The sequence below is a fragment of the Hetaerina americana genome, unplaced genomic scaffold (assembly GCF_022747635.1).
Source record: "Hetaerina americana unplaced genomic scaffold, ioHetAmer1.1.p SCAF_72, whole genome shotgun sequence".
NCBI lineage: Eukaryota > Metazoa > Arthropoda > Insecta > Odonata > Calopterygidae > Hetaerina > Hetaerina americana.
This window is the reverse complement of record NW_027287339.1, coordinates 1,413,860-1,485,948: the sequence shown is the minus strand read 5'-3', so window position 1 is coordinate 1,485,948 and position 72,089 is coordinate 1,413,860. Positions and strand designations below refer to the sequence as shown.

General features: G+C 39.1%; 1 non-coding gene across 1 annotated transcript; it reads left to right on the top strand.

Annotated features, from left to right (window-relative positions):
• Nucleotides 1–37,967: 37,967 nt before the first annotated feature.
• On the top strand, nucleotides 37,968–38,039 carry TRNAE-CUC (transfer RNA glutamic acid (anticodon CUC)). Its single transcript has one exon. It is a non-coding gene; the product is annotated as a tRNA-Glu (tRNA).
• The last annotated feature ends 34,050 nt before the right edge of the window (nucleotides 38,040–72,089 follow it).

Below are 72,089 nucleotides of genomic sequence, written 5' to 3'. Positions count from 1 at the left end.
TGCAGAAAGTGTGTACATTTATTTCATTTTCCTTTGATTGCTACGGCCATCTATGTTCGTATAGTTTTTTTCTGATATCTTTCTACGTTTCGTAATTCTTGTTTTTCGAGCCCAAATTACATAAATGATTCTGCGAACTGGGGCAGCTCGAGTTATTTTTGTGCCTCCGTGGCGTTCTAGTTTACCTTCTCCTGGAGGCATGGAAAAAAATCAGACTTTACTTGAATGCATTTATTGCGTTGATTAGTACGGTGGTATGTGAAAAGTGCGATCATAAATCTCAGAGTACTGATGTGACAAACTCACTTTGTTTGATAGAACCTCCTTCAAAAGTGCATATTTCAACTGCCAACTCTTCGGTCTATAACCAATGGTTTGGATAGGAAAGCTCAATCATGACAGTCAACGTCTCAATTTTTCCCTCCCCTCCGCTGCAATTGAAGTCAATGAGGATACCATCAAGAAGAATGGTAATCTTAAAGATGCATATAGCGGTGTGTGGACGGGAAATTCATTTCCTCTGAACTGAAGCCATTGCCCGTTCAGAAACTGGGACTGAAGTCTCCTGGGTTGACTTGTTTGTGAATGGGAATTCCCAGTTCCAATTTTAAATTATTTAAAGCAATGGTTCCGCGGAATTATATTGTTACTTGGAGTTTTAATGATGATCTTCGAATTTTAACTAAAAAGTTCACGAAATGTCTCTCTTTTGGGTGAGGTATGAATGTATTTTGACGAATCCTGTCATTTTGTCGAAGGGGCCGATGCAATAAGAGTATTGTAATGTGGATATAATGAGAATACTAGCCGAAAGCTTGGTTGAATTTTTTTCTCCCGAATGATTTACATTTTGAGTTTACTACTTACTATTGTACGTGAAATGAATTTCTTTGGATTATTTTTGGAAAACGGTATACTTCTCCTTCTATCGCCATCAAATCCATTTAATGTCATATAATATCGCTATTTGACATTAATGTTTTTGAACCTTTTTTTCCGAGTATTGTGACGTAGTATTTCTGGATACGTACTCGGTCTCTCCTAAGGAAAAAAAATGTTGACATATGATATCTACTTTTATATTTTCTCCGACATTAGCCGATTGTTATTGGTAATACAGTGTCTTCTTTATTTATTGGAAGAAAACTTCCGATTTATAGGAAGAAAACATGGTGCATAACCATTTAGGCTTTAAATGTCCGACTACTCTCTCTCGATAACAGCTTATTCGCAATCAACTGTTGTTCATAATATGAGATCCTCCAAGGACTAACCATGCTCGAAAGGATAATTGTATCAGGGATAAATTGGTGGAATTTTTTCATGATTAAATTTAAAGTTAGAATGGTATTAAGGGATTCCAAATGATTTCTGCCCATTTAATTTGCTATATTCTTGTTTCACGGCTTACTGGATGGACTAAGGATGCCTTGTGTGTTATTAAAAGTTCTCAAATGATTGCCAAATTTCACATTGGTCTTAACTTCATCTTCTTCATTAAGGTACATTGTTGTACGCATTTGTAAATAGAGTAATGCCTCTTTTCAAATTCACCATTCACCCCTTGTCTCTTGCACACTGCTCTAGACATGCATGCATGAACTTGAATGATGTTGCACTCGGGGGATTCCATCATTATTCCCTGTTCTCGTTCATTCTACCTGTTGGTCGGTTTTAACGCCCCACCCCCGTCGCTCCCCTTGACCACCCTCGCGCCCCAACCCCTTCCGCCGACCCCTTCGGCTCGTCCTCCCCCGCCTTCCTTCCACACTCCCTCCCCACCCAACAACCATCGACCTCCTACTCCTTCGCCCTCGCCTAGATTTGTTTCCGGAATCGCTTCTGGCTCGCCGGAGGAACCAGAAATAGACACCGGCAACTTTCATTGGAGAACGCCGCACCCCGTCTTGACTGCCCGCAAATTTGGGATTGCCCGCTATCTCCTTCATTTTTCGTTTCTTTCTCCCCTCTTCCATTCTCACACACGCTCACACGCTGTCTTCCCCATTTCCCTCCGTCTCGGCCTTGCACCCCGTGCGTCGTCCCCCCCCCCCCCCGGGGTCTTCGATTGCATCGCCGAGACGGTCGTTTCCGCAGGGAACTGCGGGGGGGGGGGGGAGGGGGGGGAGAGGAGGCGCCGGTTGGGAGTTCAGGGGACTTAACAATCTTGCCAGAGAGTCGGCGGCAGCGGAGTCCTCGCCCTCTTTCGTGGGTGGGTGTCGGCGGCGGAGTGCACGCGCCAAAGCTCTCTGCCCTGCCCGTGTAAGGGAATGGGTGCGGAGGAGTTGCGGATAGGACGATGGCAGTGTCAGTGTGCGACCGATTTAATATCGGCGGAACAAGTAAGCAACGGTATCCGCGCGGGAAATTTTACGGTCACCCCTTCATTATTAGCTGGGAAGTCATATCCATCAAATTTAATGACTCTCAAACTGTTTCCTTTTGAAGTTATTTGTTGCCACCTTGAACGGCTGTCTACGGAGTCACTCAAGCGCGTTAAATATGGTGTCAGACTATGATTAACGGTGGCATTGATTTAGAAATACTAGTAGAACTAGCCGAATTACAATCAAAAATAATGTTGAAGATTAAATAAAAACTTTGTGGATTCCATTTCCAATAATTATAGTGGAAAAGTCAGTCTTCAACTGAAAATTTTTGATTTTAGCGGAAATAGATTTAACCAAAATGGTTTATTTTTTGAGACCCACAGTTTTTATTCAATCTTCAAGGCGAGTGTACACAAAATTTAATATGAAATAGGAGTTAATTTTTAGCAATAAAATCGATGCACATCATCGTTTATCGCCGAATGTATAAAAAAATCAATGCCCAACTGAAACTTATTGGTGATGTGACGTGGTGTCTTAAGAATTTTGAGAATTTATTTGAGAGTAAGGGTAGACAAGTTGTCGATTGTTTTGAATAATTATCCGAAGGCTATGGAAGTTTCTTGATAGAAAAAGTTTCCATGTAGTCATTACTTCCATGCCGACACCAAATGTTGGATAGTAGAACTTCACGCAATGTAAAAATGGAAAGTAGCTTTAGTAGTAGAAAGTAGCCAAGTTTCTGAAGTCTCAGCGCTCTTTACTAAAAGTATCATGCTAGTAGTACGAGACCATTCAAAGGCCCGGAAATGTGGTTTAGAAACCCAGGGGTACTTCATTTTGCACGGCAATGTTTCGATGGATGACTATTTTCTAAATTCGCAAGCAATAATTTTGAGTCTTATTTGACTTAGTCTTGGCTCGATAGCCATTATATTTAAGCGATAGAAACTATTGCCATTTTTATAGTGGTTGGAATACTTTCCCAGTGGCATTTGAAAATTTTGATTCGCTAATCAAGAACCAGATTTAATACTTTTAGGGTGAGCTAGAAGCAGAGAGATAAGTTTCAGCTGCTTGAATTATAGGCTCTATTTGGCAGGCGGAAACTTACCCACATAGACACGCAAGAAAAAATTGTACGTTTCCCAAATTTTCGACTCATTATTTGCGTCATTTTTTTCGACTCATTATTTGCGTCATTTTTTTCTCTTTCGATATTGAGTGAGTTGCTTTAGAATGCAGTCGAAATAATAAACTTTCGAATTCTCCGAGTGGCAATTGAATTTAATATTATTACATTTTATCCAGAAGTTATAAAAAGACCTATTCGTTACGAGCCCAAATGACATGAAAATGACGGATGCTATTTTGAAGCAATATAAACTTTGGTCAACTCTTCCCAGTATTATTTTTGAGAGAAATTTTTTTTCACATTAAGATTACCAAAGAATTTGTTTGAAAAAAATATGAACGTTGTCGAAATTTAAAAATTTGGCAGTTTATTTCACTTCAAAAATTATTTTTTTCATTTATTGTTTACAAATATCTAAACTTTTTTCTATTTTTGCTATGTTGAAATGGCAGGAAATCTCCAAGTAAACCATCCTAAATATTTCTGTGTCTTGTTTGTCGATGGAGTAGATGTCGGCAATCTGCTTACCATCACTGATCGTGTGCGTCAATATGCCACATGGTTGCATTCTGGGTAAATGGGAAAAGATTCTAGTAAATCTGTTTTAATTTATTTCCAAAGAGTTTCCTTCCTGTCTTTATCGTTTCCTCCTGACGCGTACCGAAAGGAGACGTAAGTTAGACTTTAACTCTGGGAACTGAGAAATGGTTTTATAAAACAATTTTTACATACAATTTGGCAATCCTGACGAATTCGTAAGGTCCTATGACACTGAAAAGTAATGGAGGAAAGATGGGCACTACGAACCGTATACGCATTCATGAACCATTCAATGGCCATTTTAGGGAGGCTGAATTTTGATCGGTGGAAAATATATATGCATTTTTCTTTCCCCTCACTTACGTAAATTGGAGAAAACAATCGGGTTAATTTTCCATAAAAAAATAGAGGAAAGGACGTTACTTCATCTAAATTGATCAAATTACTCACAATGCAACAATTTCAGAGTGTAAAAATCATTCGCCTTGACTGGGATTCGAACCCAGATCCCTCAATATCCGGTCGAGTGCTTTAGCCACTTAAGCTACCTAGGCGTCCTCTTAAACTCTGAAATTTTGGGGCTTTTAAAGGAACAAGATGTTCTGAAATTACTCACAGTCAAATACTACATCATCGTTCTCTCTCCAGTGGTTGGTCACGTTAGACCTCCCATTTTGGCCCCACACACCGATTCCGTTAATCTCCTTATTTCTTTTCCTTAATAATTCCTAATTTTCTTTAAATATTTGTTCCTTGATTCACCCCTTAGTTGCCTATGATCCTATGTTATTTGCGAACACAGTCAGTGGATATGAATGAAAAAGTTGGCTGTCAGAAACTGCGAATACCAATGGACTATTTATGATGCTACATCATGGGTCGGAGGTTCATAATCGAAAAAATAGTCTTTGAAGACAATTAAAATTGTAAGTATCCCCAAGCTAACTCTTTTCCGGTTATTGTCCGAATTAAACTTCCCTCGGATCGCAGGGCACATTTTTTTGCTATATTTCCAGAGCGAATGTCACGCGCATTTGGCCCCAAGACCATAATTGGACTCTTATAGGAGAGGTGGAACGTCGTTTTGCAAGAGTGATTTCCCGCTCGGCCCACGCTCGCGTCCGTGGAAATGCAACTCGCACCACCCGCAGGAAAAATAAAAAAAATCTTCACGGAACGGTCAGAGACGCATGTGACATTTCTCAAACCTGAAAGTTTCTCAGCGCTCTTGGGCATTTAATTTTCCATTGGCCAAGGTCACGTGTGTCCGCGTGGTCCCGGCGGCTCGAAGGCATCTTTCGCCGTAAAATGCATTTCCGTTATCATAATCGCTGTCCTTTTGTTGCGCCTTGTCGGGAAAAGTGGGGGTGGAGGAGGAGTGGGGAAGCGGGGGAGTGCGAGAGGGCAATTAGATGTCGGTAAAAGGGTTGGGAACGAAGGATTGAGGTTGAAGAAGGGGAGAGTGGGGGTACGGGGGAGTGGGTCCGATTCTTCAAGGACTGCGCGACCCAGTGCTGAGGGGATATTCATGGGGTGACCCTCTCCCTACCCCCCCACCCTCTCCCTCTGCTTTCCACCCTTCTTTTTTCCTCCAACTTGGCAAGTGGACCCCACGAACAACAAAGCAATTTACGAGTCCGTCTGAACCGTGACAGCGAGCCCGAAACCCTTGACGTTGCATTGTGTCCGCCCAAGAATGATGTGCTCCCTAAAGCGAAAAACATCGCCGTTGAACACCATAACCTACTTAATTTCCTTTTCCAGGGCGTCTCGATTATTTATTATTTTTTGTGACTCCCACCATTTTAAAGGGCAGGGAATATCTTTAATTAATTAATCCTCGCGGAATATCCGACGCCTCAGACCGAGTGCGGTGCTTGTTTTTTTTTTACCCTTAGTCCACGCATCGATGGGGAATACACCTGGTACGCTTTTAAATTCGTTCTCCGCGGCCATCGTGCTAGAAAATTTCGCTTGATTCCCACAGTTCGTACATAAATTTTGATGAATATTCACTGCATAAATTAATTTAGTGAAATCATCTGGCATGTAATACAGATTCATTATTTTTATACCCGAAGATTAGCAACTGCATTACTCCAATCATCCCTCCTATTTCATGCTAATTTTTTAGTTCGTCGTAGTACTACTTCCTCCTGTCTTTCTTATTGGTTCTGAAGTCCTTCGGTCTTCCTCTCATTGTCTTCTCGAAACTTGACCTTCCTCTCTGCTCTCAAGAATGTGCTACTGTTCATATGGTGCGTCGAATAGGGGGGCACCGTCGCACCACCTTGCCAGGGCGAAAAGAATGGGGGACTCAGACGAGAGACGGTTGAAAATCTCGGAGGCATGCGTCGAAAAAAATCCATGAAATTGTGTCTACTCTGATATTTTATCGCCAATGATTTCGCATGAAATTTTTTCTTCATGATGACAACTAAATCGGAACTCGAAATTATCCGTAAAACGAGTGACTTATGAAAATTAACAATTTATAATAACTTAGCAAAAAAAAATAGCCAAATCGCTAAAGAAAGATTCAGCCGGCGCGCTGACGGGGGATATACATACTTATCGGGGGATCCTCAACTTCACTGCACTAAGCCTCCGATCGTGGCGGCGACACTCTCTCCTTCCCCACCATAGATATATAAATAGATAAACGTCTTTATTCTGGCGAAATTGAGATCATAAGGTCCTTTTTTCCATTTAAAATTCAAGTACATATCTATATCTATCCACATCTACATCAATACCCTGCGAGCCACCAAAAAGGTTTGTGGCAGAAGGAGCAGCACCAGGAAGAAAGGGTAAAGGACGAGGGGGTTAGGGTTTTTCAAATGGATGGGGAAAGGCGGGGGGAACCTGCAAAAACAATATATATATATATATATATATATATATATATATATATATATATATATATATATATATATAACACTTTTTGAAAGTCTCACGGACGTGAATAATAATGTATAACACTTAGCACTCGTGGACACTCCCAAACCTTCCTCCACCGCGGAACCCCACCCTCTCTCAATTTGCACAACATACTTCCCGGGCTTAGAATCTCTACGATCAATCCTAAAAGACCTCTACCCTATCCTAAAAAATCATAATGCCACCACCAACCTTTTTCCCAAATGCCCCTCAGTTACTTTCAAACGCCCCGCCAACCTATCCGATCTCCTCAAATCAACCAATCCACTCCTATCCCCATATCCACAAATCATCCACAAATCCCCAACCCGTCCTAAAACCACTCCCACGCCATGCATTAACCCAGATGCAAAACATGCCCTATTTTCAAAACCAAAATCCCATCCCTCTCCCACCCACTTTTTAACTCTCTCCCACCAATTCCCTCCTCTACTTGCACATCTAGCAATGTAGTGTACCTTCTGAAGTGCCAACTTTGCCCTGCCTATTATATTGGGCAGTGCACCACACCCCTCAATATCAGAATCATCAACCACCGAGCCTCATGCAAAAACTCTTCCTTAATTGATATGCTCACTATCCCCAAACACGCCTCCGAACACAACACTCCCTTTGATAAATGCTATAGTGTATCCATCATAGCATCCCTCCCACCCTCTGTTCCTCCACTGAAACTGAAAACATTAGAGCAATCCTTCATCTGGCTCTTGGAGTCCTGGAATTGGCCAGGAATCAATATTAGGCATTAATTACCGTGCTCCAATTATATTTTCATCCCCCTTCCCCCCCATCACCTTCTACATTTTCCCCACCCTTCTAACGCTGCCCCTCCAAACCCGTCCCTTCGGAATTCTCTCCCCACCTTCCCCTTGCATCCATCGCTCCAGCCCTCGTATTCCCTTCAGTTCTGTCCCTCTCTTCCTTGATAAAGGTGGTCACGACCACCGAAAATTCGAAAAATAGTGAGTCTATTTTTTGTGTGTTTTTGTCTGTGTCCACTAGTGCTAAGTGTTATCATTATATATATATATATATATATATATATATATATATATATATATATATATATATATATATATATATATATATATATATATACTCGTATAACCACGCACAGTCCCTACGTTGTAGGTTAATACTTATTGTGTCGAACTGACTCCTGGGGGATTGCGATTACAAGCATTTTAGTCTTTTATTGTTCTTGGAAAAAATGACATTTTAAACCTTTCAGTCTCTCTAATCTTATAATCGTGATCCCTCCGCCCGTAATACGTTGGGGTTCGTATTATGTTCTTGATATCATCGGAAAAGGACCCATCTTTAAATATTTTCAATAAGTTAAATCTATATTGTAAACACATTTTAAATATGGTACACCTATTCATTTCCTCAACATTCAATTAAGCTCACTTTCTCCACTCATTTCAATCCTGCATCTAGAACATTCTTAATGGCCTTCTTTCGTTTCAGCTCGTGTTTCTGATTCATCTAATGTTCTTTTCAACGGCGTTGTAATTATTATTTTCTTCTACTATGCACACAAGGCCCGCTTACGAACATCCTTCCCACTTTTGAATTAAATCACAATCGCAATTCTACTCCACATTGGATCCTTGTATTACTCGTTCCTTTCTTTTCCCACACAGTTCTTGGATCTCGTGATGAATTTTTCAAGCATTCATAAGTAATTGCAGTCCTGCTCAAGACATCTCTGATATCAGTTCAGTTATCCCTACGGATCGAATCAATTTCTTTGTTACATTCGCACCCCCACTTCAACCTTTCCTAACAAGTCCTTGAAGTTTATACTTCACTTACAGGGACAAACGCATCTTGTATAAAACTATAGTCATCGTTAAGGTTGGTTTGTCTATGTATGACGATTATAGCTCTTATAATACTAAACCCGCTACGGCTTGTGAAATGAACACATCAGGATAGGGGACCAGTTTCTTTCCCTGTGCCGCATTTGGTTTTCTAGGAAGATCTGGTATGTGAAAAATAACTCAACTTGGGTGAAGCTGAAGGTCCTCCGAGGCGTCACCCGGACTCGTCACCCTTTTTACAGTCCGGTCCGTTACCTAGAGTATCCACTTACTACTGCAACCCAACTTCTATAAGGGTTTTAAATTCAGTTGGAAAGGAAGCTATTTTTTTGTGGGTAGCCAACCAACAAAAAAGGATTTTGGTCATTGCAAGAAATACCTTATTAGTAATTCTCCTCGTAGGTTTCAATCCGGTATTTCGGGTGTCTACAGTTTTGAGAGTGGACGTAAATAAAGAGCGGAGAGATAAGTAAAAGAGTAAGTAAAGGTGTGGTGTCGGAGGGAGATTGAGTGAGAGGGGGGGGAGACGGTAAGAAACTGAAGGGGGCTGGTACAACATTCTCCTTTCGTGCGTCTGCGTTCGCCGGCCGCACCTTACCCGTCTGCCCGCTGGGTCTCGCGGTGGAGGACGGCCGACGGAAATAGATCGGATAGGAGAGAGGGCGGGGGCGAGGCACGGGGTCCTCTTTGGCGGAGGTGATGGCCTGAGGAGGTGGGCGGGAGGGGCGACGGGAGACGGGGGGGGGGGGAGGTTTGGGTGCCTAGGGAGCCGAGTATCCTTTGGGTGCATAAAGTGCGCGAGGAGGGGGTGGGTTCCGAGGAAAGAAATGGAATCTATGGGAGATGTAGTGGGGGGAGGAGAGAGAGAGAGAGAGAGAGAGAGAGAGAGAGAGAGAGAGAGAGAGAGAGAGAGAGAGAGAGAGAGAGAGAGAGAGAGAGAGAGAGAGAGAGAGAGAGAGAGAGAGAGAGAGAGAGAGAGAGAGAGAGAGAGAGAGAGTTAGATTGAGTTGTTCTGTCTAACGGTCGTGAAGGGCATTAAAAGGAGTAGATCTCGACAGCAAAACGTCCAATGCGTTAAAGTCTGCTCAGGCACAATTTCTCATTTGCTTCGAGTTCAAAGTACCCCTAAGAAATGCAGGTGCGCGGTGCTCCATGTGGCGTTCTTTGGCAGATGCATGCTTAGCGACGGCACTCAGAAGGGACTGTTTCAGTGAGGGTATTGCCTGTCGGATGGGAAAAGCGTGGTAAATGATGAATGCATGAACGCAATTACATTTGAATTAGAGTTTGTCATGGTGCTAGTATTTTATAATGCCGATGTATATATATATATATATATATATATATATATATATATATATATATATATATATATTACCGGTGTCCTCCACCAAGGAACCTTTTCAAATCAAGACGAAAAAATGCAGGATAGTTTCGCTGTGATCTCATCAATTCAATTCACGTCTGTTTTGTTTTTATTCTGACTTTTTGCAATTGCAATTCAAATTTTGCGAATTACACTTAACCTCGGTGTCTTTAAAATATTGTCACTGCAGTACTCTGGAATTATCCACAAAATGTGTCCTTTTTTACTGTGGTTTGATTCCGCGAAATTATTCCCCCAGACGACTGATTTGATTTATGGTGTTTTAGGGATTAGTTCAAATCTATTTAATAAAATCCTATAGCGTTTTTTACCTTTTTGTGTACCCGATTTGAATTATGTGCTTCCATTTCAACTATAATTTGTGTTAAAAAAAGGATGGCACAATGTTTCTGTCAGTGATAAAATAATAATAATAATATCACTTGTTTCGTAAATTCCATTTAGATGTGATTGGTGGCATGAATTTTGTAATGTATTGTACAAAAATCTATTTTCACTTATTTATACACATTTTTACTTTCATTGTCGGCGCTTGAGTATTGTGAGGGATTCATTCATTAAGAAATATTAATATATGCCATTCCCATTATGAAAGGAGGGGATTGTTTGGGTTTTTTTTCCATTCAACTGAGCTAATTTGAAGACAAATATTATTATATGTGAAAAATTGTTTTTTATCGCTTGCGTAATTTTTGCGACACATTATTCTTTCAATCTACATCTCAATTTCTGGCGTTCATGTCTAAGTTGATTTTCCTGCCGAGAAGGTGATGAAGAACAGTTGGATGTGTAGCAAAAATCGGTGTCATGTTGGAAAGTGGTGTGTTTTGCTTGGCAAAGTAAACGCCACTTACCAGCAGCACCTCTCACGCAGGAGAACGGGGGTTAGGTTTTACGTCCGTAAGTACTAGTGCAGTGCGTGTGAGACTTCTCCCTTTATTTTGTTGCCAACCGCTTCGACTGATTTTTGCCGCTGCCGCTATACGCACCCCTACATGTGAGATTTTTGCCACTTGTTGCGCGATATGCGTTTGTCTGAAATATCCAAATTGTGATGAGGTTTTAATTGCCCTTCGACTCATGTAAGGCAGTTATTTCCCCTCGCGGACTACTTTCACTCGATGCCGGTGAAAAATGTATTTTTCCGAACTTTGGTGACGGACTTTCTTTGCTCTTATCTATGAGAATGTTAAATATGCTCTTCAAATAACGACAGTTTACCTTTCCGATTACGGAAAAATTATCAGGAAATAGCTTTATCGATTGCGTTAGACCTTCTGCGCATAAATACTGTCTGAATACATGAATATTTCTTGTTACCACCACCGAGCAAATTTCACCATAATTTACTTATCGAAGAGTAACCTCTTCATTGGCATATTATTGCGAGCTATTCGGTCAGATTTTACTTTAGAAATCTTTAGATACTATCTCCGAAATTAAATCTGTGACGACGATGAAGTCACCGCAAAATGAAATCTAACGGATCTAGACCAAATTACGGTCTGTCGTCCTTACGTTTGTGTTTTTACACCTCCATTGTATGGTTTCATCGTGGTTCAATGATTCAGGTCGGCGTTAACTTAATTTCAGCGTAAATAGCATTATTAGGGTGAGGAATCAATGCCAAATCTCACAAAAAATAATCTCTTAACAGGAACAATAATATTTATTAGCCCTACAACAATTCAGATTTCTATAAACGTTAACGAATAAAATACTGAACACGCATGAAGAAACATTTTGAAGTCCTTATCAAAAAATGACAACTCTCGCTCGCTTCAAATTCAAATGCGTATTAAGTTTAAGTACTGAGTCTTCAGTTGTACTAATTTGAACTTTCGACAGGTCTAATTCAGCGAAGAATATTCTATGATAGAAATATTTTTTCCGTTTGGAAGTGCTGCTGAATTTTTTACCTTGTTTCACGTTGAGAATACAACCTGAGTGTATACTTTTTTTTGGAATATAAACTGAGCTTGACACGACGAGTGAAATGCATTAGCCTCCATGAATTTCTTTTAGCTAGATTATTCCATTTCATTCCCATTTTCTCAGAATGATATCATCTTTTTCTCCTTTTATAGCCATTACGACACTTTTTCTTTCAAACTTCAATGTTCCCTCTACGGGAAACCTTGGGCCTGCAGATGTTGGAATTTTCGAATAATTCCTACTCTGCCTGCATAAAAGGTGAGCAGGCGGAAGTTGTTTGAGGATTTGAATATTCATTGAAATGCAGTCTCAAAATTTAATTGCTACATTTGAGCGACCGTTGCATTACTCGATGGAAACACACCTTATTCCTTTGGTAATGAACCACTTTTTGGCCCGAAGGAAAAAATAAATTGACAGGCTATTGTCAGAACTGTAGAGTTATTCTGAGTGAGAGTTTCAAGTTGTGTTCACTCATTAGAATGGCTGGGAATTTAGACTTCCAGTGCTGAAGAAATACATTACTAGATAAAAATAATTCATGGGAAGTATTTAAATACGTAATGGCGGAGTGGTCGTCTCGGGTATGGACTCAGGAAAGGAAAATAGTGTATCATTTTCAACTTAGAGTAACCCCCCTTTGTCTAAACCAAAAAAGATGGATTTTAGTGCCTAAATTAAAATGCGGAACTATTATAAATTCTCCTATTATTCTACGGTCGATTTCGGAGCCCGATTCCACTCCGACCTATGAATAAATAGTTGGTGTATACCTGGTGATACCATAGTTGGCGAAATAGGTTGTGCAATTTTAATGATTTTTTTTAAATTTTGGGACTGAGCAAAGACTACTGCACATTTTTCCTCGATAAAAACTATTCGTATGTGGGATTCGGCGATGTTAGTGGTGCTTCGTATTTGACCCTCCGCCGTGATCAAGCATGGCAGGCCGCTTCATCTGGCTCGGTGAAGGCTGTAAAGAATATAAATTAATGAGAATGTATTGCAATAATTCCGTATGATAATTAAAGTTTAGAAGATTAAAACCCCTATTATTCCAAAGAAAAATAATTATTCAATACTGTTTTATGCTTGATGAGTACACATAAAAATGAATGCTTCCAAGATTTCCTCGATCAGGCACAAAAAATAATAGAATTGGTTCAATAAGGAATACCAGGGGGCCTACCCGGATTTGAACGTGGGATCTCAGGGTTAAGTACAGAGCACTTCACTCAATAGGTCAACTTGACGTTTCTCTCGTGGACTTTTGAATATATCCTGATTACTTTTTAATGTATCGTTAATTAGGTTATTATTTATTCTGTTATCCCAATCGCTAGTTTTCAAGTAATTGAAAATTACTAGTACGGTGAGAGCTTCGCTGGTCTAGGTCTCCTCCTCGAAAGTACGCGCTAAGGACTTCCTCAAATCGGTGTGCTTTGGTGCGGTCCCTAACCTAGGTCAATGGTGGCGGGGCTGAGGAGTGCTTTATTCGGCCCGAGGGGTGAATGCTTGGTTCCGATCACGCCCAGGTCGTTGGGAGCTCAATTTTAAACGCTTCGCAGCTGAGGAAACGTTGCAGTCTTTCCACACCTTTTCATCCTGCGTTTTCTCTTTCTTTCGCCTTCTCCTCCTCCCTCCTTTCCCTCTGTCTCCCACCCCTCCACTCCCATCGCCCCGTCCTTCCCCACCCTTCCGGTCCTTAATTTCTCCTTACCCTTTCCACTATGCGTGACCCTCCCCCATCCAAACTCTCACTCCCAGACCTTTTGCCAATTCACATCAAAGGCCACAAGTGCGCTCGTTATGCTTCTATGCTGCGTGCTGCTAGCCGGAGCGAGACAGCGTGCTTTATAATTACATGTGTATAAAAATACGGGGGTGTCCAGAAAAGTTTCCGACCTCGAAAATTTCGGACAAAATGTCTTGTTGTCTTGTCTTTGTTAGGTCGGAAACTTTTCAGACCACCCATGCATGTATGTGTGTGTGTGTATATATATATATATATATATATATATATAAGGAAAAAGGATAGGAACACACATAGAAGACGACACATTAGATGCGGGGAAGGCGGAATCAGGCAAATCACGAGGGTAAAAATATTACCTAGACCGGGACTTGAACTCCATTTATCTTTCCACTTGCCGGGCGGATACTCTCAGCCACCTGAGCTATCCAGGAAACTTAATTTGTAATGAGATCTGCGATGCTTTGTGCAACCAAGGGCCCCGATTCTTTGGCCAAGAGATGGCGTTAGGGAGCTGTTTCACCCACCTAAGGAGAAATAGAGAACACACACAAGAGGAAAGGATAGTAGTTTAGCAATCATACAACATCATAAAGGATGAGAACAGTGCGTTTCGTGGTACGCATAGCCAGAAGCCTTCCCCACCGAACCTTTTCATCGCCCTTTGTAATAGTTATATCAATATTTTTCTATTCCTAAGGAAAAATATCAGCGCGTCTACGCTGCTGGACTCTTTTGTGTACCGATTTCTCAACTTAATAGGTGCGGTCTTCCCCATCTACGTTTAGTCTTCGTCATCCACGTCCATTTACCTCTGAGGAGGGTCGGTGGATAGGTTAGGGAAGGGAGATGGACACTTCTTCGTGACCTCCATCCTCTTGGCCTTTCTCACGAGTTGGACTGTAATAGGATTGCCCCATTCGTCCAATGTTCCGATGCTGTATCGCTCCCATATTCTCCCTCCCCTCTCCCACGCTCTCCCTCATTCCCTGCCTTCTGCATCCTCCTCGCCCCCAAGGCCATGTGCCGCAGGATGTTTGTGTTATAAAAGCCCAAATATAATTATCCATCCGTTATGACGGACCTTCCTCTGGTGGACGCTATGTTGTGACCGATGCTATTTCATGAGCAATTAACCGCGTTAATCTAGATTATAGACGTCTATGCTTTCGAATAGAACTCTTGTAATAGTAGTCAGAGGCATTTTTATGCTTTATAGGTCGATTTTATTTAGCTGAGAAACTTTGAGGGCCCTAGCTTGATTTAAACATTTTTTTATGGCCTTATATCGGATGTTTTTCAATTACCCACCTGAAAAAAAAACTCTCAAAAGACTTCAATTTACGTGTATCTACGCGTGGATTATTCGTGAAGGGCGGGAACATGAGAGCGCAATTTTTAATTTTTTTCTCACCGTCATTCTCATTTTACTCCAAATGAATCCATCATTCGTTGAATTTGGGTTACACCGTTTTTGGTAACTAACGGTCAATAAACTTGTCCTCGAATTTCTCGGGCCAAATAACCCGAACAATGACTCAAGTGTAAACTGAGTTCACCTCCTTTCCTTCTGTATTGATAGGCTGAAAAAAAGGTTAGATATTTGCACTGCTTTCATCCTCTTTTTATACTTTTTGTGCTGTCCACATCCAGATAAATATGTTACGCGTTTGTGCTGAAGTGTATTTAATATAGTTTATATCGTCAAAGACGGAAGTTGCATAAGGTAACTGGAGATGGGTCGTCATGTGTATAATGATCGTCTGTACGTTAAAAAGTCATTCTGGAAAGTAAATTTTAGATTGTAAACTTTTAGATAGTCTCATTCCATCTTGTAATCATTAATTTATTATTACATAACTTCCATGGCTGTACAGCCTTCATCTGAACTTAAGTACTCCTTTTTTATGAACGGTATATTTTTTTATGGATTTTTTTATAGTTTATAGTGAATTCTGTTCCGCCTTTAAATGTTTTCATTTTACACATAATTTTCCATTGTTATATTTCCTCCATGATTCAACATCTGCATATATCGGAAATCTCATTGCGATCATAGTTTTGGTAGGTTTAACTGTAGACGGTAACTTCAATTTCATTTATTGGAGCTTGATTTTTTTAAACAGCCAAAGAGCCTTTAATCAATCCTAATTTTAAATTATTTCGATCTAGTATCATCATGTTCATCTCTGGGGCACGATTCGACCCTATATATTTTGTGCGTAAAATGGAATACAACTTGTCCCAACAAATAAAAATGATATTCAGAATATATTCCTTATCGCCTTATCCATCAGATAATCTTGCACAGCTCGTTCATTTTCAACCTTACTCTTAGTTGCTACTTGCATGTATAGTTAGAAATGAATGACAAAACGCGTCGGACGCGTTTTGCTGTCCGTGTTTTTCGCAGCCATATCCGTGATTGATCATTATGTTTCTCATTCGCACCGTTGCTACAATTCAACGGTCTTCGGCCGAAAAAGTTCTTTACTCCATTGATGCGTGAGGAGTGAACTTATTTCCCCCTTGGCACTAAAGCCCATTAATCCGTTACGTTGAGTTGAATATGTGGGTGGTTGCATTACGGTGCAAGTCGAGTTAAGTCGGAGGAGCTGAGAAGAAGGGAATCAGGTAGAAGCGCCAGATAACTTGTACGTAAAGTTTCATATGATGAATGACCTCGCAGAGTGCTCGGCATTATCAAGTTTGGGCGAACATTGGATGGTGATGGGAATAGATGAGGAGAAGTGTCCAAAAAGAAAAGACGGGGAAGAGATAAGGGTCTATTTATAGCTATAGTTGGAGAAACAATTGGTTCTCAAAATAAAGCAGAAGGGATGACCGAAGTTGAGTGCCAGATGCATTTTTCGAGAAGAAACGATTCAGCATAAACTTTAGGTTGGAATTTATGGCCATTAGAAAATATTATACGTAAGCGTTAAAAGTAGCTTGGAAAGTCTTAATATTTTCAACTCTATCCATTTTTTTTTTGAGAATGACAAACTATAATTTCGACAAACATCTCTATAAAATGTATTCCATCGAAACAAACATTTATTTGAACCTAATGACAAGACTATAATTTCTTAATGGCATCGCATGAATGGCATCTTAATGCATCGCATGAAACTTACCTTTAAACTCCTTAAACTCGAAAATGATACCCGGATGTTTTCAGTTGCTTTATGAAATTCGGATAAATTTTCGGTCATCATAGTATCTCTTGAGCTGAGAGTTGGAAACTCAAGTTTTGAGTATTTGAAGATAGCAAGACAGAGTGAGGTGAAGTGATAAGGACTGCATTTCATCCAAAGCCAAAGAACTTTTTTCTGAGTCTCCTTCAGAAACGTGAAGGCATTCGTATATGTTGACGAGGAAAAGAATGAAGTTAAATATATCGGAAGAAATATGTGCCAAAGCTTGCTATTCTATCTTCGCTGGGTGCGCAGGCATCGCTAAGATGCTTTGCCGGCTCTCGCGCCTTAGTGAGCGAGACGCCCGAAAGAGTGAGCGCGAGCCTGGCGGAGAATTCATGAAATGCATTCCCTTTGGGTTGTTTCAACGCTCATCCGTTGCAGGCGTGGACAGCTCGCGCTCCCATTCCAAGATCCTTGCGGACCGCAAGCTTGACATTCACTTGTAGCTCCGCTCGTCGGATGATGTTACATAGGAATCCCTTCATTTCTCCACTGGCATTTCTCACTGATCGCGCACCCAATATTCTCCATAGTAACTAGTCATGGGCCTCGAACAGAAGTGACACCAATTAAGGTGCTGTATAGTTTCGAGTATCGCCGTTTCAGATTCAGACTCGTTTGGGATTCAAATCCTGAAATTACGACGAATTTATTTGCCACAAATCTTTTCAAGGCCTGAGGTTAAGAGATGAAATGTTACTTTCAATTTAGTTTATATTCGACTGATATAGCCTTCTCTCGACTATAATGAATATTTCTAATGCATTGGTAAGATTTTGTCTGTCCTGCTTGGTCCTTTTATTTTACCTGCTATGGGTAAATAAGGGACCATTAGGTCTCAAGTTCACGCAAATAAAGACCTCTACCTATCTATCTCATGGAGACCAATGAGTATATTATTATGATCAAAGTTTTTACTGGTAGAAATTTGTTATTTTTAGCATATATTTGCCATAAATTCAATATGAAATGCTTGCATTCTCGTACAAATATTTATTTTACTCATGAAAATTTTCCTTTTGTGAATACTATTTTTTTGGCAGATTTCCCGATATAACCTTGACGAAGACCAAGATATTTTTGTCTTTCGGTGTCTAGAAAACTCCCACTTTATCTCTAGTCTTGCATATTTAATGCATTGAGTACGAGATAAAGAATAATTTTATTTGCTCTCTATTAAAAATCGAGTTTTGAGAACTTAATCGTAGTCTGATTTATTATGGATTCCGCCTTTTTATGCCAAATGGAACGATACCTTAAGTGATATTAAAGGAAAATTGATGTCGCGACTGATATTCTGTGGAATCAATAAATTTATTTTGTAGAACTAATCAAAGTTGGAGTGCACATAAAAATCCCTTTGATTTTTATGTGCACTCTTTACGTATTTATACAATAATTATATGCTAATATAGCGGATATTGGTTTACGATCATCTTATGATATATTGTGGAAATATAATTAGTTTTTACCTCATTATTTTATAAATAGGGGCTAATTTTGAAAAAGTCTCATGTTTTGATGACATTGTAATAATCAGTAGCATTTTACTCTGAAATTCTGACTTAAGCCTTTCACTCGTTCTTTTATACGTATCGCGAAATCCTATGCTCCTTGTTAGGTCTTCTTCGAATGAATTGGATTAGTTTAAAAATGAAAATGAGCAAAAATGTTATCACAATCAAGGGTTCAAGTTTAGAGAGTATAAAAGATGTGGGTACTTTTTCAATGTAAGAAAATCCAAAGGAATATCTGGGTTGAAATAATCCGAGCTCTATAAGATCAATAAAAAATATACGGTCAGTCTTTTCTTCTTCATTTGTCCCTCGCTCATTATCCTGTTTTCATGTTTTTTTCAATTTTCTATTACTTTTCTCGGAAATACATTTTGTTGAGCTCATTCGATTAACGGCAAGTTTTCGTCTTCCATTCCATACTTTATGTTCCCATATTTGACTCAATGATTTTCTCTTCCCAAGTTTAATTCATACTAACGTAGGTGAATTAATTTAGTCGTGTAGTCTATGTTATTATAATAATTTATTTCAACTTACGAAGGTTATCTATTTTCTTCCTTGGAAATATATTCCTTCGGTACGAAGTGAACACAAAGTTTTTCAATGCTTGGAAATTTTTGTACCCGCATAGAAATCGCAATTTCGCAATGTTTTGCGATACACTCCTGGATTGCAATAAACTCCTGGATGTGTACTAAGGGTTCACTAGATTTGGACTACTCACTAAATGGGTTCAATTTTAAATTTAAGATGGATTTTGGCAGAAATTGAATAGACTAGAGTAGAGGCATCTTCTTTTAGAAATGGGAAATATGTAATATTTTATGAATGGGCAACACCACAAGTCATTGCGTCAAGATGACCGCAAACATTTTTGCGTTATGATGAGAGTTTATTTCTCGATGAAACAGTATTCTAACACCTCGGTATTTATTATTTGATGGATCGACGATTGAGGTAACTTTTCATCATTTAAGCGATAGGCGATTAAAATGATAAATCCGAATATACCCGACTATAAATAGAGTTTGCCAATTTACCTGATTCAGGCCCATTTGCGAAATATTTTTTGCGCCCGATCGTGAGGAGGAACTTATCTTTTATTATTCTAATTATTATTATTAGAAATTCTCTTATCGTACCTCATTATTTAAATTTTAATCATATTTTTATGCAAGGAGTCAAGAAAAAAACAAAAATTTGATTTTTATAAACACAGCCGCCCGATTATATATTAAGTTTCATTAATTCCATTCTATTTTATCGTATACATCTCTCCCGGAGTTTTCAAGGTAATAGGTATTTGCAAATATTCGTCGGTTTTGCCTGCATCGCTGAAACTGTACCACAAAGAGCTAAAAACATTGTAGGTAGCTTTAGTATGATCCTAAATCTTATATCAGAAGTTGATGTATACAGTACTGTTGATATGAACTGTAGTTTTTGCTTTATTTCATCTTAATATTATCAAATTTATTAAAATTTGATGTCGAAAAATCTTGAAAATTTTGGAATGTACAGTAACACAATATTTCTTCTCATATTTGATATAAGAGTTTCGTATGTCCTTCCTGTGTGATGTCCGTGTCAATTAACGACCGACAGGGGCATTGCTCCTGAGATAAGCTCTTATCTTTGGTTGTGGGTTTAGACATTCTCTAGTGTGGAATGTTTTCTCAGAAAATACCTCATTACTCAAAGGGGAGTTTCGAAGCAGTTATCAATGAACGGGTTAGGTTGCATGGTAATCTTAAATTTTATGCCTGCCTTATATCTTAGATCTGTATCAACACAACGCACACTCGTTTATATAATTCTCAAATCAGCTATTAGCACAATGAATCGTCTGTAACCTAATTTCTTTGTCTGGATGTAACTTAAAAAATATTTCCCACTTCTTCCTGTGTGAATTTTTGCGATACACAATACCGTTTTGCGATACAACGCTGATGGTGTTATTTTTCGTAACCCCTTGGATTGCGCAGGAAATGACAAAAACAGCATTTTCCTATGCATACCATGGTTTGTGGCTTTTTTAGTTAACGACCAGAGCTTTTGAGAGAGCAGCTGTTTTGCTTACATCTTTCGGAATAATTTACCGTTGCTACTTACTCGTAAGGGAGTTTACTATACGAGAGCTCATATCCATTAATGTCTACGTACGTATCCCAATGCCCGTCCCATTTATCGTACATGAAAATTACGTTCTTGAACTAATTGCAGTCATCATTCCAAATTGGGCCACTGTTGCGAAATAATAAGTATTTTATTTAAAAAAAATCGATTTAATTAGGCGAAAAATTCATTTATGTTTCGAGTAATTGGTACTAATTCTTCATTCCTCCATCTCTAAGCTCTTTCCACAATTGCTGTTTCTGTTGAATTTGGCGAAGATCTAAAAGCAACAAATAGGAGCACATTTCCTGGTTCTCTTCATCTCCATCATCTGCGATAAAAAAGTTAGCCATTGCTGGGTATAGAAAATTAGAAAGTATAATAATCAAAAGAGGATTTTTGTAATAAAACCGAAAAACACACTATTTCATACTTTTCCTCGATTATAAAGCTCTCATTCCCGTGTCTTTCGATTTTAATTCTTGGGTAACGTTACAGTTTATTCATTAGAAGAGGAAATTCACAGGAAAAGGTTGGCTCAGCGAGATATGATATGACTTTTTACTATTCCTTTTATCTGTTATTTGAGATTTTAACGAGTTTAACTTTCCGGTTTTTCACAATCAGTTCTTTATCTTCATGGAAAATGATGCTTTTACTCATAGTCATATTTACTCTTTTTTTACGACTGTGAAAACTGACACAATCTTTCGGCTGTCCTTTTATACTGTGCGTTTCAAATTTCCGTGATTGCTCGCGAGTTTATCTGATGTATCTGGTTGGATGATTCTTTTATACGACGTGACTCTTCTGGTGGGTTGGTAATAATTAACAAATCAGTTTTCTGACGCTCGTGTTGCTTGCTCTGCCTTCATCCAAGACATCCATCTTCTTTTCTTTCGGATTTGCCAAGAAACCTTTATCAGGTGAAATTTAAAGTGTTCTCAAAGGCAAAATTCATCACTTCATGCGACCAGATTGAACTGATATTTTTGCCTATTCTCCCAGAAATTTTACCTGAACGTTCTCTCCGGTGTCCTTCCATACCAATATAATAAGACAAGTCACGTCACTGACTACAGCAACATGGCTGGTTTTTTGTGCGTACTGGAAACGTGGGAAAGTTTGTACAAGTTGGTTAGGGCTCATAAAATGAAAATTATCAGAAAAGAATCAGACGGAGTATACAGGGTTCGTCCGGAAAATAAGTGTACTGAGCTCAGGAAAAAAAATTTATTACACTTTTACATATCTTAAGCTAATATTCCTCAAAATAGGACCCTTGTGAGTCGATACACTTGTTCCAGCGGCGTTCCCATTCCTGGAACGCTCCCGCGAAGGCATCATCGGGAACCTCTCGAAGACTCGTCGTCGACCTCTTCTCTGCCCTCCACGAACATCTTGTGCCGAAATATCATGTTTCTGGACATGGCTGACTCCCCGTAAGCCTGGTTAATCATACCGACAGTTTCGGTAGACGATTTCCCAAGCTTTACCGCAAATTTGATGGAATAACGCTGCTCCAAAAACTTCGGCATCGCGTTCCGTGACGTGGGTCGAGCGTGGAGGTTCGCGTTAACAGAGCTCCTCACTACACCACAGCTCAGAGCCGACTGCCTTTTTCAGCGTCGCTTTCCAACATACCCCCCTCCAATCGCAGCCCGTCAGAGCGGTGCTGGGCGCGCCTGGAGCGGCGCGCCCAGCCCAGGAGTCAGTACACTTATTTTCCGGACGAACCCTGTATAAGTAGGATTTGAATAATAAAATAGACATTTAAAATAAGGAATATGGCGTATTTTATCATCCTTTTGAATATTACGTATTGAAGTGTGTATTACGTATTGTAAGTTAGTATTAAGGATGGAATGTGCAAATGATCTCGGTCGTCGAGGCACCTAAAATTAAAATTAATTTTATTCTTAATATCGAAATCACATGGTAATTTTATGGGAAAAAATAATTTCACCATGAATAAGATCAATGCCTTATTGGGGAAATATCTGGATTTTACTTTCGCGTCTTTACTTAACCCGTACCTGTGACTATCGTACAATGCTGTTTTATGCTGGCATTTATTCAATTTTATATAGCATACCCGAAGTTAAAAAACAAAAGAAGACATAAACAAGGCGTTCGGGATTAAAACGAAGGATAGTCTCTTTGGAATAATCAAGAATAGCTACGACCGTGGAAATATGCTCGAGTGTGATGATTGCAGCGCGGAATAAACCAAGAAAATATGAGAAAAACATTGAAAATGAAAAGAACATTGAGTATCGAATCTAATATCTCGCACGCATTGAAACTCTGATAAGCTTAAGTATGGATGGAAAAATATAAGATGGAGAACCAATTTGGATTCAGAAATAAGCAAGATACAAGGGAGGCAATACTTCAGTTCGTCGGCGGGAAAAATACTGCGCCTACTCATACCATTTTATTCGTGGACCTAGAGAAGGCCTTGGACGACGTCAAATGGAACAAGGTCTTCAAATACTAGAAGCACTTGGAATGGACTACTACGACCGAAGAATAATCTATTACCTTCTTAAGAATTAAGTCAACAACCATGTAAAAAGAAAAGGAAAGAAAAAGAAGCCAAAATAAATGAGTTAGACAAGGGATGCAACCTCTCACGAGCTCTATCCAGTATACAATATATTTAGAAGAGGCAATAAAAGGAATGCTAGAATTGGGTATCAAAGGAGTTGAGATGGATGGCTAAGACACTGATATGCTCCAGCTCACAGATGAAATTGCAGTAGTAGCAGAAATGCAAGAGGGCTGTAAGCAAATCTGGATTCTATGGACCAATTAAATCGGGAATATAGCAATATGACCATCAACAGGAAGGAAACTAAAATTCTTGGGTGTGGAAAAGAGAAGCTGGAAGTGGATATCACAATTCGAGAAGTGAAACGAGAACATGCAGTAACCTTCATCTACAAGGTTCGTATTTGGCAAAAAGTAGCAGAAACAATTTTTTCCTGACGTGACTGTACGTTACAGCGCGCTCGAACCGCGCATGCTCGGTAGAGAGGGGTATAACCTTCAACGCGCGCCAGGCGACAGCGAGCATTCGTTCAAGCTAGACAGTGTTTTTAGTGGACCCCTGTCGAGTGATTCAGAGCAAGCGAAAAATGCAGCGAACTATTGCACGGCGGTACGCTATCAAATTTTGTTTTTTACTGGGTAAATCGGGTGCGGAGACATTGGGCATGATCCGTTAATTGTTCAAGGATTAAAGCATATCACAAACTGCAGTATTTAAGTGGCTCAAGCTCTTCCAAGATGGCCGCGGGTGGAGGATGAGCCCCGTCGTCGATGGCCGTCTGCGTCAAGATCCGACGACAACGTGTGCGTCAAGTGCTGAATTCACGCCGTCGGTTAAGTGTGCACATGATCGCAAATCGCATTGGCATTGATAAGATGCACACCATTATCACTAAAATTTTGGCGATGAGAAAGATCTGCGCTAAAGTCACCCACCCAGAAACCCAGTACACCCAGCAACGCCTGCTAGAGGTTAATCGGCTACCCGACGAAAAAAGCTATCGCGACGATTCCCTAACACCCTTATAGTCCCGAATTGGCACAAGCAGACTATTTCCTATTCCAAGAAGTGAAATCCTCACTCAAAGGACACCGCCGTGGGACCCTAAGTAGGAGTCATAGAAGCTGGCACGCGTACACTTAAGGATCTTCCGCAATCCGCCTACCAGGGGCCGTCGAGTCGTGGAAAAGCCGCTGGCAAAAGTGTGTCGACGCTCAAGGGATGTACTTGGAAGAATTTTTAGGCATTGTACTAATATCTTAAGTCAATATATTTTCCAATACTTTTTATACAATCGTTGTATTTCTTGTCACCAGTGACTTTTGAAGAATTTGAAGCATTGTAGCAATATCTGAAATGTAGCTATTTTTCCAAAACTTTTATACAGATATCTTTTATACAAACTTTTACCAGGGCAGCAGTAACCGACATGAAGGGAAGAATAACTCAAGCTAAGGAGGCATTCATGAAGAAGAGTCATCTTATACGCTCAAAGAACGTATGGCTGAACCCAAGGAAGCAGTTTGTGAAGACTTTCGTATAGAACATGGCACTATACGAATCACAGACACCTAGATCGGTTGGATACGCCTTGGATTAGAAAAAAGAACCAGTGAAGAATGGAAGCCTTTGAAACATAGTACTGGAGGAGAATGCTGAGTATTAAATGAGCAGTCAAAGTGAGAAATGAGGAAGTATATAGAAAATTAGAAGAGGAAAAGGCCTTATGGATAACTCTGAGGCAAAGAATAAGTGGATGAACTGAACTCAATTACTCAACTCAGAACTAGATATTGAAATTAAATGAAATTATTGACTTTGTAAATACACACTTTATTTAGAATACGGTCCAGTTTCGACGTCGAACGTCATCATCAGGTCTGATCACCTGATGATGACGTTCAACGTTGATACCTGAGTCGTGTTCTAAATGAAGTTTGTAGAAGTACAAAGTCAATAATTTAATTTCAATATGCTACGTAAATTCCCTAAAGTTACGCCGAAGGCAACAAATTTTAGAACTAGATGGATTGGTTACACCTTAGATTGGATAATTAGGCTATTTATAAATGTAATATGAGGGAAAATCTCGTGAGGATGACACATAGGACACATTTAGAAGAACGTAAAACAGAAAAGAGGGCGAGGGAATCAATACTGAATGGGGAATCATGGAGGGCTGCAGTAAACTAATCTAAGGATTGAAATACTATTGATGGTGTAAATGAGTCACCATGTTCTTTCATTTGGTACTGAACCTTCATTGGAAAAAATTTTGACAGAAAAAGTGTATTTTAAAGGCATACCATTAAAAAAGTTATTGGAAAAGTAGAGCTTTATTTGTTATTAAATATGAATTTAAAAAATATTTTTAATCGTGGCATTAGAATTAGTAAGAAATTGACAAAATATATTTAGATTAGGAACTTGGGGATTAATTGTGATTAAATCGATGAAAATTGCGACTTTTTATTTTTTTTACTAACATTAGCACTGAGATAACTAGGAGTTGCAAATAATTTAAGGATTATTTTGCAGCTTTGTTTTACCTCGCATTTTTCATTCATTCCAACGGCTATATGAACTAATTGTTGCATTCCCGTTTCTTAATATTGATGAAGGTTTCAAATTTCATGTCTAACATTTTAACCGGACAATTCTCTTTTATTCTCCATTTTCCCCTTTTAAAATATCCAATTTTCCGCACTTTTTCTGCCCAGGAATAGATAATTTTTTTTCTGTGTCCCCCATATTTGTTGCAAAATTTACTGATAGTGTGATGGCTTTGCACGTTGTCTTGTTTTGGGTGAACGAACTCATATTTTTAACCATGCTGAGATATTTTCTCATTCGATGGACTCGCAGCCGCGTGATTTGGTTGGATTTCACTATTATTGAATTGTACCTTCAATGAATTAAATTTTAGAATTTTGATTTTATAATCCAGTTTATATATTATTTAATAGGGACACCTTTAACTTGGAATTAACAATTCACAAGTATGACATGAAAATTACATTTCTGAATTTCAGTTCAAATTGTCCAAGAACATACATTTTTAAGTATAATTTCAATAGGTAATCCGATTATTGAGGATAAAGTGCCAGTTAGAGTGATCGAAACTGGTGAATTTGCATGCATACTTGTAAATGGAGAAGTTCGGGCTGGGACTCATTTTAGTAATTTGATTAGATGTCAAGCGAGTGGCTTCATAGTCAATTATTTTTTGTATTTCATTGTTTCAGATTTATCGCTTGGCCGATAACATTGAGGAGCCTGTGAACGTCGCCTTATTTCGAAATTGGTGAGTAGAAGATTTCACATATGTTTACATGATCAGTCTGAAATGATCCAACATGATACTTGCTTGATTTGATCTCCATGTTGGTCAAAAGATAATTAGACAGTTAAGTGGATTTTTTTTCCAAAGAAACTGCGGGAGATGCCGCAACAGTAACTTTTAGCGGGGTCATCCGCTAGTGTGCATTTAAATGCAACAGTTTCAGAGGTTAAAAATCATTCGCCTTGACTGGGATTCGATCCCAGATCCCTCAATATCCGGTCGAGTGCTTTAGCCACTTAAGCTACCGAGGCGTCCTATTCAACTCTAAAACAATTTTTAATGCATGATTTCCTTCTTAAAGAGTGTGGTCATTGCTTCCGTAAAATGTGCTTGAAGATACACTTAGGTACTCTAATCCTTTGAGGCCGAAAAGTTGCCACTTTATTTTATATTTTATGCACTACACATTATCGTTTAGTTCTTAGACGCACCCTTCAATTACAACATCTTAGATGTATCTAGGTCCAACATTCTATTGTTCGTTATTCATGTTGCTCACCTTATGTTAGTATCCACGCATTACGGCCGAGTCACGCGAGTTTTCGGCATTTGATGAGCCCCTTCAAAGTTCTTTAATATCTTTTTATTTCTCTCATAGCCTTCCTGCATTGTAACTAATTGTCCATATGAATCTAATGATTGCGTTTTTTATAAATTAGATTAAAGACATTAAAGTTGAGGAGTGAATCAAATTAAAATAAATCAAGATTCTAAATAAAACTTCGATCTTGGGTTTGGTGAGAATTAAAATCCAAATTCTTAAAAATCGGAAAATGCGTCTTACCAAGAGGTTACGAGCTGCTGTTAGAAATTTGAACATGAATTAAATATTAACTGAGCCCACAGTGGTTAATATTTCAAGAGGAGCACGCAGGTAAAGGAGTAATCCATTTATTAGCATTTGAAAAGTAAATTCATAAGTGTCACATTGCATTCCGAAAACCTTGCATTTTTCATGCAAAGTTAAATGGGATCCCGGATCGTTTTTAATGATAAATTGGTTAAATATGTAATAATAATGATTTTCTTCTCAGTCTTGATCATTTAAGTCATTAAAATGAAACGCTAATTGAATATAATTTAAGATAACCATGTAATGAGGGCCGTATACTAGTATTTGGTCGATTGCCATCTCTTCTTGTCTCATTACGGTCGGGGAACATTTCTGACCAAAGGTTAAATCAATTACCAGATTAAAGAAAGCTCCACGGTGAGTGCCACGGGGAAGAATTCCACCACGCGAAGAGGATTCGAAATGCCCCTCTCCCCTCGCCGGCTAAATATGTAGCCCGGGCCTAATAAAACGACGCGGGTAGAACGCCAAACTGTTTACTTGCGAGGCACGCAGCTCACGGAGTCGCTAAATAATTAATGCCGGAAGCACAGTCGATTTCAATCATCCCCCCCCGTCCCCATCCACCAAGGGAAGGACGGCAGGGGACTTCAATTGCGGCCGTTTCGAATGCGTCGAGGGCGCGCCTTGATCGCCGACAGTCGCCGTGCGAGGATTTGAATCCGTCCCGGCTAATCGACGTTCCACCCCCTCCCCTCTCTCTTCGGGGGAGGTCTCCCCTTATGGCCCTCCCTTATCTCGCCTCCGAAACGGATTACAAGGGACGACATAATCGCGCGCGTGCGGCGGGTCTCCTATGCGACCGGCCTCCTCCCCATTCCCGCTTACTCTCTCTCGCAATTGTCATTCCGGTGTTATTTCCCCCTTCCGACGCGCCTCCCCCCCCCCCGGATCTTCCTCCTCACTCTTCCCCATTCATTGCGATGTCAACGCGCTTTCACCACCACCGGACGTACCGAAGGTAAATTTAGTTCAAGGATGGGAAGGGGAGTGGGTGGGAGGTGGGTGGCGTGGAGAGAAATGAGAGGAGGAAAAAAATGCGTCACATCCTCTCATTGCCACTGTTTTGCTTTTACGATCGTCGCTTCATGAATGAGTGGTTGGGTGCATGGATACGGGGGCGTATTTGTATTTTCATCGATGAGAGTATTCATAGAGAGTGTGTCCTGTTACGCCCTCTTGATCCATTCACGCTGTGCGACTCCGTGCCCCGAAGGCTCTCCTGAGTGACTTCACCCGTTCGCGGTCCTCCTTCGAGAATATCTGATAAGCATAGGGGGTTCACGATCCTTTATTTTGTGATTGATGCTTCCCTTAACCTTGGAACAATGTTAATTTGCCTGCCAAAAATTACCGTTTTGGGGAAACAAGCGTACATAAATCACTTCAGAAACGTTTTGCCTGGCGAAATCTCATTCCACGGCGAAGAAGCATTGATTTTACGGACAATGACGCAGGAGTAAACCCAAATTATTTCCTTGATTTATTAACTCACGTGAAAGATTTAAACGATTAACGAACAAAGAAATAACTGTAATATAGAAAGAATCATATGAATGAATATTTAAATTTGTAAAAGTGGTATCATAAGAAATTATTAAGCCTGCTCTAATTAAGTCAACTAATAAAATCTAAATTTACTGATTCAAAAACTTGATAAAGGTAAAATGTCATTACATCTTTAGTTAATCCTGTGTGAGATGTAGTTGAAATTCAAATCCGATGATAGAAATTTGAATTCTTCATGTATGCAATGGTGGGTTGAGTTTGAATTTAGTTTTTTTCTTTTCAATCAATATTTATTCAATAATAATTTATTGACTCGTGGTCTGAAGTAAATATGCGCCTCTTCAAGAAGTTACGATGCACACTTTGTGAAAGACGGTTATAAAGCGCCGATCATAAATGATGCCATGTACTTTGATGTAGAAGGGGAATTTGGGATACGGTGACGCTCCTTGAAGTGGTTTACGTTTGTTACAGGTAAAAATACAGGTATAATTTCCTGCGCACTACCATCTAAAAGAGCCGGCCTCGGTGGCGGCGGGGTAACGTCCTCGCCTGCTAGTCCAAAGGTCGCGGGTTCGATTCCCGCTTAGGTGGATTTCCCTCCATCTAGGGCTAGGTTGTATGTGATTGTCTTCAATATAATGTCTGTAATGTAGGGTTAGGTGGAAGAGGAGACTGTTAGTCTCAACCTCGCCCAATTAACGCAATAAATAATAATAATAATAATCCTAAAATGACGGGGCTTGGCATAAAAGATATTTGATTGTAACAAACTCAAAATTGCACTCGTGAAATAATTTCTAAACCTGATGAATTGGTAAAAAAATCCCCAACCAACCTACTCGTGTAGTAATGAGGTCGTTGATCAAACTTAACACGGGGCTCGAGTCAGATTCGGACATGGACGTAATGTGGTCATGTCTTGGAAACAGGAAAAGCAATGGCACGTGAATACTATGTATTGGATTCTTAAGCTTGATTTGACTCACAGCAAAGGTAGTACTTTGGCTCAAAAACAAACCAATGGAAAAAGGGCAAAGGATCGTTTAGGAGAAGATCAATTTGGGTTTAGAAAGGGAATGGACACGCGTGATGTCATCGTAATTATGAGATCACTTGCAGGAAGGATTCAGAATAATACCAGAATGTATTTTTAAGCGCATTGTATTTTGAGAAGCTGCTCGGCAGAGAACATTTAGAAGGAATTGATGTAATTAAACAGCGTAGAAGTTAGGTGTAGACTGTAGGAACAAGACGACTTAACCGAAACCTGCCCACGTCTCTATCACATTGCACCAGTGCGGACGGAGGGTGAGGACGAACTATTTTGTACATCTCCATCGACAAAATACCCCACCAACCTCCACAAGGGCTTGTGGCGGAGGACGTTAAGGCACCAACCATAAACGCAGAAATATGAGCTCACTTGAATACCTGTTAGATCATAAACGTGCTGGTTACAGCAGAGTAAATTCCTACTGTCGAGAAAGACCATTAATTGCTGGCAATGATACGTTCTAAGATTTTACAGGATATAAATGTTAAAGAAATCAGTCAGTAATTATTGGGGTCCTCCCTATCGCCGTGTTTTAAGAGATGGATTACGTGAGGTATCGCGAGGTATTGAATTTTTTCTATCGGCTTGGAAAAAAGAGGTTTAAAAATTTAGTGTGAGATGTTCCGGCAGCTTCTTCAGTATTACGAGTATATCAGGAATTTCTTTCGGAACAGGCGCTTTTTTGTTCTTGAATTTAGGATCTGCTTTTCTATTCCTTCCTGGAACAATAAAATGCCGTTCATGAGCTCTTGAGGTGTGTAAGAGGCTTTTTTTGTGCACCAATATTTTTATGTAGACATTCTTGATGAATTTATATAGAATATTGGCCTTTTTTTACGCTGTCTGTATTAATTTTGCCATTTTTTTACCTTTGAAGAATGCACAGTTGGATGATTCCCTTGTATTTCCCTGACATATGACCAAATGATTTTTTGTTAGCCTCTAAATATTCACTTAAAGTTTAACTTTTAAAATTACGGAAGTCTTTGCACATTATCTTTTTCGTTTTTCTCTCGACATTCTATGAGTTGACTCTCTGACTTCTTAATTAGATTTTTATCGTTACTTTTTTAATTAGTTTCAAAAGTTGAGTGTATCTTTCTTAGTGTCCTCAATGCCGCTCTGGTCTCTCTGTTGTACCACTGTGTTTCCACATTATCGCGTTGCAATTTCATTAGCATTGAAATTCTCTCTCTCTCTCACACGCCACATGTAGTAAAATAATATTTTTTTTCAAGAGTCGTCGGCGTCGGCGCTGTGAGTTTTGAACCTGTATGTTTGCAATCGAGTCTTTCTTCTCTCTCGAAAGTCATTAGCATTCTGTTTATTGAATAGATGTACTTTACTCCATTCATTAATCGTATTGACGAACTTGGTTCTTTTTCTACTAATATAGCGTTTTAATTGCAAATGCCCTCAGTTATGGCCACGTTTTAAATATCCTCTGGACTATTAGTGGTGAATATGTCGTGTGTGCTATTACCCCTTTTCGGCGATTTAACTAATAATCTAGTAGTTTTTTTATGGGAGGCGACGGACATCTAAGGTCATTTGAGCCATTAGGGATGGTGGGGAAAGGAAGGGTGGAGAGAAACCCGGCATCGGCATTAGCCTACTCTTGCCGAAAGGCGCCAAGAGGTCAGCAGTTTAGTGTCCCATCCGACGGACGTCTTACTCACTCAAAGTGCTCTCTACAAATCACCTCAAGTAGGGATCGGGATACCACGATTTAACTAATTATTCTAACAAAAATTGGGCCAATATGTTTAGAAGTTTTTAATAGACATTGCGATTTTTCTCACGTTTTGCTGCATAATAAATGTCTCGATTAACTATCGGCAGATAAAAATTGCTGGTGACAAGAAATACAACGATTTTCTAAAAAGTATCGGGAAAAGTTTCGGGAAAATAGATTGACGTAAGATATTAGTACAATGCCCAAAAATTCTTCAAAGTACATTCATTGAGCGCCGACAAACTTTTACCAGCGGCTTTTCCACGACTCGTAGGCTCCCTGTCAGGCTGATTCCGGAAGATCCTTAAGGTTACGCGTGCAAGCTTCTTTGACTCCCACGTAGGGTCCCATGATGGTGTCCTTACAGAGAGAATTTCACTTTTGGGAATAGGAAATAGTCTGCTGGTGCCAATTCTTGATAGTAAGGGGGTTGGGTAAACGTCGCGATGACGTTTTTCGTCTGTTAGTCAATTACCTTGGAACAGGGGTCCGAACGAGTGTAGCGCAGATTTTTCGCATTACCAAATTTCAGTGATAATGGCGCACACTGTCATCTTATCAATGCCATTACGATCTTAAGTCATGCGCACACTTAAACGTCCGAAAGCATTTTGGTTTTAGGTTAGAGAGGTTCGTGGAAATAAGTCAACTGCTAATTCTCTCAAAAATGATAAAGGCGAAAGAGTAACCAACAGTTTGCAAATTGCGAACTTATTAAATTCCTTCTTTGAAAGCGTGTTTACCAATATCTCACCGAATGCCTCCGATAGGTTACCATATCGTGGCGGTCAACCGGTTCCCAACATTAAATCTCATATCATGGAATAGAACGTTTGGTGAAAAATATTAAGCCTAATAAATCCTCCGGGCACGATGAAATACCCGCTTCCCGGGTCAATTTGCCTGATCTGAACAGAAAGATTTCACTCCTTGTGTATGTATGAAACAAGAATTCATTGACAGTTCTGCAAATATTTTTGAGAAGATATTGAATGATTCAGTAATTTAGAATTTGATCATAAATGCCCTCTCCATTTTGCTTCACGCTTAACTTTCCCACACTCTCCCCTATGCTCTCCTGTCTTCATTCTCAGCCGCTCCCTCCGCGCCCACTTTAGATTTAGTCTCAGATAATATAATTCCAGAGTATCTTTAGAATGAAGAATTTGTAGAATTGCTTTCACAAGAAAAGAGATCAATAAAAATTAGCGCATGAGGAAAAGATCTGGCATAGATTGCATAGTGCATGAGGCCTTACATATATTTCTTGTGAGTCGATACTCCCTTAGTTTTATTAATAATTAGACCTCTATCTGTCATTATGAAACACGCGGTGTATTTTGAGCGTGTGCATTAAGGAAAGAATTGTGTTTGCAAAGGAAGAACTCGTAAATGAGACGATTGATGATAGTGATTCTTGTTGTCGTAGGAGACGTGAAGGAAAGATTTTTACAAAAAAGTGTGAACTAAAACGTACAGTGCAAAATTAAACAGTTTCGAATTCAGTCTGTTGCATCTCTGTGTAAGGAACGTAGGTAGTGCAATTAAGAAGCTTGTTCTTTGAGGAAAGTGTGTGCGAACGTGGAGAATGTTGAAATTCTGTTGTTAAAAAGAATAGAAAAAATAAACTGGACAATTAATAGGATGAGTGAAGAGAGGCAGTGGGATTTGACGTAGAAGGCGGAATATCAAAGCAATGGGGAATAGAAAGAGGAAATTTTGGAAGTCATGAAGGTCATTAGGAGCTGAGGAAATGAAAAGTTTAGGGAAAAGGGCGTTAAGGTCGTCAAAAGTATCGTAGAAGTCCACTGGAATACGTAGTATTTTCTGTCATTCTGTCTATACTCAGTTCTACGCGGTAACCTTAATGCTATAAAAAGTGATAGAAACATAAAAGCGGTTAAATTAACAGTAAAGAGTGTAGTATAAAATACACCGGCGTGAGAAATGCGGACTCTGTGGATTGAGAAAATGAATGTGCAGGGGAGATGAAGTTGGGAAAAGGAGAAGCCTGACCCAGGGGTTACTTTAAAGGTGAATTGATGAAAACTTTAACGTGATTTAAAAAGATAGAAGGGGAGAAGGAGGTATTTTTTCAATGAGTTTTTTGGAAGGAAGACAAATCATTACTTTAAGGAAATAGTTGGTCACATTTTACAACTTATTTGGAAAACTTCTAGAAGACATCAACGCAATCGTGCGCTGGGAAAACACCATATTTTACATATAGTTTATAATTCATTTTATAGGCCACAGTCACGATAGGAAATGTACGAAATACCCTTATTATCTCCATAATAACTAGTTAAAAGCCAGCTTGTCATAAGTTACTTCGATCGAGGTATCATTTACGAGATTTTGTCTTGAGTTAGAGAAAAAATGTAGTCAACCAAAAGCTACCTGAAGTATGTCTGCATTTAACTGAGAATTTACATTGACTAATTAAAGAAACATCGGAATATAAGTTACGGTAGCGACATACCAGGACAAGGTCACCCAAAGAGGTAGTGACCCTTATGGATTTAATTTCAGAACTTGGTAAGAATTGGAAATGCCATTCATTTATTCCTTACCTCGTTATAGAGTTCTCTTGACTTATTTATCTTTCATCGCAACAACGAGTGGGCAAACACCATTTAAAAATTTATCTGGACGGACTAATGAGATATATTTCAATTTGAACTCAATTAACCTTGTACACCTTGAGTATTTTATTTTCGGTAATTACCTTATCCATAAAAACTACGATTTCGCGGATAGTAATAAAAGTATTCTTAAATGAAGAGAGCCGGGCGGTCGAACATGCTCCTTTGGAGCAAGTTGGTTGTCCATTTTTGGAAACTTTGGAGGTGGGTTTCCGCTTTCGGAGCGTCTCTTCCCCCTTCCTCGAGTCGGCGTTAAAATATGACGGAGAGTCATGCTAGTGGATCCGTGCATTTTTAACCGTCGGGGGCGACATTTTTGCGCCCCGCATTGTAAATAGATAAATGGTGGCCTTATCCCCTTGTCCATCGCCGGCGGAGAGTGTTTCCCTCCTGAAATATTAGGATTCCCGGTGGGTTTTTAGTGGGGAATATGTTCCAGGAGAGTGTTTTTAAATGAAGTCCTGCTGCCCAGCCGATTCTTATCTCGGAGCCTCTCCCCGGGGCACCCGAGCGTGGCAGAGCACCAGTCGTCGACCACGGCCTCGTGCCTCGGGGTCTTCATTCCTACATCCCCACACTGTCGTAACGCGTTAACCTTTATTTCCTCTCACGTAATTCTCTTCCCAGGTACCTATCTCGCGCGTCATTACAGTCACCGCCTCGCTATTGTCATCAAGTGCTCGGGCGTGTGCGCTTTCGTGCACGCACTCACTCTTTTCCGAGTAAAGGGTTTCTTTACCGTTCTGCGCGGTCATCAACCGAAGGTTGGTTTGACAAGCGACCTTATACTAATTGTGAGTAAGATGTTTAGGCATCCACGGAACGGCGGGCGATTCTTCCCACCGTGTTCCCGAGGCTTCCCAGGAAGATCCTATGGTCATAAACCTTACCGTCCGGGTCAACGTGGACGCACTCCAATCTTCAGCCATATGGCTGCCACGCTGCCTATGTGAAGTATTAATAATTATAAAATCACTTTTTCTGACTATATCACAGTCATTTTCGAGAAAGTAATCAGCTCTAGGTCTTGTTTTAGCTGGTGTCCACCTATAAATACTCTACATCGTTCTGAACGTCTTGCTTTATTCGAACATCAGCAAGGTTTAATCATCAAGGGTTAAGTTATAGTTTATGTACCGCCTACGCTTTCCTAGAGAGCTCTGGTACTCAAAAAATCTTGTGTGAAGCTTTGGACGCCGAAAGCGAACTGATATAGAACACAACCAGGTATTTGCCTGTTTCGTAGATTTAAAAAAAGCGTTTGACAGAGTGAATTGGGAAAAACTAATGAGTATATTGAAGAAAATAGGAATAGATTGGAGGGAAAGGAGGCTAATCCGCAACCTGTACATGTCTCAGACTGCTCAGGTGCGAGTGGGGAACGGGGAGTCCGGTTGGGCAGTGTTAGGAAGAGGTGTAAGGCAGGGTGGCCCATTATCACCGTTGCTGTTCAACCTGTATGCAGAGGAAATGATCAAAGAGTCATGGGAAGACCTGGAGGTAGGAATGAAAGTGGGCGGGGAATTCGTAAAATCAGTTAGGTTTGCTGATGACCAAGCTTTAGTTTGTCAGTCAGCCAAGGGGCTGCAAGCATTGCTGTGTGAATTGGAAATTCAGTGCGACAGGTATGGGATGAGAATCAATATTAATAAAACAAAGGTTATGCGATTTTACAGAAAGAAAAAGGCTAAGCTAAACATTAAAATAGGAGGGCAAAAACTAGAGCAGGTAGAACAGTTTACGTATCTCGGTAGTGGTTTGGGCCAACACGGTCAAAGTAGTAGGGACGTAAGGAGAAGAATTGCGCTAGGCAAAGAAGCTTTCACAAGGAGGAGGGAGTTGATGACGGGGACGTTGAGTAAGGATGTTAAGAAAAGACTCGTAAAAACTTTAATTTGGAGCGTAGCTATGTACGGCGCGGAAACGTGGTCATTGAAGCAGGAGGATAGGCGTAGATTGGAGGCTTTTGAAATGTGGGCGTGGAGAAGAATGGAGAAGGTGAAATGGACCGAGAAGAAAACAAATGAGGAAGTACTTGGTATGGTGGGCGAAGAGAGGGGTTTGTTGGAAGCAATCCTATGGAGGCAGGAAAAGTGGATGAAGGGGGTGTTGACCGGCAGTGGGATGTTGAAGACTGTGATAGAGGGTAGAATGTTGGGCAAAAGAGGAAAGGGAAGGAACAGGATAGGGATGTTGGACGGGATGAATGGAGGAAGAAAGTACTCAGAGATGAAGAGGGACCTTATATAGAGTAGGGTGATGGATTTTGTGTTTTGTTGGGAGTAATAAAATGTTTGTTTGGTAGTTGTGTCCATCCAAAAACCTACCTTAACCGGTAGATTACCTTAAAAAAATATATATATACTACCTTGATCAAAAAGTTCCCGGAATAACCACCGTGTGGCGCTCCCATCGTTCCGATTTGAGTTGTTTTTTTTGTTAAATTGGTACATCTGTTATATAGTATATGAGTGTGTATATACATGTATATATGTACTCGCACACATACATTCTCACATGCACGTGGGTTTTAGGTTGTTCAGTAAATCGTTAGAGAATAGTAGAAACACAAATTATTTTGGGTAGTACAATGCAACAATTTCAAAGTGTAAAAATAACTCGCCGGTCCCTTTTTGTCCGGCCGTGTGCTTTAGTCAGTTTATTACTTAAGCGTCCTTCAAATATTTTTTTATTTTTCAGAGCAATCTCTTTTTAGCTCGATACACTTTTCTCGGTGTCTCCAACAATTTTAAGCCGCCCAGAAAGTAGGATTTCGGATGAATTTCTCGTTCGACATGAATCGTTTTCCGCCGAGCTCTTTTTTCGAGTTTATAAAAAACGTCACCGAGGGGCCAAATCTGGTGAATATAGTGGTGAGTATGTTGTAATAATTTGAACTTTACATCAATAGTTTTCACCATCGAATATGGGAGGGTATTCGTCCGTGCATTGTCCTAATGGAAGAAAATTTTTTCTTTGCCGGTTGTATACTTTTTTCTTAATTTCTTCGGTCAACCGGTGCAATAACGACGCATTAGTGTCTCCAGCTTTCGTTTATCCTTTTTAAAAGTAATCGATGGAGATGATACCACATGCGTTCCAAAAAACCGTGGTCATGACCATGTCTGATAATATCACCGTCTTCGGAGCAGGATCGCCTTGAGAAACCCCCTGCTTCGACTGTTCTTTTGTATCTGGAGTGTAGTATTGACCCCCAAAGTTTCGTTCACAGCCATGTATTGACGCAGAAAATCGCCAGGACTGCGACGGAAAAGCGCCATACCAGCCTCCGAATGGAACGCACGTTTTCGACCATTCTGAGAGAAAACGCGACACTCATTTTTTCTTGCAAAATTGAAAACACTGTGCCTGGCTATGTCTGTGTGGGTTATTTGGTGACTTTTTTTCGGCCACGTATAAATTCATTTACTTAAGTGTAAAGTCGCAACCCTTGAGCAGATGTGCCATGGGTTTAACTTCATTCAGCTCGTCTTTTAATCTCTTTCGGGATTAAGCCTTGTAAATAGAAGCGTTCTAACACCGTGCAAAATTCTTTCTTAATTTTTTTAATTGATGAAAATGTTCTACTTCTTTCTTGTATTGTCTAGTGGTTAGGATACCCGGCTCTCACCCGGGAGGCCCGGGTTCGATTCCCGGTACCGGAATTTTTTTTCCGACCACCGGTGGTGGCGGGATAACGCCCTCGCCTGCCAACCCAGAGGTCACTAGTTCCATTCCCGCCCAGGAGGTTTTTCCTCCGCCTACGGCTTGGTTGTATGTAATTATAATATTGTTATCATTGTTTAAAGTCCGATGTAAAGGCCGAAGTGCTGTCTTCGGACTATGACACGGCGATGGATATAGCTGGCGCGTTTACAGCAGATTAGTGAGGCCTACTAAAAATAAACCATTTACGATACTACGTATTCGTCTCCGCAAATGGAGCCATGTATTAAATGAGGCTGTGCATAACATCATGCCTTACACAGATGCTCGATTTTAACAAACCGTCTGATGGGTGGTGTACTGAACTTGTACGAGGTGCGGTCAAATTCTAAGGTTACCCCAATTTTTTCTCGAGACAAAATTGATGAAAAGATTTGGTTGACCTTAAAATACAAATATGCGGGCATTCTTTATAGATAGAAGACATATGTGGCTTGACCATATAGTACACAGGGTTTTTATAGCTGCCGTCCGTGCAAGAAGCGTTTTCAATTCTAAAGATGAATTTTTTTATCTTACGAGAACAATGAACAAGCTCAATTATCTGTTTTCTCCATTTGCGTGGTTTAACGTTCATTTTAATTCATTTTCAATTGCAAGAGACATGTAGTAGATGTGGATAATGTGCGTGGGGACGACAGTTCAAAGAAGGTCGAACGTCATGGGACGAATATCCCCCTAGTCTCGGAGAATCAATGATTTTCCAGTGGGCAAAAGGAAACCCTACAAAAGCGTTCTAGGCGGTCATGGAATCATGGCGTTGGCGTTGAGAAAAATATTTAGTCTACAGAGATATTATGCTGAAACGTAGAAGAAGTTTAAACTTTTTGGTGAAAGTAGTTCTAGATGAAAGTAAGTAGTAGTATAAGAAGGAAATTAGAAGGCCATAGAAACTTGAACTCACCTAGTATTCAAAGAATTGCGGGAGATGCCGCGACAGGTACTTGAACTGAGTTATCCGGCGATGTGCAAGGAAACTGCGAATATTTCGCAGGGTAAAAATTATTCGTTTTTTTCCTTGCATTTCGATGTTCATCAGCAGGTGACTCCGTTGCGGTAACCGTTGTGGCATTGTTTCCCGCAGTTCTTTGATTTTTTCAAATGGAAACATCATTGCATGTAAACTTTGGCTTTGACCTTGTGACCTGTATCGCAATGCGGACACCTTAGACTACTTGTGGCGTGTAATATTATGAAATTCTTCATATAACTTATTATTACATCTTGATCCCTCATGTAATAATGTTTTCATCATTTAAGTCCCATGAGAGATTCACATTTTAGGAGGACAACGAGGTAATTTAATGGGCGAAAGCACTCGGCCAGAACTCGAGGGTATCCGAGTCCCGGTAAAGGGGAATGATTTTTACGCTGTGAAATTTCTGAATACCACTGCGCTTTGGGACGAAGCTGAACTCATATTGTCCTCGCTCGAGTCTGGTTTCTCTTATTTCTCGTTCAATTTTCGTATTTTAACTAAACTCCTCTTATCAGAACAGTTTTATTCATTATATTTTCATTTCGATGTTTGAGTAGAAATTACTGAACTCTGAGTTTTTTTGCCATGGCTATGAGCTTCCTGAATCCATTACGTGAACACCAAAGACTTCTTCTAGGAATGTTCTTTTCAAAAATTTTTCGGTCTTGATTTTTCAACACTTTAGTCCTTGACTTCCAATTTCTACGGTGGTTACTGGCATTTAATCGTACGATCCCTTTTGCAGAAAGGCTAAATTCTTCTCTTCTCACGAATTATACTATTAAACTCTTATCGCCCTCAAGAACTCAGGAGATGCTCAATCCCCGTGTATTTTCGCACGCTACGCTGCAATCATCAAAGTATTACATTTGCGTAAAAAAATGGCCTTTATATAATCAGTGATACTATCGCTTTGGGTGAATGACGTCAGGCGCCTGGGAATTTCGTGCTTCCACTCTCAATCCCGCCGTGGCCTCTAATGCCAATGCCCCGATTGTGCTTATGGGAGTTAAATGGCGTGAACATAAGATAGTTATCGACGGCAATTAACGTATCAAAAAGGAAAATGCTCATTTATGTTTTGGCGCGTTATTAACTCGTATTTTATGGCAATCATGAAAGATCTGAAAATCGTAAATTGAAGTTAAAACTGACATTTTAGTTCTCAGTTTGGATTTGAAGAACTGAAGTAATGTCATAATATTATTTTATTTCATTTTAGAATAAGTTTTCTCTTGATAAGACTCATCTCAGATGAAAAAAACATTCATTTCAAAAAGTAAAACTGATTAGTATTATATCGAGTGTGAGGTTATCTCGTCTACATGGCATCCTTTAACGTATTTTAAAAATATTCTCATCGAATTCTCATTTAATCACTCTCTCATATGGTTTTCCAGATCTCCGTAACAATTGATGAGATGTACTCTCTTGTATGACTTGTTGCCATTATTTTCTAATAGTTTTCAAGTGTACCAAGATAATTTTTATTTCGATTTGCTTCATGATTTCCTCTATGTGCCAAGCAAAATGATGCATTGTAAGTAATGGACCATAACGGAATAAAAAGGAGTTTTCGCGTGCCTTGAAGCACAACAAGAGGGGCATAATCAATTGGGTAAACCTGAAAACTACCCCAAAAGCAAGTGACGGTGTTCGTCTGCGTTGGAGGAAAAGGGTGCGAGGGAGCAGGAAAAGAAGAAGAGATATACAAGGGATGAAAAGGATAAGTCACATCTTCAACGCATACACATTCCCCGTGGATATGAGGTCAAACATTCCAAGTCGGGATCGTATTCGTTTGGTTCCGTTCATTTTTAGATTGTCCCAAGAAAGATGAAGTCCATGCAAAAGTATATATGAATCTCCGAACTATTTCAATTGCAAAGTTCAGAAGCGAGGCCCAAATTAGATACGCTAAGTGTAAATTTATAATCTTTCGGTCGATGTCGAGATGAAGCCGAAAATACACTAAAATAATTGCTAGTTATCATAAGAGGTTTTATTTGTTGAACATTTTTTGTATCCCACTGAAATCCTGTAATAATCATTCGAACGAAAGTCTCAAAAATAGTAAAAAATATCAAGCTAACTAAGGAATGGCCAAAAAAGTAAATTCAGTTGGCACGGTATTCATAATAATTCAGAATTAAGGTGATAAGTAAATAATTAAATTCATCAAAACGAATATCTTGAATCAGAACAGCAAGTCAAGCCCTGAATGTTTGTAATGTATAATTTATCTAAATGGTCAATCGATACGCTAGTGTATTCTATAGAAGTCACATAAGGGAATATACATTCATTATTATTATTGCTATTATTTGATAGACTTTCGTTTGAGGTAGTTATATTCAGTATGAATATCAATTATAACTTTTAACCCTAGCTTATCAATTACTGCTAATAATGGTATGGGAGCCGTACAATTTCATTTTTTCGGATTTTCACGGGTATGGACTTGATTCAGACCTATTAATACTATTGATTTGCTCGTAAAAGATCAAGTAAGATGGATTTTAATGCCTATTGGAACTAGGAAATAGCTTCAGGAGTCATTTAACGCCTGAGAGTTTTCTTGGTACACGAGATCGCTGTCATGAGTAAAGCTCTTTATTTCATGTTCACATTATGACATCTTATTGACAGAAAGCTTCTGTGTCTCAGAATGTTTCCCTTCGTGAAGTGGTTGTCATACCCACCAGGGGAGAAGCAAGGAGTGATTTAGAAACCATACCTTCAAGCTTTGAACCTAGAAAGCCGGTCAAAGTAGTGCATGGGTCGATGATATCTGTTAAGAAAGCATGTATACACGTAGTTCCCGGGATCGGTGGGGGAGTATTGCGAAAATAACCATATGGCAGGAATGTGCTAAATATTGCGTCATTCGAGGCGTGAAAGTAGCTTATCGCAACCCCGAGGAAGTTGTCTAATCGTTGTCTGCTCATCGCATGACACCCTAATTTGCTCATCGTGAGTTTGTGCCCCGGGTGTTCGTCCATTCGCTTTAAGGAGGCAACCCAAGAGACCGGATGGGGGCGTCATTCGTTTGGTGTGCTCTTAAGGAGTTCGTGATTTCCGACCTCGTTCCTGCTTGAATGCCAAACATCCTTATTCTCCTACTTCCATAGGGAAATCGGTTTTCTTCTCCAAGATTTTAAAATGAAAAATATATCCATTCGAAATAAGATGAGCTGCATTTGACCTTATAAAATATGTCAGTAAATGGCCTGTAATAATGTAGGAGTCTTCTGCTGGACTAGTACCAAATCATGTTAATAGTGGTTACGAGTCTCTTTAATAATAGTTGAATTTACTTCGATATAAGGGTGTATTTAGTAGGATTGGTATTACTATAACTACTGATTTTTAGCTCGGTTATTTACTCATTAACTAAACCGAAATTGACATCCTCGAAAGATTCGTGAAAATTTGTCTTCGTCGATGAATTCGCTGCTTATTGGCCCAATTAAAAATGAATTGTCCACACCTCGGTTGACTTTGGTTTTTAAAAGATCCCTACTTTCAAATTAATGACATCATCTCCTTCAAGACAAGAACACAAATGATTGCTAAATTCCGTTTTTACACATTTGTTGACTGAATATTACTTTCACTTATTCTCAATTATTTTCCAAAGATGAAGTATAATTTTAGAGATGTGATATCCATATACTGACTCCCATGAACTAATTAATGTTTTGGGACCTAATTTTATCGTTGATTCGTCACGATAATTGCCCGTGCCATGGTATCCTGATTGAGCATTTATGTAGATTACAGAGCCATGAAACGTTACGTTTGTCAATACTATGCCTTTTTGGAAAATCCTCATGTCTTACGTATCTTTCGTGATACATGTTAATTTTATGAGATATCTTCTACCAATTAACCACAAATATATTTAAAGAACCAACTGCCCCGTTATAATAAAACTAAGGTACTTGTTCCTGTAGGAGAAATCTTAAAACCTCAATTACACTTTGTTTATATTCTTATTGTATTTAATCCTGAAGAATATGTGGCACCTGTGCATCCGTTGGCTCTGGGTCACCTGTGGCTCTTTTATTTACTATCAAGTAGTAGTATACCTCATTTAAATGAAAATATTTCACAAACAGGGAAGTACCTAGCCACTTAGAACAGTTAATTATAATTTTACTCACTCATACTGAAACACGTACGTAATAAGTATTTCTACAAAAATATTTGGCAATATACCAGACTTGGAGTGACTGGAGAGCCATTTATTGACCATTTTTGGATTTAAACTATTAAAAATTTCATTAATTTTCCATTAATTTTCTAATAATAAAAGTTTTCATTACACTTTCACATCGCTCTTCAACCTTTAGAGGTTATATTTCTTGCTAATAAATTTGTGTGAAAGCTACTGGTATACAGATTACCGGAAGGTGGCGCTATGGGTGGAATGACGAAATGTATATGAAATCGTTCTTTCGCAACATAGGTGTCCTCAAGCACATTTCCTGTTTATCGCCGACCATATTCCAGGGTATGATAAATAATGATTTGTGAGTGTAGGCATATATATATATATTATATTATTATATTACAATATATTATATATTTTTATAAAAATTATTACATATATAATTATTAATATATATATATATGCAAAAAAAGCAGTTCAACACTTAAATTCAACTTTGTCTAAAATCCAAGAATTTGATTTTCATTGGTATGTACTTAATCATGTTTTATGATCTTTTGAGAGGTACTTCATTTGAATTAATATGCACTATACCTTGAAAAGGACCGCGAGAATGTGTGACTGACTGTATTCAGAAGCCAGACTTTATTCATACTAAGGGTGTAAATGCGTTAATATTCTAAAATTAAAAGGTGATGGTATAATGGTTTTTAGATAACACAGGTCTGGATATTTAACCTTTCTCTTGTTGCAATTAAAAGGTTTGCGGGGTAAGAAAGAGTATTTAAAACTATTACTTCTGAAGGCTGTTTCGTACGAGTGGAATTAAGGAAAAATTCCTGTGACAGGTGAAATCTCGAATGCTTTACAAATTTCTAATTCTCTCGGTCTCGATTTGCTCGTAATTATGATTGGAGGGAATTCCATTCTAGCATTTCCAATAGCCCCGTCACAATTAATTTCTTCTCGTTATAAGTTACATTGATCTCTTCTCGAAGCATTTTTTAAAAAAGAAATCTGTCGGATTTTCCGTGAAGATTATCCATTTCCTAAATTAAAGTTTTCTTCCATGGATACCAAATACTTTCCGAGCATTCCAAATGTGACCTACATAAAGCCAAGTAACACATCTTTTACTTTTACATTACATTTGCCTGCACCCCGTCTGATGCAGCCTCTGCTTTTTTTTAAGGCTAACCCGCATATTCTTCAGAATTAGGCCCCATCTATTTCATAATTTACATCTTGTTTTTCTTTTCTTTTATTCCAAAGCTTCAGGGGCTTACATTTTCTTATACCTGTATTACCTCCTCACTACCGACACAGGTGAATGCTCGATGCGTTTCTGGGGATTTGTATATCTGAATGTGATTTGTGGTGATGTGAAGTGAATGCGATATGGGATATCATATCTTGCATTCAATCGATTGGGTGATACTCGATTTCATTTTCGGCATTCGGCGTGCTTCGCAGCACAGTGCCTTTTGAGTCCAGGCATCCCCCCTGGTGCAAGTCGAGAGTCGGACGAACTGTGATGATGAGCTGCTCGAGGAGGATCAGGCGTGACCCAGACGTTGGAACGGAGCCATTTCTGATCTTCCTCAACAAGTATGAGCTAGCGAGCGGCACACATCATCATCAACCCTTGCGGAGTGGAAGGATTCTCAGAATAGGAAGCGGAGGGGGACTGAAGGGAGCCAACGGTGCGTGTGTGTGTGTGGGGGAAGGAGGGGGGGGCAAAGCACGGAGTGAAAGGGCGGGGGGTCCGCGGAAGAATGGGAGCCCGAGTGAGAGGCGAGAGCGTTGTGATATCTGCTTGGGGACGGCGAACGGATTTGGTGATTGAAAACCACACTTATGAGAGCGAAAAATTTACTTTCGGCACTCTTGCCAAGGCCAATTGATTTTCGGCCGAATAGTGATACTGGAGGAATTACGATGAGAGTCCCGGGAGGCACCAAGAGAACAAACGAGAGTAAGGCTACAAGGGAGAGGACTGCCGCATTTAGTAGTGGCCACCTTGGGAATTATTGTGGCCCTACATTATATTGACAGATTGAAACCCCAGAATATTATATGAGAAAGAGACACTCTTACTGACAGATTTAAGTGTTCGCTCTATGCACTACCATAGAATAATCAAAAGTATTCACTCCTACTTTGTAATTTTACAACTTTACTGAAACAAACCCATTACTGCGTGATGTAGATATGTAAGTTTACTTGCGTTTACATATTTGAGTAAATAAAAAAGTACACGTATAAGTGAAGAAAGAAAAACATACATGTATCGTACAAGGCTGGTGTCCTTACAACCCACGCCATATTCCCTTGCGGCGCTTGCGGGTTATTTTGTCTATGTAGTGTTATTTGTGTGTATTGTAGTTCAAGTTATTGCCTTGATAAATGATTTACTCCTTATGGAAAACGGTCCCCTGGCGGAAAAGGGGATCAACAGGTTCAACGCCCACGTCAATGTTACTATTGGTGGTGATGCTTATCCCTAACTCTGGCGTATTTTGGCGAAAATTAGAAAATATTAATGCATAGTATTCACAGATTTAAAATAACTTATTTTAATCATGGATATAATATCCACGTATTTGCTAAAAAATGTGAATTTCGAATTATTTAGTGAAACCACAAGTACGTTATGCGCCGAAGATGGTTATTTCTGTATAATTTCGCAAATTTCCTAACGCTCCTTGCCATTCCATTCTAGTTGTTGTCGCTCCCGTTGCAATTCCAGTTTTTGCATGTCAGACCATTCCAATTGTTTTCCGTCGTCTTGCGATAAAAAATTATTGCAAACAGCGGCGTATTTTAGTGATATACAGAAGAGATGTTTGAGGAATGTTTCTCATTACACATTCTTTCCAGATGATCGTCTCCGATTCCATTCCGTGTTTTAAAGGTCGCAGTCTTCTCCTCTTTACCGATATGTGTATACGGGAATATTTATACATGCAATGCTGGTGTCCAGTCACCCCACGCCACACTCCCTTTTGGCCACTTGCGGGGTTGAAACCCGTTAGCATGGTCTTTGAAAACCAAAAGTATTCGCCACTTATTTGAGTTCTGGCAGCATATACGGTTGCGTGTTTCTTCCTCGAGGTTTCTAGCGTTTTCAAGGAGACGGGGGCTCTCGAGCAGTTAGCGAGGAGGTTACTGTCTGCCGCTCTTTCCCTCTCAGAATTGCGCCCTGGATAGTCCGTCGTATAATGCTAAATTGGTCTGTCATATTGAAATGCTAGGACTTGATTTGGAAGACCAGGACAAGTGGGAAAAGGACTGTCAAAAGAGCCAGTTCTCCTGAATTTAAGTACCACACTAATGGTCACTCGTGTCACCTGGCGCCTGCCCAAAAATACCGTCACTCAAGTTCTCCCAGCCTCTTGGACCTGTTAATGTCTTCACGTCTATCCTTAGTACTGTCACAATTTAAGAGAGAATTTATAATCTTTGGTATTTATAATCTGGGGGTATTGTTTAGCACTACAGTGAAAATCCCTGGCTTCTTTATAGAATAACTGATTTCAGTCCCTTCCTTTTCAAGGCAATTCCTTAAACAGCGGCCACAAGTTTGATATTCCTTGTTTATTCTTGTTGGTGCACAGTGGGCAAGGCTTCCGATTTAAATAGAAAAAAATCTGCTTAATAGCTCCTTCAACTGACTAAATGGAATGGCAAGTAAGACATAGAATAAGTAGCAGCATTTTTTGAAACTTTTATCCTTATGCTCCTGTATATATGTATAACCCGTAAGTGTCACATATCGAAAGTAAGGCATTCAGTGTCTCATCTGAGCTCGTTCTAAGATGGTGATTGTTGTGTAGGCTCAGTGATTTATAAAAAGAAAGTTCCTTAAGTTCCCATGTAGAATGTTTAGGGCGAGGTGCATCAAGGTTTAAGATTTAGCCGCCGTATGCAAATGTTATGAAATGCGCATAATTTAGAGAAGTTGATATTGTGAAACAGAAGTTGATTTCTGCCAATGTTAATTAAAATGTTCAGTCATATTTATACCCTCTAAATCACCGTCCTATCCCACCGTGCTGTGGTGGGAGGATAGGAGTCGGTTCAAGAGGATGTCGCCAGAGAAGAGTACTGGGCGGGACCAAGGGAGGTGGAATATGTGGCGGGGGTGGAGTGGCATTTCCGCAATCTCGGGTGTTCGCTGGGGAGGACAAGGAGCTAGTTCTTTATTTGGACAAAGAGGCGCATTCCGTTCTATTTTTTGTGGCACAGTGTCCGGAAATTCATCCCGTTATAGCACTTAACTTGAGGTACGCGTTTTTCACAGCATTTCGTCAAAACGAGGTTTCCCTAAATGGGTACACGCTAAGGATTCCTCGGGTACCACTGAATGGGACATATTGGTTTTGCAATCGTGATCGGAAACTTAAATATACTTTATTTTACGTTCTCTCTTTATTCAGTCATGAGAAATTTATATCAGGCTAATTGTATAAATTGCAGAACTGTTCCATAATAACAGAGACGAAAATTATTACAATTATTAACTTAATAAAGATTTATTTTTGACTAGTTTCGATGTACTGCATAATTTTCAAGTGAAACTTGAACTTTTCAACACTTGAAAATGATGAAGCACATCGAAACTAGTCAGAAATAAATCTTTATTAAGTGAATAATCGTAATAGTTTTCGTCCCTGTTAATATAACGAAAGTTCATTTTTGACCGAGCGATTTAATATTCTGAGGTTAAATAAACTTTGTCCGTTTCTGGGTTTTGTTAAACTTGAATTTGACAAAAGATCGAAACGCGAACATTGAAAACTGATAAAAGTCAATTGCCAGAGCTCACTTTACTTGCTCGCAAACGTAAAGTTTACTGTGGTTATTCCGAGGGCATGAATTAATACCTGTGGTAAAAGTGGCATTATAACGATCAAGTAATTGAGGTTTTCTGTCATTTCGGCTCTGTTTCCTAGAAATTGAAGTCATTAAATGCAAACCCCAAAAGTGCAATTAGTTTTCACATCGTATTAATCACTAGTTCGTAGGAGTAAATGGAATATTGAAGGTTGGGATGCACAATCACATAGCCTCAAGTGTTAAAGGAAACCGCCTGTAATTTAAAGATGTTTCAATGTTAAAAAACGATTGTTCTAGAAACACCTATTTACGAAAGAATTTTATTTCGCACAAATGTTTGTGTTTAATGGTATTAATTAGTGTATTAGGAATTTTATAAATCTCTATGCTATTAATTAAAGGAATTCCCGCATGAAAATAAATACTTATCTGCTAAATTTCTCCATGACAATTTAATTTTATGCACGCGATTCTCCATTATATGCACGTATTGTGCGAACCGCCACACTGGGGTGTTGCCAGTAACGTTGATACTTTAATTGTGAAGTTTTTGAAAGTCTTGTTCTAATTTTGTTGAAGTGAACATTGGCTATATTTGTTTGTCCAAGAAAATGAGCCGGTATATCGTTTTCATCGAATGGGAAATTGCCTAAATTGATTTCAGTTTCTCGAAAGTTTTAAAAAGATTTTATAACTCACGTGACTTACTTTTATGGAGGACAGAAGAACATTTTGTTTTGTTTCTGGTTGGAGGTTGGTGGTCCAAGCCGAATTTAGTAATTTGCTTGAATTCCTTAGAGTAAAAGGAAAATTTGATTCGACTTATTCTTATCATTCGAAAAAATCGGATCTGATGGAAATCATTCGGTTAACACATAAGAGGCGAACTTCCTGATAGCTGTTTGAATTTTGTCTTTTGGCGACTTGTACTGAATTTTATGACCTTAAATGTCCTTGTCACTTCGTCCACTTTGCGTGTATTTATAAAAAAAACTCACCAGTACGTAATGACTCCCTCGAATACAACGCGTAATGGTATAAAAATGTGGAGCGAGGCCCAAAAGCGTCCCTCTAATATCCCTCGAGAGAGAGAGAGAGTGTCGAGGGCGTTGGCTGCGACCACCAAATCACCCGTCATGTACTTGGAAGCTGCCCCAATTCGGATGGTTAGGTGCATCTCCAAATGCAATTCCCGGCACCTGTGTCAAGCGACCTAAGTGGTGTTGCTTCACGGTGCAAGGGCCGAAGGAGAAGCTTGGCTTCGGACATCCTTTGGAGAAGGTTCGTAAAAATAGCCCACCGCTGCATCGAGAATGCTTGTTTGCCATAAGGCTCAAAGGGAACTTTAAAGAGAGAGTGAGTGAGAGTGGAAGAATGCTGATACACCACATGGATAGTTGGTGGGTAACACGTGTGAATTTTGGAATAATTTTGACTCATAAAGTGTGTGGTAGAAAAAATAAATATGATTAAACATGCTGGATAATTTATGTATGATAATGATTTAAAATAAAACGCCTCTCCCTCAATAATTTTTAACGCTCAGCTCAGCCTTTAAATTTCGTTTCCGTAATCATCTTTTATTGGTAGCTAATCGACGTGAGGTAGGATTTCGAAGATCCCTTTTATATTATTACACATCGCCATGCACCTTCGAAGCACGCCTGCACAACTTAAATTCATTTTGTTCGAGCTATTTACTGCTGACTCTTCAAAATTTCCTGCACCTTCCATGTACTTCAAAGAGACTTCTTCTCTCGAAAAGTGAAGAGTCAGGCGTGATGTTGTGGAATCGAGACATAATAAAAACTTCTAGAAACTCTTAAAAACTTTACCTGATGATGATACAGTATATCGAAACCATGGTCGGAAATAAAGTTTTAACTGTGGAAAATTGCAACGAAGTTTTTATTATGAGACTTCTCTCACCAAGGAATCGGCCCGGCAAGTTGAAAGATCTGTGGTCCTAGTCCCAGTCAAGGATACTCTTTTACGCTTGTAATCTATTCGATTCCTCCTTCCCACCATTCCTGTGTTGGTACATTGTGTGTGTTCCTATTCCTTTTCCTTATATCTATATCAATTTGAATGAATATTTATTCGTCAATTGAGGGGTTTTCGTGTTTGAATGTGTGTATATGTGGTTTATGCATACATCTTAGCATACCTCCCACCCTCACCCTCCACTGAAACTCAAAACAATGGAACAGGCATTCATCTGGCCTAGATTCCTGGAATTACCCAGGTTAGACATTAACTACCCCGATCTTCACATATTTTCATCCCCCCTCCGCCCCCAACACCTTCCATATATCTCCCACCCTTCTATAAATCCCCCTTCTAACTCTTCCCATCGCAAACCTTTCCGCACCCACCAATTCCATCCTTCCATTCAGCCCCTTCTCTTCCTCAGTTCTGTCCTTCTCTTTCATGAGAAAGGTGGCGTGGACCAGCGGAAATTCGAAACCTAGTGAGTTTATTTTCTTTTTTGTGTGTTTCTGTCTTTATCCATTAGTGATAACTTCATATACATTATAATAAACACAGTAATCAACCCGAAGGACGGTTTGGTGGGTGATGGTAGATTTCATCCAGTACTAAGCCATATACGGCGTAAGAAAATTCACACATCAGGGTAGGGGGGCCAGTTGCTTTCCTTGTACTAGTTATGGTTCCCCAGGAAGATCTGGTACCCGAAAAATTACATAGCATGGGTGGAGCTGCAGGTGCCCAGGGCGGCTTGCCCGGGAATCGAACCCAGGTCCTCCGGTCAGTAGTCCAACGCTCTACCCCTTGACTATCGCGACCCACACGCACGCACACACACACACATATGTATATATACATATGTATTTATATATATATTTATTTATTGCCATCCTGCTCCAAAGAAGAAAATAATTTACACAAGAAAACTTGATTATGGGATTCAATTCCAATTTGTGCCACTGCCTAAAATCAGCTGAGATATGCCTATGAGGCTATCAAAATGGCCCCAAGAATTTATTTTCATTTTAAACTAGATGTTTGTGGCTCCTTTAAATGCTCCTCGGCACTTTGTTGAATTGCAATGGCTTGTAAAAAAAAGTATTTTGAGGAAAAATAAATTTATGTTCTTAAGTTTATTTACCCTCACTGACAAAAATCAAATGCATGGTTGCAAGCGTAGAATATGCGCTGAAGTACGGCCCTTAAAAATATAGGTACATAGGTCTCATAGTTCAATTACTTTAATTATTTGAACATTACCTAAAATTAAAACTGAGAATAATTTCTAGAAAAATTATATGAATAATTTTTATTCTATCATCATTTAAAATGAAATTTAATTTCTCGGCTTAACTTTATTAGTATGACATGTTGTACCTTGTTTTACGTGCTTCGTTATCAGGTTATTTTGTCGAAAATTACAATTATGTAATCGTTACAAGTTATGCGTGACCAGGATGGGATTCCATGTCGTGGCATTCGAATTAATCGTAGATCGTACTAATCCTACGGATTAACCTGACCCGTGATTTATATTAATGTTATTTTGTGTTGGATCTATTAAAAGCTTTCGCTGTTACACATTGTTTGTCTGTTTTCGCCGATATTTTGGCAAGCCACACTCCTCGCGCCTTATATCCTTTCTATAGTTCTTCCTCTTGGATTTAACGGGCCATTATGATTTCCCGTCGAAAATAATTAATGCTTTGCCTTGGTGATACATAATTCTTTCAAATGGCATTACATCGTTTGGATGTTCTTCAAACTGGCTTTTTTATAAGGGGATGCGGTCAGGTGAGGATGTAATTGGGGAAGCGTGGCTCAGTAGAGAGGAATTTGGATCAGTGTCCTGGAACTCCAATCGTTCTCGGGATATTGAGACGCCTTGGAAAACGACTAGAGTATTTAAAGACCTAGATCCGATGCTTGCCGATTTTGGCTACTTGCGCGCTTGGTTGATCGAAAATTAAGCGCCCACGTAAGATACTCAAAGTTTAACTTCCACTTATTCAATATCTGATCCCATTTCCCATATCGGAAGAATTGCTTTGCTCGCGTGAGAAATATATTTTGTTACATGTGCTATGACTTCAAATGGAGTAAATATACACAGCTACTAGGCCATAATGATACAAAAAGACTAGAATAATTTTTAAAATAAATTTATGTAGAAAAAACATTTTCAGTGACAAAAGGAAGAAAATTGTATGTCCTATCTCCTAGTAATTCAATAGATCGATTGTTCAGGTTATCGTCTTTGTTTATTAATTGAACATTCATTATCTTTAGGACCAAATGATGATCTTGTTTTAATTTTGCATAAATTTGATTCATCACGTCCATGTTTTCATTTCACATAAACTTCATAACTTTTTTATCATTTAAGTAAACGGTGGAAATGGTATTTTTCCATTTTGAACACAAAGAAAGTTTCATTTCAAATTTCTCTGCTTCAAATAATACTTAAAACTCACTTCTAAATATCCCACTTCATTTGAGCAAAATATTTTAAACCAGGGTTATCGAACATGGTGACAATGCTAATAGGTAAAAGCCATAATCATAGATGTATAAGTGGTAGTTATGAGAAAAAACTCACCAGGAGTGGTTTGGGAAAGAAAAAGTGTTGCTGCAGAATGCAGTCATGTTTTAAAAGAGCTAAGTTTCGTTCGCTGCCACTGTGATTACTCCGGAGCATTGACAATCATTAAGTGCTAAAGTCAAGGCATACCAATGTTTAAAAGAAGCGGAAATTCACAGTTATCGGGATCTAACCATTAATCTTCCTTCTTATTTTTCCTTTTTTATAAATTTAATTTCATCAGGGCAGTCTAATTATTGTAGTAAAAGAGAGGTCATATATCAAAATTTGATTTTAAATTCTGTTGCACGTATCAAGTTAATATTTATAATGCAATGAATTTTTATTCTTTTTATTGTGATAATTTTGGTAAGTTTTATTCACAGAATGTTTTCTAAAATCGCGATCAAAAAGGTATTCATGGCCGAGAGACCTTGCCTTACCTTAGCTATCTTATTCCGTGGCCTATTTCCCTTGTTTAAGGCAAAGTTATAACAAGCGTTCATAGAACAAATCGTCTCGCATTAATTTAAAATTATAATCAATTAAGAGTTAACTTTGCGTAACATTTTCAATGCAGAATTGTTATTTATTTTGAGTGGAGAATTCCGAAGTTCACTTGGGCCAAAACCTAAAGTACTCCGATAGTACGAAGGAAATATTCCGAAGCCAACGGGCTGAGGTCCCAGGGCATTCATCTCTCTAGCAGCATAATGATGAACGAAGCGGAAAATACAGTAGGAAGCTCTTTTCCGCGGAAGATGAGGTTTCTCGCTCTAGGGGAAAGTCATTTCCTGTCTGTTGTGTTTTTATGGAGTTTAAATCATTCTGCATTTAAATCGTACATATTTAGTGCATTTTGATATATTGGCTCTTGAGTGCAAATGATGTTCATCAAATGAGTGTACTGCAGCTGTAATGGATAAGAAGACGAGGAGGGAAAGTGACGTTGTTTTGTGAGAAACTGTCATAATATTGGTACGTATATATGCACGTATCAATTAATGCGTTATAGGTATTTGAGCGAGTAGTGGTTTTGAAACTCTATTCATTCTTTTGGATAACCCATTAGAAAAAATAAACAAAAAACAAATTTCGCAATCATCCCAGAGTATTAAGTTTAGAAAGATAATTTCATGGCAGTCTGCCGTTTAAGGTAGGTTTTGGATGGAAAGAAAGTGACCACTGCTACATTTCTGTGTCTTTCCTAACAAAATACTACCCGATATCTGACACTACAATCTCTTTAATTCCTTCCACCCTTCATTCCGTCTAATGTGCCTTTTCTATTCCTACCCCTACCACGTTTGCCTGGCGTTTTCTCCTCCATCACTGTCATCAGCATTCCATCACCTATCAAAACAACGTGCATCAACCAGCCCTGTCTCCTTTGGATTTCTACGAACAACTCTCTCTTCTTCTGTTATGCCTAGTACGTCTTCATTAATTTACCTTTTCGTCCATTTCACCTATTTAATCCTTCTCTACGCCCATTTATTAAGAGTTTTCCACCCCTGTCTATCATCTTGATTCATCGATCACGACTCCGCGTCGAGCAACAAACCACGACCCAAGTCAAAGTTTCATCTAATCTTTTGCTGGCATCCTTACTCAATGCCCCTGCCACCAATCCTTTCCTCCTTTTAAAAGTTTAGAAAGATAGTGGCAAATGTGTAATCCCCGCATGGAAATAAAGATCACAGAAAATAAATCAACCCAAATAAAAACAAAATGTCTAAATTAAACCTAATGCACTGAAGCTTTTGGTACAATTAGCATGGCATTAAGTAGAATAGATTGACAACCAGGGATATTGGGACAGCTGCCGAGGCATTGTACGTATAATTATTCACATGTACCTTGCAGTTGAATAGAAAATAAAAAAAACACCAATTGATAAAGAGTTTTAAGGGATGAGTATAATTTCTATTTAAAAGAAAGGAGACGAGGGAGATTTAATATGAGAGGGCGGAAGGTTCTAACGATTATAGGCAGTATTAAGGAAATAATTAAGAAAGGGCGGGCACGAACTCGGGGTATAAACTTATGAAGGAAGCAAGAAACATAGTGAGCTAATATGTTTTGTGAGAATCAAAATGTTCTTAGATAAAAAATTTCTGACAAGAGAGAAAAGAAGATACCTGAGAAAATATTTCATTTGAGTAACAAGGGTTAGCTAATTTAGGGCGACTATGGCACCCTATAAAAAGTAAATCAATAAGTACATGTATTTACTCTGCATTAAGAGAATTTATTCAAGTGCCCTCCACAATTTCAACAGCTTTACCTAGCAGCTTAGAGAATGAGCGTTACAAAGGAAATAAAGGGTCACTGCTAAGATTTTTTGACTACTTTTTCTCAGAACTTTCGTGTAGAAGTGCGTACACCATCATGGATAGTATAGAAATTTTCCATATATATAGGGAATACCAATTAGTTTTGTCGGCACGAGTCTTTTACATCGTTATTAATAAATAACACTTAACATGCCTGTTGTTGAATCCCTTTCTGCCACAAATCCTAGTGAGGCCTTGCAGAGTTCCAAAGAATGTATTATTATCAAGTTTGAGTATAGATTATAATGATGTTAAAGCATCGAAACCGGTCAAAATAAAGGTTCTTTAATTGAAATCCTACCCATAAATCTTTCATTATTTAGTTAAGGCACTTTTCCAACTGTTATTTATTTATCGACTTGATTGGGCGAGGTTGAGACTTATAGTCCCTTCTTCCACTTAACCCTTACATTACAGACATTACATTGAAGGTAATTACATACAACCAAGCCCTAGATGGAGGAAAATCCACCTAGGCGGGAATCGAACCCGCGACCTCTGGGTTGGTAGGCGAGGAACGTTACCCCGCACAAGAAATGGAAGATGGGAGAAAAGCACACACTTTGCAAGGAAGGACATAATGGTTTTTGATATAGCCTTTAGAGTGGACGTGGGGCATTTTTATTGATGGGAGACATTCATATGTTGGCGGTTTACTTTCAGTTTCTCTAGTCGCTTCACTGCCGTACCCATCCACCAGTAATACACGTGATTTCTCCGCGAGCGCGATAACAACTGTGGTGCATTGGGAGGCACACAAAGAGGGGGGCGCAGTGTTATATTTAGACCTTCAACAGCAAAAACATGACCTAGCGCAAGGCGGCCAAATTGGAGTGCGTTCGCGAGAGTGTCTGTACGTTCGTGAGTGTGCGTGCGTTGTTTTCAATGGGGGAGATAGTGGGTGCGGAACCGGGAACTGGGACCTCCCTAATATGGACACGAGATGGGGAGGGGCGATTGCTTTTCGAGGGATTGGAAGGGGGAGGGTATGTTGGGAGTGCGGGAAGGGGTGGAAGGGAAGGCCGTGGGTGGGTGGGAGGGCACGAGTTTAAAGGGGTGTGCAACCGAACGAGGTAGGCGAGCAGGTGGGCGGAGAAGGAACAGTGATTTCCTTATTCTGCGGAAGGTAGAGAGGGTGGGAAAACGGAGGAGAGCCGGGGGGGGGTGGCGAGGCGGTGCCTTCGGGAGGGGGCGGGCGGGGAGGGTGAGGGAGAGAAGTCCATGAGGAGAAAGGAGACTCGGATGAAGGGGTGGGCGGGAAGTGGCGTGAAGATCGGAGTGGGTGGATCGGGGGTTGGAACGGGGAGGAGGGCGGTGGGATGCTGTCGTTCCGTGGAAAGGGAGTGCTCGTCTCCGGTGGGGGCAGATTGTCACGGGTGACCGAAAGACGTGCACTGGTAATATCAATACGCTTTTACCGGGTCATCAAACTTCGCGGAAGTGACTTTCGCGAGGGTTCTCGTTGAATAATCTTGGCGGTCCATTTTGCTCGGAAGATTATTCACGTCTCCTCGGGACGCGGTCAGTACGTAAGTCGACCGAATGGAATGGTGGGAGTTGCGAATATGTGGAATCTGAAGTGCTTTTGAGGAGATTACGCTATAGTATTATATTGAGACCAGCAACTCGATGGATACGGTATCCATCGAGTTAAAAAACTCATTCCTCTTAAAAACTGGCCGGAAAATTTTATTTGGAACCTTCGTCGGATTTATCACTTCTGCCATAGGTCAAAACTAGGTTTATTATATTTTAAAATGAGAAAATGGAGCAGTTGAGTGCATTTCTGGAGGATAAAACAAATACGTCACTGAATATGACTGGTTTATCATTTCCAACCGCAGCTCTGTCAAACGTTTATCTACACGATACCATGCAAGCCACTGGCAAGATGTATGGCAGATGCTGTATCCACACCAGACATGCAAGTGGTACAAGAAGGGCTGCGGTCATATATCTGCATGAAAGACTCGTAATTACGTAAAACCTCATTCAAATTAGGAAATAAAAAAGTAAGCGTCGAGTTCGTGGAGAAAGGACCGTCGCCACTAGTAGAAAGATCAAACATCAAACAAAATATACTTCCTACCCCTGAAAGTTTTTCTAATGTATTAAGCAACAATTGACCAATACAAACTACGTCATAAAAGCTAAATTGAGGTCACCTTCAAACACCTTTCAATCAAATTCATTCTCTAATTCAGCCATAATAATTAGAGAAATTTAACAGGATGTTTTACCGATTACATCAAATAAGGAGTGTTTCTTCGGAGTGACGTAGATGTATCATTGATGCGAGTCTGTTATATTTGCCTTACTCCAGTATGTAAAAATTTTAAAACGCGATTCGAATCTTAGTGCTCCATCTCGGCATTAATTTTTAAAGATAAATTTCGAGACATGGCAGCATACTATGCAAAAAGATAATCTTTCTACGGCTACGACTCAATGCTTTTTCGCTACGCTTGATATCGTAAAGATATTCCGATAGCGGAAACTGGATTCTTTGGATGATTGATAGGACGCGTCTCATAAATCCTCATTAAGAGTCTGAGGGCAACTTTTGGCATAATTAAGAGAAAAACGTTTGGCCCTGCACATATTTGTGGACTTACCTAATTCCCCAATGATTGCTTGGTTATGATTAGCATAAGGTTTTTAGATTAGTAAACGACCTGATCCTTTAAATCTAAGTTTTACTTCAAGATATATGACTAAAGAGTTTAAGAATAGTATATTGAGCTGATAAATCATAAATCAGAAGATCAGTTGGAATTGGGTGTGATCCTTTGAAATATATGATGGAAGAAATTGTTTGGGATTAAAGAAAGATTTTTTGATTAATCCTCTATTAGATAAAATTATCCGTTGAACATTTAATATCTTAGAAGCTGAGAGATATACAACTATTCACTGCTCCGCAAGTGTGGCTAGGATGTGAGGCAACAGGGTGTTGGGTCACCAGCCGTTCTACCTCTAATCCACTACTATCGCATACATATGCGGTAGCCCGAGATTCAACGGAAGGGCTTATTCTATTTAGTGTGATGAGGAAACACTACATACTACATAAGTAAACATTAATAATTTTGCTCGAACTACAGTTATATTTTTGTTATTAATATCATTCCGTTATGCATTAGTCCTTCCTAATCTTTCATCCAGTGGTGTTTACTATGCATTGCTTTATTTCTCTCGAAAAATGATAACATATGACCAGAAGTGCATTATTAATATTGAGATTATACCGTTTAACGTAGGGTTATGAATAAACACAGACTATACTACTACGGTACAGCGATACTATACTTTGCCCCTATTAACGTAAAAAACTGAAGATTCGACACTACAATAAACCCTTATTCAGTTCCGCGTACTTCCTTCTTCCCTTCATTCCGTCCAACATATCGGTCCTATTTCTAACCAATCGCCAATGAAAACGCTCAATTTCCTACTTCCTTTTAGTTTTTTCCTGACAATCTTCTCCCTTCCTCTTCTATGTCCAGCACTTCCTCGTTTTTATTTACTTGGTAATACACCAGCGGGTTAAAGTAAGAGAGATGAACACCGTCTGAGATAAATCCATGTACACTTTCTTCCCTCGCACGTTACATAATCATTGCAAAATCCAACCCTAGAGCCCGAAAATTTAATTAGCTTGAATGATAGATATTGATGAATTGGTTAACAGTGTTGTTTGGATGATGCTGATAGGCATGAATGTGCGCGAGACTCGTAAATGAGCTGACATATTCAAGTGTATGAATTAACTAATATTTCCGTACATATGGTGACGCAATACTCCCTGCCATATGCCCCTTCGGCGAGAATATGTAGATTTAGATAGCATTTTCTAATCTTTCATTAGCTTTGATTGCGATTCCGAATAAGCTGTCGTTGATTTTGAGAAAAGTTTTTTATACCAGCACCTAACGCATCCTCAGAATAGGTATAAACACGCTTAAACTTCACAAAATCCCTCCTCTGGCCTAGAGAACTATGTCGCTCGGTAAAGATAAACTTTATGGATTCAGACTTTACTTCGTGGAACCTGTATATATCCATAATAACTGAAGGAACAACGTGTGTGTTAATTATGTGTTGTTAATTGAGTTTGCATGTATTTTTTGTGAAAAATACGTTGTTGCTTCAGTAATAATGAATGATGTTACTTAACGTCATAACCCGTTTTTTTTATTTACTAATTTTCAAGATTAAGGTAAAGATAACTCCAGGATAGAGACCTGTTCGATAAATTCTAAGATTCAAGATTGGATTTAGAAAAAGAATTTCCGATTAGTAGCTGGGTTAAAATATTTAGACCTATTTAGGTCAGATTTTGTCACGAGAGATGTCTTAGATAATATTCAAATCAATTGTTATATCTACATGGTGACCTGCATGTGATAGGTGAAATTGACCAGAGGTAGCTGAGCTGTAGCCGGCCAATCTTCGAGTTGTTAAAACCGCAACTGAAGAGAATGAATTTCGGTTCCATTGTACCCGTGATGGATATTCATATATTTTTTAATTTTCCTACATATCCCTTCAATAGTGGTGAATAGTTTTGGGGTAAAATATGGGTGAATTTCAAAATTAAAATATTACCTGAAATATTAATCCATTTGACGATGACTTGCATCATCATATGTCGTAAACCGCTAAATTCTAGGTTATCCCTAATATAATTGAAATACGGAGAGAAATGAGAAGCTTTTCAGGTCCGACGAAACAGTGGCGATAAAATATAAAGAAATATGAAAACATTTCACTGAAATAGATAGGCATGCGCGCATCGTATAATTAGATTAAATAGCATCAATAGAGAATAGAGATTGCATTAAAATGACCCGAAATGAAGACTACAATTTCACCTGCCAGTTCAGTCTAAAGGGCAAACATCGCAGTGTATTCATCAACTGTGAATATTAATAAATTACGTAATAATTAAATCATTTCGCGAAAGACGACCATCCCGGATATCAGCACGAGTATCAGCATAAAATTAAGTCGTGGAATATAATCGGATGCTTGAGAGAATTTCGTATGGATGGAGAGGCTGATAGAATTGCAGGATAGGTAATTCGTTTAATTTATAATTGCTCGCGATAGTGATTTAATCAGGGGGTGTGGTAATACAATGGGTAGAGCGTTGGACTACTAACCGTAGGGCCCGGCTTCAATACCTGGGCACCCTCATCTTCACCCAAGCTGTGTGATGTTTTGGATACCAGAACTTCTTTGGACGCCATAGGCGGTACAGGGAGGGGACTTGTCCTCCCTACCTTGTTGTGTGAATTTCACACGCCATTATGCTCTGTATGATAGATGAAGTCTGTCCTCATCTATTAAACTGACCTCTGTGTTGATAATTTCGTTTATGTTTAATTAGTTTACCGCTATAAATGACACAGTTTCAGACGTCCCATGGTGGAAATCCTTCATGAGAAAGAAGACACTTAGATTTTCCACATAAAAAAATTCTACGAGGGAAAGCAAGGTGTTTTCTTTCAATAAGTTTACCGCCATGCTTCATTTGGCCAGTTGTCGATTTTAGGACCCCGAGTTCAAATCCGGACGATGGTGACATCAACTTCCAAGAACTCCTTAGGTAACTGGAGACCTTTGCCTATCCCTCCTTTGTGATCCCCCCCTTTTACATGAGAATGTATGTGGCTGGTTTTCTCCGCGCACAACTTTTCTTTCTCACCTGCATGCATATACTTTATCACAAAGGAGCTGTTCCTCCATCCATAAAAAGTGACTCCCTGGCCATAAGTCTGTGTGGCCATAAGTCAAGACGACTCTCTCACGCCATTCCATGTGTGTGGTTTTCTGGGTGTCAAATCTTCTTGGTAAGTCTTAGTCGGCACCGGGAAAGAAACTGGCCATCTGTTTATGTGTGAATTTCATACGCATTAGGGATTACTACTAGGTAAATTCCTTCACTTATTTACCCAATGTTATGTTTGATTCTTGTGGCTTGCTTGTTACCATAATTTAAAAAAGTCAATCATGCCTCAGAGATGTTCAGGTAGATTATTATGTATAAACGTATTATTTTCTATGTAAATGCATTATGTCTTTAGTTTTCTATTTCGGTACTAAATTCAGATTAGGGTGGAAGGATTATTAGCCATCATCAAAATATTTCATTCCCTAGGTTTTTAAATATTTATTTATTTATACCCTGCAAGCCACCGCCAGGGTGTACGGCAGGGGGTGAATACACACCAGACTAATTTTACCCGAACGTGACCCTACCGCGGTCGAACAATTTTATTATGATCCCCTATCGTTCGTGGAAAAAGTGATATCTTAAATGTATCTGTTCTACACGTAATCTCTCTAATTTTGCCAGCATGATCTCTCCTACCGTAGTCCGATGGGGGTAGTAATAATTTTCCACACCACTGCTAAAGAGACGTCCTTCCAATTTATACAAGAGCTTCAATCTGTAATTCAACCTTTGCTCCGTGAGTGATTTCCAGCCTAGCTACTCTATTATTTTGGATACGCTACTAAGTTTATCATTACAACGTTTTACAAATCTAGCTCCACTACGCTGCACGCGATCCAAATCGGCAATTAATCCAACTCCATTAGGATCCCATATACTTGCAGCATATTCTAACTTAGGCCTAACCAACGACAGATAAATTTTCTCTTTTTTTTCATTACATTTACCGAGTACTCTTCTAATAAATCCTAGCTTTTTATTAGCTTTTCCACATATCATATTCCCCATATGTGTTTCACCCCGGAGAGATCGTGAGCGAGGGTAATGCCTAGGTATTTCATTGAGTCTATACATTCCATTTCTGTGTTTCTAATGCAATAGGCGTTCGGGAGGGTATTGCTCTTTTTCCAAAAATTGATGACTGTGCACTTTTTAAGTTTAATAATAATTTCCAAGAGTCGCACCAGCGTTGTTTAGCATTAAGGTCATCTGATAAATCTGCTGTATTAATTGAATTATTTAAATTTAAAATTAATTAAAAATATTGTCATATATTAGGTGAACTTCGTTGATAATGACACGCATGGAAACCTTGTTGGGCCTGATAGTTGAGTAAGTGGAGCGTTGGGCTCTTGGACGAACCCGAGTTCGATTCCCGTCTACTTCGGACACCTTAAGTTTCACCCAAGCTTTGTGATTCTTCTGATTACAGACCTTTATGACTCTAGGAATCTGCAGGCGGCTGAGGCAAAGCAACTGGCCTCCGGACCTCGATGTGTGAATTCCGCACAAAGCTTAGGGGGGTCATAAAATTACCTAAGGTTTTTTAGGGGGAAGTGAGACGTTGCATTTCATTGCGCCTTCATGCGAGGAAGTAAGATCTGGTGCTTTCCCGACGTATTTGCTTCATGAAATTATCTCGGGTCTTCCACCGGGTCAGGGGTTCCATATTAGCATAGGGTTCGAGGGGGTTCTGGAGGAATCTTACGCAAGGTATCACAGCATCTTTTGAGTCATTACTTACAACATAAAGAAAGAATTTGAATTATCTTTGTTCACCAAATGATACATTGTGCATACAAATGTTCACTAATGAAATTTTTGCATTAATGTAGAATGTTTTGAGTATTTGTGAACCATGTGAAAGAGATTCGAAAAGTTTTATTTCATTTTACTGTAAGTATTATGTTGTGTTTAAAATAAAAAAACAAGTTTTCATTCATTGTAGCAAATATTTTTTATACAAACACGTCACTGAAGTGATCAATAGATAATCATTGTGAAAAACGCTTTCGTAAAGCCTAGATATGCACCTTTTTCTTTTTCTTTAGAAGAAGGTGCTTATTTAATGTTCTTATTTTATTGTTGATAATTACTTAAGATGGGGTAAGGACACAAATAACTTATGAATTCTTATGCGGGTAAAAAAAGTCGAAAATCGACTCGCGTAATTTAAGGACGGCTCCTTCCTCCTAAGATCAACCTTTCGTCGGTGAGACCAATCTTCGAGTTCATTACTTTGGATGGATAACTTAAAGAATGCAGTATTAGTGCAAATGCTACGTTGCTCTACCACTCAATGCTTAGGAGGTACCCTCACTGACAATCTCTCCTGGGTGAAACATATACGAGAAATAAGTGGACAATTTGCAAAGAAATTAGGATTTATTGAAAGAACATTAGGGAACTGTGACGAAAAGGTTAAAGAGAAATGTTAACCTTCCACTGATTAGGCCTCATTTAGAAAATGTTGCTAGTTTATGGGATCCTCTTGCAGTCGGATCGATTGCAGAATTAGATCGCACGCAGCGTATAGGAACTTTATTTGTCAATCGTTGCTATGGAAAACTGATTACCGTATCAGAATTATTAGAGGAGCTAGGCTGGGAATCACCCACGGAGCGAAGGTTAAATTACAGATTATAGAACCTCTAGCATAAATTGGAAGGTTGTTTCTTTAGCAATGATTTAGACTTATATATCATTAACCCCATCGTACTACGGTAAAAGAGATCATGTCAATAAAATTAGAGAGATTAAGTGGAAAGCAGATAAATGTAAGATGCAATTTTTCTCACGAACGACAAGGGATCATAATAACGTTGTCTGACCGCACTAGGAGGGAAAAGTATTTTGCATTAAAATTAGTTTCAATTGTTTTGGATCCATTTGACCAATCGTTCCGTGGGTCCACTTTTTATTTGGCTTCACAGTAAATTGGGGATTCCCTTGAATCTCAGTTCCCCTTTTTCCAGAAAACATAAGTTAACTAATAAAGAATTTTACATGCTCAGTAAGTGGAGTATGCTTTAGATTCTAAGATGAAATATACTTAGTCTTTTAAAATGTTCCGAATACATGTCTCTTTGCCAATTTGTGTACTAATATATCACAAATACACTAATGCAATGGGTTATCGCAAACACTTAAAACATTCAGTCAATCAGTGTGTTAGTGAAACACCATTAATTCCCAGACATTATGTTTATCAAAATCACTAGGGTTTAATTCATGGCTCTTTAGTTATCCAAGCAACACAAATAATTAACAGCTATAGGAATAAAAGTAGTATGATGAGTGATAATCCCCTGCCACACTCCCTTGCGGTGGCTTGCAAGCTGTTATGCAATAATAATAATAATAATAAAACGCTCCTACCTGTGGCCGCGCCGGAATTCGCGAGAAGTGGATTCGCGATCTAACGTGACGTGGAGGAGGATGGGGAGGAGTGCAGGCGCGGGGGTCAGTGGAAGACGGTGCACACGCGGAATGACCCCTCCCTGCCCCGCCTTCTCCTCCCCCCTTTGGTCTCCTCCTCGGCAAAGGGTTGAGGAGTGTAGGACGAGGGAAATACTAGGCTAAGTGCATCCGTCTTACGTTCTCTGATTTGCCGCTTTGCGGTTTATTTTCGTAGCGCGGCGTCGTTCGTACTTTGCGGTCGACGGCGTCGCCATGCCTTGTGGTCTCTTTTCAACTCGACTCGCGGCGACTAATAAAATGCCTTTTAATTACGCGAGAATGAGGGAGGGCATGGACACCTGTTCCCTCCCCACTCCCGAGGAAAAAATATCATTTTCTCCTTATGCGCTCAAGTTTTTTGTGTGTTTGTGGGGAATGGGCAGCGAGAAACCATGTCTAAGAGCACGGTAAAGGGTTCAAAATCTCAGTTATAAAATATTTTCCAGGGGTTTATTTCTTCTGAATTCGTAATTTACTCTTCAAGTTATCGGAATGAACAATATTACCGTGCGGAATAATAATAATAATTTAGGAATGATGAAAAAATTTTGGAGTGAATAATGATGCCGCATTCAGCTATCATATCGGAATCTCAGACGCCAGCATGGTGCTTAAGTTCGTAGATTTCTCTCATATAATTTTATTACATTCGTTCATTTTTCGGCGAAATAAGGGAACTAATTGGCCTCTATTTCATTCATTTACATTTTCATTGGCTGCGCACATCTCGGTTACAAATTGTAAAAACAGTTATGATATTATCACCACAATCCTTACGATCAAGGGCCATGAGATTTAGAATTAAATGCATTTGCGCTTTGTCCTGCGTTTTTGCGCCTTGAAGGTAGTGCGTCATAGAATTTGTAGGTATCTATTACATTTCACTGTGAAATTAATTTGAAATGGACCAGTAGAAACTCCCGTCTCCTTATTACTGTGGTAAAATAAATACATTTAACACCAAAAATAGCTGGTGTTTGGAAAGCGGCCATTGCCGCTCAGGAGTGAAGTTAATGAATAAATAGCATAAGAAAGATATGGTTCTAGACATAGGATAGGGTTGAAAGAATATAATTTTGTCTCAAATCAAATATTCACCGGATATATTTTTTAATAAACTAAGCATGTCGCGTTTTCCCATTATACTTATTATGGGGTAAGAAGTTATCTTCCGGTTTAGGTTAATATCGACTGAAAAATGCCGGCATATCTGAAGAGAAAATTGTCGAAAGAAATGTAGTAGATTCCATTCATTATTAACTATGATTATTTTTGCTCTCGTTCCTTTGATTACTACACTGGGAAGTAATTACTTTATAGTTACCAATTATATAGATTCTGGATAATTCTTATTCATTTAACTCTTCACCCCGCTATTACGAAGCCGTAACCATCTTTTCCAGTCGTGCGTGTCGTCATTTATGGATGCTGAAGGCATTATTGTTTTGCGTCATTGAGCTGTATGTAATACCTAGCCATACGTGAAGTGCACCCGTTGCTTGCATGGGATTTTTTCAGCGAGACTCCTCTTCTCTTTCGGCTTCCTAGACTCAAAAGGATACGACTGTGATTGCTATGACTCAAACCAGGGAGTTGAGTCAGTAATTTCTTCACGGAAAGATTTACCAATTTTGTTGCGTTGGCTAATGGCAGTTCAGATCAATAGCAAATTATTTGCAAACGTATTAATCACCAGACTCTTCTTCAATAATCGCTTTGACCTTTGCTCAGACTATATCTTTTTTACTTAGTCCCTTACTTTGAGTTATCTAATTACTGCGACACGTTGTAAATACATCATCCATGTGAATTGAATTTCTGCCTTTTAGGCAAAAGGTAAGTTACTATTTCTACGTGTTAAATTAAAATCGTAAGTTAACATTCCAATATTTGCGCTTTTTGCGCGATAACTCTTAATGATAAACTAGTGTCAAGGTTTTATATGAAACAGCCATCAGGTATGGCTACATAATACATCTGCTTCTAACACGTGAGTAGCTTTTGAAGTAGATTCCGTCTCCATTAGTCCGACCACATCATTTTTTCCTAGGCTTAAATGAGAGATTTGATGTGCTGCGCAGCATCAATATTTTTTATACGCCCTCACGCAAGTGCTCGATGCCTATTCGCCAAATATGATCCATTCCACACACACGAACAGCGAACCAAGGGCGTGTCGACAAAGCTTCTTAATTGTTTCAAGACTAAAAAATAAATATTAAAAATATTTGTCGACCGAAATTGATAGTCTATCAAGTTATTTCCAAGTATTTTTTATTCAATTTTTAGTCAAATAGATAAAGTGATCCTGGCTTGCCTGGGGCTCAAATGATTTGATTTATGTCGTACAGAAAGTTGTTTCAGGACTCAAAAGTGTCTTAAAAACTAATTTTATCCACCGTTTTAACCTCTCGGAGATGCTATTCTTGGTTATGGGCATGAAATCCCAACTTAAGTGTTTGAAAATATCATAGAAATAATCACATATTCGTTAAAAATAAGGGTAAATATTTTAAAAGAGCATCATTGGAAAGGAAATTGAATTTACTACAATATTTATTGAGCATCTTTTTTTTGCATCAATGAAATTAAAAAGATAATACCAAAATCAATTTTTTACGAGACAAGAAACTAGGGATTGAAGGGCGCCAACTTCCAAAAAGTGAATAGTGGACGGAAGAAATCAACATTTTTATAGCCATTCCCCGATGTGCAAAAATGTGTGTCATTTCATCTCAAAGGCTGTTTGGCAACAATTTAGCATCATTATAGAAATCGCAGAACGTGGTCGATGAATTATCGCATTGCCGTAGAGTTACTTTCTCATGACCAAGAGTTTTCAAATATTTGTTGGTAGGAAAAAATACTCAACATCACATCCCGCATCGTCGGATGCTGGATGCTGATATGTGTGGTACAAGGGTAGAGAATAAATGTCCTAGACGGCCCGAAGGCGCTGAATAGTGTAATAGCTTCGAAGCGTAGAAAGTTACATGAAAAAATTCGAAGTTCTGATGGCTATGCTTAGTGTGTGGTAAACTAGGGGATTGGCTATTGACTAGGGGGTCCGGGTTCGACTGCCGGTGGCCATGAACATCCCCAGCTTTATCCTAGTGGTGTGAGTTTTCGGTTACCGGGACTTTCTAGGAAACATTAGGCGGTACGTTGAGAGGGAATGGATCTTAAACCATGTGTGAGTCTCACAAGCCGATGGGCTTATTTATTGGTGGATGATATAACCACCTATCTGATAAACCCTCGGGTTGGTTACTACGGTTTGATGAGGATGGGTGTTAAATTTCGGAAACATTCCAAAATACAACCCTGTTGAGTGGCGTATTTATTAATTCTATACGAAGACTCAAACAATGCCCAGAAAAGGTCTGATGAAGTTCACTTTGCCAATTAAAAATATTTTGTTCTATTCAATATTCCTTTTCATACCTCTAGTTTGATAGTAAAGCGAACAGTAAATATTTATTAGTGTAGTCTTCAAAGCTGTCAGCGCACAATAGCATCCCATATGGGCCTATTATTGGCAAATGGCTGCCTCCATTTTCTAAGGGTTGGTTTGGCGGGTTTTGTTTTAATACTCACGATTCCCCCCGAATCCCAAATTGTTGCAAGTTATGCACCTCTTGTATAATTGACTGACTTGGCAGGAAGTGGTAAACTTAAGGTTCTCGCATGTATAAATGCATAGACATCCTAATGTGTGGATCAGGACAGCTTTGCCCCCCTATATAGCAGAACAGGATTTGGGGGTGCTATAAAAGCCACTGGTTCAAAACAGAATGGACAGAACTTTATTTGAGCGGAAATAGGTCGGGCATTAGCAATCTCGCAATCTTTTTGTGATTTTCCGGACCCTTTCATCTAAGGGCATGACCGCTAAAATTGACTCTCAATTATCTGGCGGGCATACTTTTTAGTGTGCTTATCTGCTGGCCATCGTAATAATTTCCTCGTTTTTTTGTATAATGTGTGCTGTAAATGAAAATGCCTCAAAATTTTAACTTTAAAATGTAGTAAAATTCGTTGGATACCCCTACAAGAATTCATAAAACTGGTCTTTCAATTGTGTACGAATGGCGTCGCCATATGCTGTTGTTTGAGGAAGGAATTTTAGTCGGTATGACCGTATGCTTTTCTTTAAACTTTAACCACAATTATCGACGTGCGTCAGTTGGTTTGATAAGCGAGGGTTAGAGTTCACCTAGCACTAAATCATACGGCGTGTGAAATTCACATATCAGGGAAGGAGAGACAGTCATTCCCAGTACAGCATTTAGTTTCCCTAGAAGATCTGTCATACGAAGGATCACGGAACTTGGGTGAAGCTCACGGGCGTCACGCGGAATCGAACATTGGCTCTTCGATGGCCCCCAGTAGTTCAACGTACAAACCAATGGACTCCTACGTCCTCCCTACTAACTTTATACCAAATTTCGATTCATTGTCCGATTGCACGCGTGAGTACGTACATTTTCTCTCTTAATTAATAATCAACCACTGTTGCATTCTTAATTCAAGGCAACTTTTGAGGAAACCATCTCTGTGGAGGGTGCTATTGGTAAAATGCAGATCCTGAGTTAGAATACCGTCTCTGAAGTAGATGTTCTGTTATCCTTTCAAAGTTAAATTACGTCGAAAATACGTCAAATCTCGATTCCAGTCCGAATTAAACGTGTCTATTCTTGCTTATAATTATTTCATGGCTATATTAATTATTCTATGTTTGCGGATGTCAACATTTAGTAGTGTTAGGGCTTAAGCCATCACTATTTTTACACCAAAAATATCTGGGGCATAAATTTAATGAAAGGTTATCTGTCCATAAAACTGTCTTTTAGGAAGGAAGTATACGTATATAAAGACGGACTTTGTTTTAGAGCAGAATGTTTGGTTGCGTTTTGTTAGGAGAGATAAGATATTTATTTGGTAGTTTTGTCCATTCAAAAACCAATCTTGACCGGTAGATTGACTATGATAATAACTGTCTTCTGTTTTGTCTCCAGCTGCGCTGAATAGTAAACACACACGGTGTAGCTAATTAGTTAAGCAATCAAAATATAATGACCTGTGAACTGCAAAGTATGTTTATATGAATTAGGTATTTTACTCAATATATATGATAAATATAAATATTTTATGAGGAAACAATTCATTTTGTTTGCACTAATTGCTGATTCAATTTCATCCAATATGCAAGTGGACAGCAAAACCCCATTCCAAGGTAATGTTGTTTGCTTGCATTTAGAATGCTTTAGAAGTTTTGTTGGGATGCTGTAACATTAGTGCGGTCCATAATTTGTTTTTGCGTTTTTAATGAATTAAGACGATGATTTTGAGGTAGTTGTTTGTTTTTCTGATCACCTTTCTGCTAAACTTACAAATATTTGCGCTATTTTCCACATTTACGCAGCATTGCGATGACTTCCTTTCTGACCTCTCCCCTCTTTATTTAGTGGTGACTCTTAAAGTGTAAGTAATATCCTTTTTCCGTGGAACTGGCGTATTGGACATATGGGATAAAAATTTTTCCCTTGAAAACAGCCCTCTTTTTTGAAGGGTGTAGTCATATCACGCAGATGGGACATACGACATCGTACATGAATGCATCTGGTCTCAGATTTGACTTTCAATATGCCACTACCCTCCTTTTGAAACGCCATTTTTCGGAATTGCTGCCTCCTTCATTAAAAAGTTGACGCTTTATTTGCTCTCACCTGGTGAAATATTATTTCAACCGAAATCAAAGAGTAATTGGTTAATGATTATTTATTGAGGTTGATTGGTGACAGTTTGAGTTATTTAGGCGCGTTTTTATGATGTTTCGTTAAAGTCAATCGTTAGTTAACGTGAACGTTAACTCAACTTGGAGTTTACCTACAAATCAAATGTTATAAACAAATGAGCTAGCTTATTACTGAATGTGAACGTTCAATCGCAGTAACATCGTCTGCCAGTTATTGAGCAGTAGTTTGGTTGCTTCTGGATTTGACTAGCGGTTATAAAACTGATGTTTGGCCTCAAACAGAGTTAACACTCAGTTTAACGAGACATCATAAAACCTGTCCTAAGAAAGAACGTGGTGTCCCATCACACGAATGCTATGTCGAAAAATGTCCCTCGATGTAAAATATTTCTTAAAACAGATAATGCTGTTTCAGTTTTCTATAATCAAAAGATTAAATCATAATAAATCATGGTTCTCAAAAGCCGTTTGGTAAATCTAAAAAAGTTTAGTAAAAGCGGTCATCTCAGTAAAAAAAAGTCATTGGGTAACTTAATTTTTACAAAAGCAATCTCATGATTATGATTGCGTCTTTGTAAAATTAAAACTCTCGTTTTTACAATAACGAGAAATTAGTCTCATTATTTTGTTAAAATGTAACTCGTTTTAATATCCATTATATATTCATTATGTCAGATGATATTCTTCAGATTTACTTATCAACTAACCTAGTGGATTCATTCACAGATCTTTGTTTGGATGATCGCTCTACTTAGATATTAACAATATTTTATGTATATTGGCACGCATCGGACTTCATCTGCGTCATATAAACGGAAAGGAATCATATACTTCCTTTGAAGGTTTAATTAATTGATTATGCTTAAATGAAAACCAACTAATAATTTCAACATTATGATATGATTGGTCAATATCGCGGTAACAACGGCTACTATAAAAGAGCTTTATGATATATGAGATTTGAAAATATGGAGCAGCCATCTTAAGATATGTCTCCATGTGAAAGTAAAATCAAACCTAGGCTACCATTTTCTCGCCATGACATAACGCAGTGGGGCAGGTTTTTGCAACCTTAGTGATTTTATATTTAGCGTTTATCTTTCTCTAAATATACAGTAAGAAGAGCTAAAGTTTTAACTACTTTTAAGAAATACATTTAAACCATAATTGTTTTGTCTCCGTTCGTTTGAATCCAGAAACACTGTCGCCATTAGTAGTTTTCCATGAAAAAAATACTTCAATCAGCCAGCACGTGTTCATGACCCCAGGCGGTAACTTGGGCCGAACGAAGAAAAAAATTCTGTTCCGATGGCACCTGTCTCTAGAGACCAAAACGTTCCGTACTCCATCCGTTCATTCTGCTTAGTGATCCACTGGAAACGCGAACTTTTGAATAACGAGCCATCTGTGATATGCCTTTCAGTACCTTTTCTCTTCTTGTACTTAAGTTGCCCGAGTGAGACCGTTAAATATCGTACCCCCCGCCCCGTATCACCGTCGTAAAAAAGTAACCGTTCTGCTTCGGATGAAGTCATTACGGTCTCACACGAGGCGATCCTCGGTGCTTGAAACGACTCATGCCTTTCCCCACCTTCTGTATTCCACCCCCCCCTAATAACCTCCTCCCTCGCAACTGCCCTTCTAACCAAAGTCGAGATGCACCCCCGCCCTCCTTTCCATCATCAGTCATCTTCCCTTCCCTACCCCCGGGGGCCCCTCCCACGCCGCCTGCCCTCCCATCCCCCGCCGGACGAGTCACGCTCAAGAAAATCCCTGAATCGATGCTTCCCACAAACGCCATTATTCCAAAATCTCTTTCTCCCTTTATATATATATACACACGCGTAGAAATAAATATACATTTACAATTATATATATATATATATATATATATATATATAAATAATTATATGTGTACTTGTGTGTGTGTGGATTGGTACCATATTCTCGTATGTGTCTCAATTCCAAAACGTAGTAATCAAATAATTTCATAAATCTTAGTATACATAGGAATACATCTAGTGCTCACCCGAAGATACCATTGAAAATATATTTCTACTAATAGAAAACATTACGAGTAAAATGCAGTCAATGGTTTTTACAAAGGTCTACGTTTTCCTAGTTTTTCAATTAA